At 33.7% G+C, this 72,089-nt stretch overlaps 2 protein-coding genes and 1 pseudogene across 2 annotated transcripts; all 3 read left to right on the top strand.

Annotated features, from left to right (window-relative positions):
- Positions 1–1,859, top strand: part of LOC145575547 (uncharacterized) — a 4,219-nt pseudogene extending 2,360 nt beyond the window's left edge.
- A 23,296-nt stretch (positions 1,860–25,155) lies between these two features.
- LOC145574787 (organic cation/carnitine transporter 7-like) lies at positions 25,156–31,167 on the top strand. The gene is made up of 6 exons (XM_081632645.1): positions 25,156–25,289; positions 26,883–27,151; positions 28,605–28,842; positions 29,441–29,966; positions 30,056–30,258; positions 30,678–31,167. Exons 2-6 carry the CDS (start codon positions 26,883–26,885, stop codon positions 30,927–30,929), a joined length of 1,488 nt encoding a protein of 495 aa, XP_081488771.1. The 5' UTR covers positions 25,156–25,289; the 3' UTR covers positions 30,930–31,167.
- A 24,590-nt stretch (positions 31,168–55,757) lies between these two features.
- On the top strand, positions 55,758–56,547 carry LOC145575546 (uncharacterized). The gene is made up of 3 exons (XM_081633403.1): positions 55,758–55,996; positions 56,099–56,246; positions 56,341–56,547. The coding sequence occupies exons 1-3, from the start codon at positions 55,758–55,760 to the stop codon at positions 56,545–56,547; spliced, it is 594 nt and encodes a 197-aa protein (XP_081489529.1).
- Positions 56,548–72,089: the final 15,542 nt, after the last annotated feature.

Below are 72,089 nucleotides of genomic sequence, written 5' to 3'. Positions count from 1 at the left end.
AAAAAAAAAAATTAAAATAAAAAAATAATAATAAAAAAAAACCTACTCCATTCTTCAATATTACAACAAACATCTTTTACAAAGTTTCACAAATATTATGAAGTATAAGAATTCCTTCAAAGGAAATTTAATTCCTCTTTTCACACTGCAAACATTCAAACATTTCAAACTTCTTTCTTCACATGGGTTTTGAAGGTAAACCATATGGTTTTTGTGATCTCTCTTGTATTTTACCCATTTTTTAGATTTTGTGCTTCCTCCCATATTGCATTATGTTAAGAACAAATGAAGTGTATGTACATTTGTCATGACTCATGACACTGTAATTCTGCAAAATTATGAAACTTGTTTGCACATTAAATTTATATTGAGTTTGTTTCTGTTGATAAAAAACTTCTTTATAGAAAATTCGGTGGCAATTTCATAGTTAGCCTGCTCGGGAAATGGAAGCAATCCGAGGTTTCTGGCGTGCCAGTTCCAGTTGGTGGTCTAGCATACTATATTACTGCTCCTCCAAGGTAATCTACAGCTTTTACTAGTGTTAAATCATCTCAATGTAAATTTTCCACGTAAAAAATGTTTATAATTTTTATTATTATTGATAATTAAAGATATTTATATTTAAATCATGTATTATTAACGCGCATAAGAAATTGGTTTAAATCGTTCAACTAAAATCAAACAGAGAAAGCACATTAAACTGAATGTAACAAGATATGATTACAATATCATCTTATAGACAAATAAAGACTTCAAAGTAATACTTCTGAAACTAATGCAAAAAACTATAACAAGAGAATCTTTAAAGTATGAGAGTAATTATATACTTCCTCCGTTTCATATTAGTTGACACGTTTAGACTTTAAGAGATATTCACATTTGGCTTTATTTACAATTTACTTATTAAGAAAAAAATAAGATATTTATTACTAAAGTTTGACATCAATCACATCATGCTTGCTTTGTAAACATGTGTCAACTATTACAAGTGTAAACCAGAGGATGGGACTTGGAAGGAAGTACTTCGTATGATTATACAGGAGTATAATAATGTACGTAGTATATATCATTTTAGTCTAATTATAATCATGTCATCTCCTTTGCAACCAATTAGTTAAGGTTATACTCCCGAGCAAAGCTTGGTGGAGTTAGTGGGAAACTCACCTTGTGATTTTGAGGTCACGAGTTCGAGCCCCACCAACTACAAAATGATTGGGAGTAGGGGGATTTCCTTAGCTTGATGACCTGTGGAACTGGGCTAATGATTGTAATCAAACATATGTGTGACACAAAAATTGTGTGAATGTAGTTTGGCTGGTGTAGTAGAAGACCCATTCCATGCACTATTCTACACCGTATTGATGTTGTCAGCTTGTGCATTATTCTCTAAGATTTGGGCTCAAGGATCTGGATCTTCTGCCGAAGATGTTGCCCACCATTTAAAGGTGCGCAATTCGCCTATATTATAATTGAACAACATTTTTATACAACTAATAACATTTGTTTTATATGTTAAAAAATGTTACCTACAAGAATATTACAATTAACTTTATTAATCACCGTTTACCAAACATGTTAGTGTAAAATATATGGTTTATATATACCACTAATAGTCTAATACGAGGGAAGTAATTGAAATGCAGGAACAAAAAATGATGATACCAGGACATAGGCAATCAAGCATATACAAAGAATTGGACAGATACATACCAACAGCAGCTGCATTTGGTGGGATTTGTTTGGGAGCTCTCACAATTTTGGCTGACTTTTTAGGTGCCATTGGTTCTGGCACTGGTATTTTGCTAGCTGTTTCCATCATTTATCAGTATTGTGAGGCATTTGTGAGAGAAGGTTATTGACCTTGATATTTTAGGGCTGGAATTTAATTTCAACTGATTTTGTTTGCTAAATCAGTAGAATAAAATCTTAAGTCAAATACAACATATCCATATTATTTCGGTTAAAAGAAGGTCGTCAAGACTTTAACCTTTATCTATGGGATGAAGACTGGTACGGATCAAAAGTGAGTTGGGCCGAAGTAACCTATACAAAAGAGCACATTAATTGGCTTCAGGGATGTGTCCGAGGAAATCCCTGCAATACCTAAATCAGTATGTGCGTGTGATTGAAGCTCAAGGAGATAATTCAATGCATGCAACTATGCAAGTGTAATAAATGTGAAAGTATTTGTAGATACCTTGATTTGGTGTTTATTTGGCTATTTATAGTTTTATACCTTAATAATATGGACCTCATGGCATGTGGGTTGGCCTTGATTGCGAATACTTTCTCCATTTCTTATTAGATGCATCACTTTCTATATATGGAAGTTTCAATTTAGATGCATCACTTTCCCTTTTAGTCAGTATATTTTCTCTATCTTTCTCATATCACATGGGTATCTTTCAAAAATTGGTTTGCAATTTCAAAAGTGATGTACTTTCTCCGTTCTTTTTTACTTGACCCGCTTTGACTTTTACACTATTCACCACCTCTCCTTTGACCGTCTTTTGTGAATAGTATGTAAGGAAAAACATATTCATGTGAGATCTTTTTAAGTTCGTCTCAATAAGTACTATCATTATGTATAACTTTTGTAATTTTTACTTATGGAGAATTAAAGTTATTGATCGTTAAAGTTTTGCATTGTCAAGCGTGATAAAAAAATAGATCAAGTAAAAAAGAAAAGAGGAAGTATTTAATAAAAAGGAATTTTGATTGCTTTCGACGACTTGAGGATTGATTGGACTTTTAAGCTAGAGGAGTCTCATGGACTGATTTGGCTTTTGGGCCATTTAATTGACCGGACCAAAATAGTTATTTTGGACCCAAATACATATTATTTGTTCACTCTTTAGTTGAATATCGTTTTCTAATTTATTTATTTTTTCTGAGTACCAATACTAAACTATTTTGCATTCGTAGAACTACAAAAATACAATTAGTCCTTTTGTATTATTTTTTTTTTTTTTTGGTGTTTAGAGAGCCACAAGGGAGGGGGTGAGAATCGATTACATAATTTTCTGAAATCGGGAGGGAAGCAACCATTTGAGTTATCTCTCACTCTCATTAGTCCTTTTTGTTAACATTGTTGTATTCACCAAGTAGTTTATTCAGTATTCTATATGCAATATTATATTTAGTATATTTAAAATACATTTAAAATTAAAATGAGCATAGAGGGAACATATATTTCATACTTTATTTATCAGTAAATATTTAAATAAATGAATGAAAATCGCCCGAAACAAAATTGGAAAGAAAAATGTTAAAAATGTATTATTGATCAATTTGAACCCTAAACTCACTAGATCTAGATGTGGTTTTGAATTTTTTTTTTTACACCCAATAAGTCTAGCTCACATCTAGGTTTACATTTAGAAAAAATGTTTCAAGTCTTAGCCTAATCAAACCTGATCCAGATTCGATCAATTATCATCCCCGATGGGGTAAATAAGTTGGAACTCCGCATTTTTTTTTATGTTAAGGAGAATAAGCTTGATCAAATATTGACACTCATAGTTTTTTAATCTAATATAATTTGCACACTGGACACTTAAAATAAGTGATAGAAAAGGATAAGAGATTCTCACCCCTAAGGCTCCAATTATCATGAAAAGATTCAATCAACGTTACGAAGTAGATTTCTTACCAATTATACCAAGCCTTACATTTTTTTGGTGTACCCTGTACATGGTATGGACTAAAATACTACACAAAAATGTGTGGCAACCACTTCGAGACCAAGAAAGCTAATTACTCTGTATTCAACTTGAAAACATAGGAAATATGGACCCTGGCCTTAAAAATGAAGCTCAAGATTCATCCATGACATCACATGAATACAAATCTAACTCTTTAATCAATTTAATTATCTATATCATATTTATTTATTGTTGTCCTACTTTTTCACAAATAAAGTTTTTCAATATATGGAGTACATTTTGAAACATAATTATCTTAATTTTAATTTTTAATCAATTACATACTACTAAAAGCGAATGTGAAGGAACACTTGGCAACATATTATTGTAAAAATTCCCGCCAAAATTACTTTCTAAAAAAATCGTTATTATATAAAAATAAAAATTGCATTTAGATTATGACTTATATATATATATATATATATATATATATATATATATATATATATATATATATATATATATATATATATATATATATATATATATATATATATATATATATATATAAATTCTAAAATAAACTTCCTAAAATATCAACTTGCACATTATAACTATAAATATTTTCTCTCACATGTTTTAATTGTTTTATTATATTTCATGCACTTTAATACCTGATGAATCGATTCATTAATTTTTATATAATTATATTATTATCATAATTATTCAACAACCGTGCATTTGCACGGGGTTTAACCTAGTTTTATAACTATAAATAAAGATGAATCAAACAAGATAGCATGAGTTATTTATTTATACATTCCGTATTTATTAAGAAAGTATTTGTTTCTATTAGCATTGGAGCTTACAAAGAATTCACTAAAAAAATTGGGAAGCTGTACTTGTATGTTTTCTGTACTTCAAATGCCTTTGTCATCCTATGAGTTTAATTTGTTGACAACAGAACATGTTGAGTAGTTGAGTATGAGCGTATGACATCTTTGATTCTTTGTGGACATATGATTATCTAATATCTTATCATTATTAGGAGTATCATATTATGATGCACTTCTATTATATTTTATGTAATCCAGATTCAGCATCAACATTTTTTATTCTTATATCAATATTGTATGCTAGTACTGATTTTTAAAAACTAATTTAATTGTCTTATTGGCTCACGAGTACTTACTAATTTTTTGGCTCATGAATACTTCCTTATGTTTTAAAATAAATGTCTCAATTTGACTTTTACACTATTTATCTATATCATGTTGATCTCCGTTTTTGCTTTATGCTTAAGTTAAATAAAGTCATATCGATATTTGTTAGAATCGTCTCAATCTACAGTTTCGAACAACTTTATACTAATTTATATAAATTGATAATCAAATATATTATCAGTTAAAATTCAGCATTGATAAATATACCAGCGAAAATAGGACATTTTAATTTATCATAGATGGATTCCTAATTAATTTTCTAAACACTAATATCTCTTATTGGCACTATTCCATTTTCCAACTCTCAATAATAAATAAAAGCAACAAATTATACTTGTAATCTCTTAGCTTTTCCAATCTAGAATTTGTTAGGTCAGATGTAATTTCTTTTAATTGAGTCGCTTTCTGTAGCTAATTCAATGAAACTAACTTTATTTTAATTTTAATTTTAATTTTGGTGTAAAGAGAGACACAAAGTTAATGAAATAAACGAAATTTGATCACAAAGCTTGGGATGGAACAACCCCTCTTTTATGATTCTAACTAAGGGCATGTTTTGATTTACTGAAAACAATTAAACTGAATTGAACTGATTGTGGCTGAATTAAACTAAACTGAATTGAACTGAACTTAATAGAGCTGAAATGAATTGTTAATAAGATAAGGAAATTAGAAACTAAATTAAACTGATTGGAGCTGAACTGAACTGAACTGAATTGAACTGAAATTTAGATGAACAGAAGAGGCCCTAATTAGTCTTTTTATTGTAAGTTAAGCTATTTCTATTTTTTGTTATGTTTTCTAAAATGATAATATTATTACATTCTAAAATTGAATTTTACTAATTAAAGGTGAATATTATTGATCAAATGTATTTAATTTTGTTTATCCATTTTTCAGTGGTTAACAATATATTGTATTGCATAAGGTTACAAATACTTAAATTTGCATGGTTTCTACTAATGATAATAGATTTTTATTGATTAGGACTTTTTTTTTTAACTAGGACTACTTATTGCTTCTTAAAACTTATTTGTACTAAGGCTATGTGTAGTTCACTTGATCTGATGTAGAATTTTTTTTGCTCTGGTTTGTTTTTTATATTTGACCTTATTTACACAAGCCAATTTTAATGTGATTTTTTTATTGCTATAGTGATATTTTTAATGTATTATTATACTTACAGTGGTGTTTTTAATGTGTTTATCTCATCTTATTCTTACATTCTAATTTGTAAGATAAAAAATTATCAAATGAGATGTCATTAGATTTGTATTAATGCATATATATTTTCCAAACATAAATAGATCGAAATAGATGTTTCTACGTACCTCACTCACCATGTTTTGCTAAGTTCCATCCTCACATATCTGTTTTCGGTTATATGAAAAAGTGAATCTACTATTGAGTATAAACTAAAATGACTCACAACTTAATACAAAAAAGTGAATCAATACTTACATACATTGATATTTTAAACTTTATCCCTTAATACTTGAGTTTTGCCCATTAAAAATGTGCTATGTTGTTAAAGCTAGTTGTACATCATGTAATCCTAATCCTGACTCAATATCTATCCCAAAAATGAGGAACTTTTAATTAAAAAATACGTACAGGATAAACAAAGTTGAAAAAAGTGCATGTATTCATTGCGCATTACAGCATTAACGACGTCGTTGTTTAAAAAAAATTTGGTAAAATAGAGGGAATGTTTCAATATAAATACATAATACATACAAGTACGTGCATCGGTGCAAATAAAATCCGGCATAATTGAATGTTTGGCCCTAATTTAATATTTGCAACATAGCCAATAATCATACTAGTAATTGAATTTGGATTAGTTCTTTACTTTGTCATTTTCAAAACTATAGTTTATGTCTTTGTGAGCTGGTTTTAATATTATTAATATTGACAATGTAACCCCTACTAGCTACTGCCATTGACCCTATGAGGTCACCTTCTTCCATTATACTCGTCCAAACTATATCCTCCTTTTTCAATTTTTTTTAATGAGTTGCAACTCTTTAAACATTTTATAATAATAATTCTCTTTAAATTAATTGCCTTTTACTAAAAAAAAATTACAAGAATTTGACATTTTTATAATACTAGATCATTCCACACTTCTCTGATAAAATAATACAAATAATACAAATTCATATTAAAATACATAATATGATAATATAATGTTGATTTGTTGGACACTCTTAGTTTATTTTATACGAAATAGTACAAATCTTTGACTCCTCATTTCCCAATTGGCTATAAAACAATACAATTCATCTTAAAATACATAATACAAATCACAATACGAGATAAGCTAAGATGACATAAGAAAAGGTCATCATAAGACTCACAACTAAAACATAACCTAGCCTAAATTACTCAATTTTAAGAATTTTTTTTTTCAAGGGAAATTTAAGAATGATATAATATGAACATAACTACCTAACTTGATCATGATGAAATTCAATTGAAATCAAAACAATAATCTGACCTAAGATAACCCAATAGAAAAACTTGCTCGTCTACCCAAATAAGAAATAACATCCCTTAATTATTTGTTAATAACCTGGACTAGATTAACCCAAATCAAACCAGACCGTACTTGGAGATTACTAACAAGCCAATTTTATCTGTTTTACCTAACCCAATAAGTATTAACCCAATACAGGTTCATCTGAACTTATTTGCTGGCCTAAATTGACACCTTTTACTGTAGTTTATTTTTGTTAAGGTAAGAAGAAGGCTCCCCTTTCACATCGAAACATTGATTAGGTCGATCTAACCCTGATTAGTGGACAAAATAATCCTTATCATTAGACCAAATAATAATTAGCTAGTGTTGACAACTTTATCATTAATTCATTATTATTATTTTTTGGGGTAGGTAAACCAATCTAAAACCTCTAATAGCTCATCTCAACTCAATTTAATGGATTAGACACTTTAAGAGTAGGGGGAAGGGTTAGGGAAATGGAAACCCACTATTAAAATGCCTCTAGTTAGGATAATCGAGTATCTAATTTACCTTAAGGCTGTAAGGTCATTTCTTTATCAACAGGCCAACACGTTAATGTATGTATTGACACTTTAATTTTGACCATTTAACATCATACATTCTTTCTTAGTTACAGCATTTGGAGTTCATGTATACAAATTCACATTTTATCTAATTGATGTCCCTAATTATCTTTAAGTTAAAATTATATGGAGAACTTCTTATTTTTCTTTTTGCTTGCAACATTTGTTTTTTATTTTGAAATTTTATATCGAGAAGAATCAACTAAGATCCTATATGACTAATTTTCCCCTTGTATTGTGTAAACCACAAAATTAAAACATTCCATAATAAACGAAATATGTGAATTATCTTTACCTTTTAAAAAGAATTTGAGATCGACAACATAGTGTTTGCTTTAACTATATCTTCTAAATTAAAATGTTTATCTACTTATTTGTTCTCGATAATGTTAATTGTCACTTTCTACAAACAATTATATTTGTGACACAAAACTAAATTGAAAGAGCTTCCCAGACATGAGTAGTTATAGTGTGTAGTGCGTACCTCCTAATTAATATGATTTTTTAAATGGTCCGATGAAAAATAACGTATAAAATATATTGTAATTATATATTTTTTAAGGAAAGGTGAAAGACCCTATTGAATCGACATCTCTTGTCGGTTAAGTCAATCCAGCTCCACATATTAACGCTTGAGAGTAGAGGAGGGAGGTAAGGGAATTCTCTACTCCCAAGTAGGGGTGAAATATCGATTTGCGTTGTGGTTTATAGCCCAAACCGAAACCAGACCATATTAATTCGGTTTGGATTTTTTAAACCACGCCACACACACTATTATTATTCGGTTCAAACCAAACCACACCGCCTTTTTTCAGGCATAGTGTTTTGGGCTTTGATTAGTAACTTTTTTCGGACATGCTGACAAACATAATTTGGGGGTTGAAAATTAGATGTGGGCTGTAATTTTGATATAAATCTGTATTTCACTTTGGCTTTCGGTTTTTCGAATCCTAAAACTGAAATCAAATCGCAAACCGCAATTTTTTTTTATTTCTTAAACCGCATCGAATCATATTTTAAAAACCAAACTGCATTATTAATTCGATTTGATTTGCGATTCGATTTATTTTAAAACCGTATTAGTTTCACCCCTACTCCCAAGGGTATAAAGTAGATTATATGTTGATGCCTTGTGACTTTGTGAGTAGTTGTGAGTTTGTGACCATGAAAACGGCCTACAATTTGTAGACCAAGTCCTCAGATTGTGAAAGGGGTGTGAGTCATAAGATTACTTGTAGTAGTCGACATGTTACTAGCCAGTTAAATCCTAGTTGTGTTTTTGTCTTTTGTATTCTAAACCAACCACCTCCCTCGTCCATATCCCGGCCTCCTCCTATCTCCCACTCATCCAAAGCTGGCGCCAAGTATTTAATTTTGACTAAAAAGCAGCACCAACATATTAGGTATTCTCGTACTATAATTTATAGTAATGCATGCTTTGCATTAAATTTGGTTATTAGTAAGACATGTAAACTCAATTGGTTTTTAAATTTTATTTGATCGCTAAATCAGGGGATTTGTTCGGCAAAGTAATTGTTTTTTTAGTGCAAATGAAGGTCAAGCCCTTTTATTCAAAAAAGCAAGAAAATTAAATTATAAATCGGGGAGTGGTGACTCCTAAATTATCCTTCCGAAGAAGTTCCTTTATTTCGATCGGAGGACTATCAAAATAAAGAACCCTCTCCTTTTGGATAACACCTATATTAGCTAGCCTATCAGCTACCTTATTTCCCTCCCGGTAACAATGAACTTTTAAAATACTGAGAGTCTGTTCAGTTCAGCTCCAATCAGTTCAGTTCAGCTCCAATCAGTTCAGTTCAGTAATTCAGCTCCTAATTTCCTTCTCTCATAAAATATTCATTTCGGTTCAGTTCAGTTTAGCTCCAATTAGTTCAGTTAAGTTCAGTAAATGTGAACAGGCCCTGAGTGCGTGTTAGATATTGTAAGAGCTATTAGTGGTAGTAATGTACATTTAACTTTTAAAATATTGAGTGTTTAATAAAGTAGAATTAAGTAGCCAAATTATAATTAGATTATTAAATAAGAGCACCCACAATGGGTGATTCAAGACCCTCCCGACACCACTTTTTCTCCTGTTTTGAGGTAGTCTACAATTGTGAATGGTGACTCATGAGGTGAGACTCCTCTCTCTTTCAAGTCACTAACCGCCTCGGCATACACGAGCCCAATGACAAAAAAGAAAATGACAAGTGGCAAAATATTTTAATTTTCATTTATTTTCTACCCAAATTTAGCATAATGTATTTTGCATAGAGTATTAAAGAGAGTGAATTAATAAAATATAAAACGGAAGGGATATCAATATAAAAGTGATGCATTTAAAAAGACGGTGAGAATACTAATCTATAGTCACGGCATATTTGTATGTGCTTGTGTGCGGCAAGGGGTGAAATTGTGGGTCCAAAATGGTGTTGGTGGCAAGCATAATTTGTGGCAAACAAAAAAAAATCTTGGGTCCTAAGCGCATTTTGCGGCTAAAATACGAGGAAGAATTTTCATAAGAAAAATGAATATGCTTTTTTAAGAAAAACAACAATGGATGACTGCATCATTTGCCTGGCTTTGTTCTTTGAATTTATGAGTAACAATTAAACATAAGTTCTAAATTCGACAACTAAATAAACTAAATACAACAATCAATTTTATTTCATTACGTATCTTTCCTAAAATATTCTTAACTAATCCACTTTTTTAAAATAATTAATTAATCCATATAGGTCATCACTTGATATTTGTTGAACGAACTTAAATTAATTTAATTGAACTGAAATTGTTTTTACTGAAAATTAATGTAATTTTGACCACATTTTATGATTTATACAATTAAAATAAATTAACAAGTTTGGTTCTATTAGATTCTCCTACTTATAAATATTTCAAATATCAACTTTTTATAAAATTTACTTAAACATAGCCGAAGTTATTAATGGTCAAATATGTTTATTAGAGACCGTGCAAATGCAAAGTGAGTTGAACTTTCAGGAACGAAGGGAGTGTATTTCTTGAACTTAAAAACTTTTTGAAATTAACTTATTTTTAATAGTACTATATTATTTTTACTAAGTAATACCTTTTTTTTTTTTTTACTGATTCGCTAATATATTTGTTCTTTGAAAGCATTGAATTTTATTGAACTAAATTTATTTTGTTATACATAGTACTTAACTTATGTTTACTATACTTAACTTATTGTCTTTGTTAATTTTATGTTAAATTTATTGAATTGAAAATATTTTGCACTCAAATTAAATTATTTTATTGAAATTACTTGTCTAGCATGAATTGCATAAGGTCTTAAAAGTTAGAATATATAATTTAATTTCTTGCAAAGCTAAAAGTGTGTTTTTTTTTTCTTTTCTTTAAGCTATGGTCTGTTTTGTAGGAGTTTATAGGTACTATATGCGGAAAAACATGAATCATATTCATAAGCACCTATCCCAAGATCGCATGTATAACACATAAGACACATAATCATACCTTTGAAGCATGATCTCCACGTAACTATTCAACTGGCAAATCAAGGAGAGAACAACGCCCCAAGCGTTGCTCCTCTACTTAGTCCACGGGATTCGAACGAGCCATCCACCAATACTAGATTAGTCGAGTGAAGGGGAAAACCACGATCACCACCTTTAATGAACTAAACTGACCACCACGAACCACCACAACCGATGCCCAGGGGAGGAGAGAGTCGTGAAAGAGAGAGAGGAGTTTGAAAGAAGCTGGTTTCGTCTTTGCTAATTAGGGTGTAACACCCTAGAAATTCCTTTCCTTTAAAATACTCGTTTTGCCCTTTTTAAAACTCAAAATAGGAAAATCTAAGATATTACCGTCACCGTAAAAACGGCTAAGGAAATTATCAAAGACACACAGCGGAAGACTATTTTTAAAACCATTCAAAATAAGTTAACTTAAAAGTCAACCAAACGAAAGTAGAGTCAAATGAAAACAACCTACAACTTGGAACCATTATAGGTCCTTATTAAAACTAAATAAGACTTGTAAACCTTTGCATTAGTCTCACAAGCATAATAATATTATAATCAATAAAGCAATAAATTACATCATAGTCTTATGGAAACTAAACATGATTCGCTCTTCACTCATGTCCACCATGAATATGCTTCATCACCTGAAAAGCTCCTCTCTACTTGTCCCCACTACTCGCCATTAGAAATGGGTCGTTGTAGGGCCAAAGTAAAGACAAGGCCAAACAAATACACAAACACACAATCAACAAAACTGAGTACGTAAGCATAAATAAAACACACTAACATGCTTTCACCCTTTCATCACACAACTTACCTTGTTGCACCTGTATACAAGCATACAACATATAACATGACCCTCAAATAAATAACTAATTTATTTATTCATCTTGATTACGCATCGAACGGGTTTTCCCCTAATCTGCCCCAATAAAGGGGTACTGAATCGGGAGCTAACCGTGGCAGTATAAAAGAACCACTCGTAAATGGCGGAATTCCTGCACATAATAATAAAAGTAAAATACAGCGTCCTGTACTCCCAGTAAAAGTTATGGTTAAATATAAAACCCCATAACTCCCCCCATATGTTCATAATCAAGGTATATACGTTCCAAGAGTTTTGGTGCGTAATCTCTTTCACTTTATGTTATTTACATATTATTAGACTTGGTGATGACTCTCAAACCATAACACAATCAAACATTATTTTAATTATTCAAACAATCAAACATACCAATTTAATTATTGAATAATTAGTGACCACATAATATATAATGTTGAACCCCTTTTAAATCCACCTTGGTGTCAAAGACACCTTAAACGCATAATGCGCCACAAATCCTATCCCTCGGTGTTGAAAACACCTTAAGTGCACTAAGGCACCAAAAATATAATTTATTCCTCGTGTACAAAGACACTTAAATAGCTCATTCCTCATACTTATAGCATCAATAAAAATTATATGAACCATAATAAAATTCTTTTTCAATATTCCAAACCAAATTAAACATCTAGTTTAATTAAACATGCTCATTATCATGTCAATAATAAAAGTGTGGTCCATATACAACATGCCAAATTAACTATTTCCAATCACCAATCCAATAAATAATTTATTTCAACCAAACATGATACACAAATAATTCCCCAAAACCATTCTCAATTCAATCATTCCAATTCAAATCACCAATCTCATTTCAATTCAACCATTCCAACCAATTCCTAGCATGACACTAACTTGGAATCACTCAAGTAAATCCTAGCATGTTTCTACACGCTTAATAAATTTTCGAGTACGCGTACGTAACTCAAATAAGCTCTTAAAATAGCCGAGTACATTACAACAATTCACGAATCAAGTCTCCTACCTAAAGGGACAATAATACTATATTAATTACCCTTGTATACACAATTTCCAGCAACATAAACTCACTTTAAACAACTTAAATTAAATCTAAAAATTATTTAAAAACAACTTAATTAGTCTCTCTTTCAATGGGTAATTAAACCCTTTTATTAAAATCACAATTCTACTATTTTAAATAAAATTCCAGCAATAATGCTTTGTTAAAAACTCCTTAAAAACTCATCAAAATCATATCTTTATACTTGGTTAACGATCAAAATTAATGGGTATTCAAAACCCCCAAATCAATTTGTGTAAGAACCCTAAAAATCATAACTTTATAAACTTTAAAACCCTAACTTAATGAATTATAAAATCTGAAAATTAAAACCCAACTAAATAATATGGAATTACACTTTTTAATCATTAAAACATGATTTTGATACTAATTAAACCAATTTTGAACAATAAAAACCAAGATCAAACTAAATAACAGAGCAAGAAAACAAAGAGAGAGAAAAGGAGGGTGTCACGATGGCGGGCCGATTGGTGTACGCCGGCTGCCGGCTGGAGGTCGCCGGCGTGGTGATGTGGCGGCAGTAGGAGGTGGGGGTGGCAGCGTCCTCCATGAACCCCCCCCCCCCTTTTGCTTTCACGTACAAATAAAGAAAAGGAAAAGAAAAGTAAGGGAAAAAAATAAGTAAAGAAAAGGAAAAAGGAAAAGAATAAGAAAAGAGAAATAAGGAGGAGAAATAATTACCTTGACCAATTGACTTTTTGTGTTGGAAATTTTGGGGATTGAAGGAATATTTATAGTGTAGAGTAGGTTAGGGTAAATTTTGGGCTTATGAGAATTATAGACTTGGATGATGAAAAAGTTGGCCCAAATATAAAAATAGGATGATTGGTTTTATTATGAAGATGGGCTACATTTGGATTAAATACTTATTAACCCAAAAATTAAACCTTGTATTATTTAAATCCCATAAAAATAATTTGACTAACAAATTATATTTTACAAATAAATAAATAATTTATAAAATACATTAAAAATACGAGGTATTTCATAGGTTTTCAACTTAATAATAAAATTGTTCTATTTAATTTCCTAGGCACAAAGTCTACTTATAATTATGTTATAATTAGACTAGGTTAGGAAGCCCGAAACCTCTCCAAACCCTCCTTATGGCCATCCATGTTAGGGGATGAGGCCCATCATGGGTCTCGTCCTCTCATGCTCGATCTAGGCCCTTTGTGTGACCTTATAGGATCCTTCCAATTGGCTTTGGCCTATTTTACTAGCCCAAAAATCATTAGTACCTCTAGCTATGATATAACGACGACCCAAATGAACGAACTTAATTATCTCCATAATTTGATCCATTCATATATCTAGTAATTGCACATGACGAAAACATAAATCCTTCATGTTCACCTGATTTTTACTAAACAAAAATTATTTTTGTCAACCTATAATTATTTTTTCTAGAAACTAGGCCATGTTCTCTGCACCTTATTTTTTATGAATTGAAAGTATTTTTATTGAAATTAAATTATATTTACTGAACATTCACAACATGTCATAGACTTATAAGTGTGAATGAATAACTCGAAATGACAAGACGACAATGGCTGTGCAGCCGGTGATTTACCGACCCTTCCAGAATCAATTCACGAATCAACTAAAAGCCCCTCTGAGAATTGCTACTGTAATACCCCGTATTTTTAATGTATTTTTATATATTATTTATTTATTTGTAAAATATATTTTGGGTCAAATTATTTTATTATGGGATTTAAATAATATAAGTATTAACATTTGGGTCAATAAGTATTTAATTTAAATGTAGCCCATCTTCACAATAAGGTCAATCATCCTATTTTTACAATTTAGGCCAACTATTTTATTATTCAACGCCATAATTTTTATAAAGCTCAAACCTACCCTAAACAACCCTATGCTATAAATACTCACTCAGTCCCCAAAATTTTTCCACCTAAAAGGTCAAATGGTCAAGGTAAACAACTTTCCCCTTTTCTTTTTCTCTTTTTCCTTTCTTTTTCTTTTTTTCCCCTTTCTTTTCCTTTTCTTCTTTGTTTCACGCAACAGCAGCTAGGACCACCGCCACTGCCACCACCTCGCTGCTGTCGCTGCTCCACCGCAGCCGTCCGCCGACGCCGCTGTAGTCTCTGGCCAGCAGCGTCAGGCCGCCAACCACCCCCTTTGGCTTGGTTCCTTTCTTCCTCCTCCTTTTCCTATTTTTATTTATTAGTTTAGTTTTGATTTTTATTGGTTTCAAAATGATTAATCTAGTATCAAATCATGTTTTAATTGATTTAAAGATATAATTTCAGATTATTATTATGATTATTATTTTCAGATTTTGATATGTTTAAAGTTAGGGTTTTTAAAATTATTAAAGACTTGATTTTTAGGGTTCTTTTATAAATTGATTTGGGGGTTTTGAATACCCATTAATTTTGAGTATTACCCAAGTATAAAGATATGATTTTGATGAGTTTTTAGGGGAGTTTTAATCAAATATTGTTGCTGGAATTTTATTTAAAGTAGTAAAATTGTGGTTTTATGAAAAGGGTTTAATTACCCATTAAAGAAGAGATTAATTAAGGGTTTTACTATAATTTTTAGATTATTATAAGTTGTTTAAAGTGAGTTTAAGTTGCTGAAAATTGTGTATACTAGGGTAATTAATATAGTATTATTGTCCCTTTATGTAGGAGACTTGGTTCGGGAATTGTTGTAGAGTACTCTGCTATTTTAAGATCTTATTTGAGGTACGTTCGCGTACTTAGCATAATTTTATTGATGTAGTAGCATGCTAAATGTGTTTAATTGATTACAAGTAGTATCACGCTAGATTTGGAATGAAAATTATGAATTGGTTGTTGTTAGTGATTGAATAATGAGGCATGATTTATTTGTGATGGATTATTGGTTGGAAAATTATAGTTTGGAGTATTGTATATGAACCACATATTTATTTGTGGCATGTTAGAGAGCATGTTTAATTAAACTAAGTGTTTAATTTGGTTTAGAATATCAAAATGGAATTCTATTATGGTTCATATAATTTTTATTGATGCTTTAAGCATGAGGAAGGAGCTATATAAGTGTCTATGTACACGAGGAATAAATTGTATGTTGGCGCCTTAGTGCACTTAAGGTGTTTTAATACCAATGGATAGGATTTGTGGCGCTTTATGCATTTAAGGTGTCATTGGCACCGAGGTAGAATTAAAAAGGGTTCAACATTAAATATTATGTGGTCACTAATTATTCAAGAATTAAATTGGTATATTTGATTGTTTGAATAATTATTGTTGATTGGATGATTATGGTTTGAGATTCATTACCAAGTTTAATAATATGTAAATAACGTAAAGTGAAAGAGATTACGCACCAAAACTCTTGGAACGTATATACCTTGAGTATGAACATATGGGGGGAGTTATGGGGTTTTATATTTAACCATAACTTCTAATGGAGTACAGGACGCTGTACATTCCTTTTATTATTATTATTATGCGCATGAATTCCGCCACTTACGAGTGGTTATTGATTCTGGCACGGTTAGCTCTCGTGTCAGTAACCTTAATTTATTGGGGGAGGTTAGTGGGAAACCCGTTCGATGCGTAGTCAACATTAAATAAATTATGTAGTGGTCTAGCGAGAAGTTTTATTGAATGTTGTATGCTTGAAAAACAGGTGCAACAAGGTAAGTTGTGTGTTGATAGGGAATTGTATGCTAGTGTGTTAATTACGCTTATGTACTCAGCTTTGCTGATTGTGTGTTTTGTGTGTTTGTTGGCCTTGTCTTTATCTTGGCCCTATGATGACCCATTTTTAATAGAGAGTAGTGAAAATAAGTAGAGAGAAGCTTTTCAGGTGATGAAGCATATTCATGAATGGGCATGAGTGAAGAGCGAATCATGCTAGTTTCTATAAGTATATGATGTGTTTATTGCTTTGATTATTTATGACATTGTTATTATGCGTGACTAGCTAACGAAAAGATTTTGAATTCGGTTTGGTTTTAATAAGGGCCTATGATGGTTCCAAGTTGTAGGATGGTCTTATTTTATTTCGTTTGACTTTGGTTTTGACTTTACTTTCGTTGGTTGACTTTTCAAGTTGACTTGTTTTGAATGGTTTTGAAATTAGTCTTTCCGCTGTGTGTCTTTGATAGTTGCCTTAGCCGTTTTCACGGTGGCGGTAATATCTTAGATTTTCCTGTTTTGAGTTCTTAAAAGAGCAAAACAGGTATTTTAAAGGGAAGGAATTTATAGGGTGTTACAACTACCTATTGCAAAGCGGGGGCTGCTGTACTATAGTAAATTCACGCCACACCAGCTTTGGTCTCTGGTTTGATGGTTGTACGTGCTAAAAATCTGGTACATTCCGTTTTGTTTCCCATCCCAGCCTTTCGCAACAGTTTAGGTTTACTTCTTTTGTTAGGTCTCAGTCAAATTATCTTATAGGTACTGTAGAAAGTCGGGATTGTCACTATTCGCGATTGAGAAAACCGAATTCGCCCCAACCTCGAATTCGGATTTTCAAAGGACGTGACCCCCAACCCACGGGGGGAGCACAGCCACAGCGGAGGAGCAAAGCTACGACCACTTTTGAAAAAGGGCATTTCCAGCACCAGGAACATCTAAGATTTAGATGTTTCCTTTACTCATAATTAGGATCGGAAGAACCTCTCATTCGAATTCAGTGCTCTCCGAATCGTGCGGGAGGGTTTCCCATCACATGGCTCACTCGGGGATAAAAAGGGGGGGTGAACCCCCTTCTCCTTCTTGGCGATCAATGCAATCTGACTGGAATGATCGAATCGATTCACTCTTGATTGATCGAGATTGGGTTGGTGTTCATGGTCAATTCTGAGGGTAATTGTCTTCTAGAAATCACTATCAAATCCTCTAATTTAGAACATGTTCCTGCTGATTAGGCAGCCTCGAAATGGTTCAATGGTCACTTACGATTCCCCGTGTCCCCCCGTGTGGTGATGACACGGAGGCAAAAAAGAGGATCCACTGTCATAAAATAAGAGCACTTTGCTCTGCCCATTCACAAGGACTCGATTCTATGCTCTCCATATCTTTCTTTGGTTGAGTGGTATGTATTTCCGCGGTGCCTGTTTTTCCTAAACTTGAGATAATGGATGTAATCCAAAAAAAGATTCAGAAGTTGTTGTTAATAATCTTTTATTAAATAGCATTCAATTAAACAAAAAGAGCGGAGAGTGGTTGTCTATCCAACTTTATCGTTATTAAGCTGCAAAGAGCGGTGTCGGGTTTATACATGAAAGTCTAAGGGGAAAACCCAAGTAGTTTGAAAGCCCTTGGTCCTTGGTGCCAATGCAGAATAAGCAGTCTTGGGGAAAGCCGCAAGCACCATGAGGGGAGTTTCGGGAACAATTGGATTTGGAAGTTCACCCTTACCCTATAGTATAGTAGACTTTATTTTCCCTATCTAAGATTCAAATTATTTTACAAAACCCTATATATATATATATATATATATATATATATATATATATATATATATATATATATTAATTCTCTATCACTTTTACCATAGATTACTTAGAAATGTATGAAAAACTAATTTTTATCATGAAGTATGTTGTTAAATATGTATTAATATAAAGTGTCATAATATCAACTTTTGTAAAGGTCATACTAGTGCATTGACATATATATTAAATTTGATTATGTCAATTAAGAGGGAGTATATTTGTTCTTTAAAGCTATAATATTTACTGGTTTCAAAAAAAAAAAAAAAGCTATAATATTTACTAATTAAAACTTTTATTTACTACACTGAACCATTTTTTTTTCTAAACTTAAAGTTCTTTTACAGAAATTAAATTATTTTAACTAAATGTTATTTGTTTAAGATGGAGAGAGCAGAGCCTCAAATTATTATTACTAAAGGTAAATTATTCTTGCTAAAATTATATTATCGGTTAAAATTATTCTTGCTAAAATTATATTACTGGTTTAATTTTATTTTATTTTTTATTTATTTATTTATTTATTTATTACTATAGCTTATTTTTTAATTCACTATTATATTATATACTTCCTCCGTTCTTTAATATTGCACCATAATGATTTTTATACTACACGCTCTCCTTTAATTATCTATTGGGACTTATATGTAAGGAATTAAATATTCATGTGAATCTTTTTAGAATTGTCTTAATTTCTACTTTCAAAATCAACTTTTTATTATTTAATTCATTAAGTTTTAACGCCTATTCTATTCATCTTATTTTCAATTATTTCAAGTTTAATAAGTTCAGATAAGTTTAGTTAAGTTCAAATAAATTTAGTAAAGTTCAGATAGGTGTATTTCATGAAAAGGAATTAATGATAATGGTTACCCAAGTTCAAATTACAAATAAGATAAGTTTTAATAAGGTGTAATAAGTTCAGGGTAAGTAAAAATCGGGTGACACCATTAAACATACTAAGAATCAAATTTGTGCATTGACAAACATGAAAGTCAATATGGTATAGTATCATTAAAAAAAATAGAGGATATAATTCGTATGTTTTTTTTTTTAATGTTATTGATTTTTACTGATTAATTAAAACTTATTTTTACTTAGCTGAACTTATTTTGTTGAACTTAACTTATTTTATTGCATAAATCGAGCTTATACCATGTTCTCTTCATGATTATTGTCAAATTGAGATCATTTTTGCCAAACATATATTAATTTTTCTAAAATTAATTACTTCCTTCATTCTATATCAGCTTGTTTGCCAATATATGTGTGTAACGTCAAACAATAATATCTTCAATAATGTACAACAAAAAATTATTAAAATTAATATTTGGAAAACAGACTTTGAGACGAATCAAAGAAAATCTTACTCGACTATGTTTTTTTTTTTCCTTCATGATACAATTCAAAATGAAATCAAAGTAACTTATGTGAATAGTGGGGAGAGTGAAAATTTATAAACTAAATTGGAACAAATGAGGAAGTATTTTTTTTTTTTTGAGCTTCAATTGTTTTATTGAACTTAAATATTTTTACTAATTAAAAATTATTTTAACTTATTCATCATTATAATTTTTTTTTCTTAATAAGAGTTATTGATTTTTATTGATTTAAATTTAGTTATCTGTCGAAATATCAAATTGAACTTATATTTACTAAACTTAGTTTATTTTAATGTTTTTTTTATTATTTTTTTTCCTTTCCATGTTGATGAAAATCTATAGTTAAAGTTTGGCTTTATAATAAAAACATTTCAATTAAAATAAAGTCAAGATTTTTTTGAGGGGCTTCCATCGGATCTTGCCGGTGGTACGCCCCAGTCTAAATTTTTTTTACCATGGTTCCTCCATTCGAGAGGAACTTGTCTCCCTTGAAAGAAAGGGTTTTCTCTGCTTTGAAAGACAAGGTTTTTTCGATCTCCTACAAAAGACAAGGTTTTTTAATCTCTTTCGAAAGACAAGGTGCTTTCTGTGCTTTGAATAGTATCTGGTTATGCGGGACTACGATTGATATTGGTTACTCTGATTCAGGATAAAAAATTGTCACAAGAATTTTCTTACTCCAAAAATTACAAAGCAACGACGGATCCACTCAAAAAGTTGTATGAGACAACAAATCGAGAATATGCTGAATTGTTATATCTATGTAATTGGATTCATAGTCCTTCTCCAGTTAACTCTTGTTTCATTTTATTTTGTTAAATCTATTTTCTTTGTCGTTAATTATCAATTGTAGATGTCGTATGACTTTAATCAATGAAAATTAGTGTGCTTTAGGACTTCTTTCAAAAAATAAAAAATAAAAAATAAAGTTAAGATAAGGAGTAGCATTTGATTCCATATTAGATTAGTCGGAGGAGGATCAAGGAGTGGAGGGACCCTCCATCTCCCCAAGAGTGACTTATGTTCAATCCTCACCCACCCCTCCTGTAATAGGAGGGGCACCCCCGTATCTCACTGTGCAAATATATATATATATATATATATATATATATATATATATATATATATATATATATATATATATATAAAAGGTCTTAGCTAGCTTGTTTTATTCATCTTATTTTAAAGGAAATTTTTTCAGCTAATGGCTAAAATTCAAATAAGATCAGTTATGATAAGAGCTAATAAGGGTTTACACAAGTTTTATCTATAACAGCTAATATGAGTTCTAATGAGATCGAATAAGTTAAGTTTAAGTAATAAGTTCAAATAAATAAAAATTGATAAGCAAAGCTCACCCGAACTATAGAACAAAAATATTTGATTTAATAAATAGTTAATTATCTATTTGTAATAATAATAATAATAATAATAATAATAATAATAATAATAATAATAATAATAATAATAATAATAATAATAATAATAATAATAATAATAATAATAAAACAGAAAAACTTGTGTGAACCTGATTCACAATAATATTATTGTGGACCCGAAGTTCTACACGTGCGTAACTGGCTTTGTATTGAATATAGTGACCCTAATATTAAATATAGTAATTTTAATTTTAACATAGTAACCTTTAATAAAATTTGTGTGATTTTTAATATTGCTGCAAACCTGAAATATGACATTATGATCCTAAATTTAACTTAGTGACCTATATTATTCATATTGACTATTATTTTAAAATTTTCATTAAAAAAATAATCTCTTATGACCTTTATAAAAACACAATCACTTTTATTTTAACATAGTGACTTTTTTTTTTTTATATGAAATAAAACGACTATAGTAACTTTTTTTTTTTTTTTTTGAAATAAAACGACTATAGTAACTTTTCTATTAGTGGTCCACAATAAATAAATGTGAAATAGGTCTATTTAAGAGTTTGGATAAAAAAAAAAAAAAAAGGTTAATTATGTAGGTGAATCCATGGTTAAAAATATCAACCTTGTAGCAGTACAAGTAGTCAAATTGCTTTTGGCTGTTGGTTTATTGTTGTAGCCTTTTCAATCATGATGACATCTCTTGATTTACAATAATTATAACGAATTATGGGTGATGATTAATTCGTGCCATGAGAAAGAAGAGAAGATATTATTAAAGTTTTTTTTGGTAACTTTTTTAGTTAGTTTTTTTTTTTTAAAATATTATTTTATTTTGTGATATGTGGAATAGATAAAAATATTGACTGTGATTTTTTGGTAGTCTACCCGATTTATCGTTGGGCTAATCCGGATTCGGGATCAATTTTGGGTAGTTATGTTCTAGTCCCTTTTCAATTGTTGTTGCGGAGATCGAATACGGGTCTTTCCTACCAAGTGTAGTCTCAATTACCATTACACCAACAACTAATTGGTATATTGACTGTGATTATCGCGAAGTTTATTACTTTGTATAGTTAATACTAACATGATTGATTATTTAGGAAGAATTATTGCTTACGTAAAAAAGGTAACGTTATTTAATAAGAGATGGCATTACGCACGGGTCTTCATTGTCCGATATAGACATCAAAACAAATCTGAATCTATCGCACCTATTTTCATTTTGTATTTTTGTGGTTCATTTGACTTAGGTTTTAAAGATGCCAATTTACTTGCATTTTCACAAATAGTAATTTGTAATTTTGGATTGGTTTCTCAATTAGGTAAAACATAACATACAGTTTGTGGTTTGTTTGATACAACTTGTTTTACAGTGTTATTTCTAATTTGATCATAAGAGTAAAATTTTGGCGAATTTTTGTCGAAATTCTTCAAAATTTCTGTCGAGACTAACAAGATTAAATTAATAGAGAGACAATATAATTGTTGTTTGGTTTGCTTCGCTTATTCATCAAATTTATATAGGTACAATATTTTTTTTTAGTTTTTCCCTTTTTAATAAGTAATGGGGTGAGTTGACTCACCCAATACATTTTGTTTCTAAGAACTTGTAGATTAAGTTGAAAATACATTTTTTTTTTTTTAATTCCGTATATTCACACATTGATTGATTATATTGACCCATGTTGAATAACTTCTTAACGCGGTCATACACATTAGTGTTTCTTTACATATAATGCATCAAAATCTTAAAATAACGACTCTTGTTGATTTCTGATAACTACAACTTTGATTAATTAGAAGAGCTATAAATAAGATTTTTTTTTTTCTTCTAATACTGAGTAGTCTATTATGACAATTGCCAAATATTTCTCTTTTACAGTGTATTATTTTATTTTTAACTCTAATGATTGCATACATCATTTGTGAATAAAAAAACTCTTACATTATTAGCACGTAACATGGGGTTATTCACCTAACAGTTTAACACCACTAAATTATCAAAACATAGGCCATGTTTGGGAGAAAGCTTATTGGGGGTATATTAGCTTATTTGACTAACTTTAGCTGATTGACTAGTCAAACAAGCTAATACAAGTGTTTGGTAGTAAGCTTATTGAAAGAGCTTATTCCACTAAATAAGCTCTTTTTGAAAAAGCTCATTTTAGGAGCTTTTTCAATTAGCTTATTCATTAATTATTGTGAAATGACACTTATAACCTCATTTAATTTAAAATCCTATCTAAACTACCTACCCCACAATTAGCTTATTGGTCATTTCACATGCTCAATCACCTTTAAGCTATCAGCTATTTACCAAACACTTTTATAAAATCAGTTAATACAATAAGTTAGTCAAATTAGTTAATAAAATCAGCTAGTCAAAATCAGCTAACTCAATCAGCTTCAGCTTTCAGTTTTCAGCTTTCAGTTTTCAGCTTTCTCCCAAACAAGGCCATATTCTTATTTGAAATATATGTTGGATTCATCTCTACTCTTTTCAATATCAAATTAAAGCTCAGCAGCTTTTACCATACAAGTAAAACAATTAAAAAAATTATCATTTGAAAATTTGTTAGAATTGTTTTAATGTATATGCTACTTCAAAAACATCAATTGATTTGGATGTTTATTTCTATATACTAGGAACTAAATTAATCAAAAGTCAAATTTGTGTCTTGGGTACATTGAATAGTACAAATTGATCGGCAATGTGAGGATGGAAGGAGGTCAATCTTAATTAAAAGTTACTTTTAATGATTATTACTATATACTATCTTGCACCTTTTGAAGACCTTAATTTCCAACTAGAGGTGATTCAATGCATCGACTTAATAAAAAAATTGCGAGTTTGAGCAACCTTAATATATTATTTAGTTCAAAACTTGATTTCGGCCTAAAAAAAGCTCGAAAAGCTCGTTTTGGCCCATCATTGTTTTGCAGGTCTTGGGCACAAAATTTTGTACTAAGGCTTTGCCTGACTCGATTATTTTATCGCACCTTCTTCAAATCCACCTCATACAATACTTAACAATCACTAGTACTTATCTCACCATATTGAACTACAGAAAGATATAAGTACATTATTTTCTTAGTCTATGATTCCTTCATTATCTCCATATTAAACATTTCACAAAAGTTGCATCAAAAGCTCCTGCAATACAGAGTTATAATCACTTCACATACTCCACTAATTGACAGCCAATAACTGCCCCAATCGCTGATAGATGACAGCTACTGTAACGACTAACAACTATTGAAAAATCAAAAACTAACTGTTACAATTACTAATTTTGCCGAACAGGGCCAACTAATTTTCCCAATAGAGCTCTACATTAGAAATTACTAGATCAATTTAGAAATAAGTAAATCATAATAATTGTTGTTTGAAGGGGCGACAAATAGGAAAAACCCACATGACATAAACGAAAAGATACCACCAATCCAACGTTTTTTCTCGAATAATAATAATTGAGATTTGGGATCTTCCCCACTAAACTAGGCCTTTTAAATCCAAACAAAAATAATTAATAAAAAAAAAAAAAAACATCAAAACTAGTATAAGAGTGCCACATAGCCTCCTGCTTGCTTTTCACCTCTGCGTCTGTTTCAGCCGTTAAAATTTATCCCCATCACCAAAAAACTTCAACAATTTCATACCCAGGTTTGTTTTTTCATGTTAATTTTCAAATCTATAGTACTAATTTTGTGTTCATTCTTTTAATTAATTAAATTGCTTGCAAAATTATTATAATATGTACAGTTAATTATACAAGCAGGGTTCTTGTTTGCATAATTTATCCTTATAATTATGGGTTTATTTTGCCCTGTTTCTGCTACTTTTTTTTTTTTTTTTTTTTTTTGACTTTAATTTTAAATTCTGGGTTTTAGATTAATTGAATTTTTACTACATGGGTATTGTTTATTTTAATTTTTTAATTTGACCTTGAATTGGGTTTTGTTTATGGGTTTAATTATAATCTGATATTGCTAAAAATTTCATCTTTATTGCTTAGGATTTTTAAAAATAGTATTAATACTATCTAATCATCTCATATGTGGAAGGAATCAATTTAATTATTGTGGGATTGCAGGAAATTCCATGTTTTTGAGGAGGTTTATTGCTAATCTTCTCTCATATGGGTAAATTAACTTCTGTCACAAATGCTTCTGGATCTTACATGATGTTGCTAGTTTTGTATGATACGGAGTATAAGTTGATTTTGTTCTTATGATTGAAATTTCGAGTTTTTGAAATCAATTATGATCGAATCAATTATTTGATGATATGATGGTGGTAGATTATAGTCAATGTGCCTGTTTCTTGCAGAACTTAACTTCTTTCATAATCTGGGAAAAAAAAATCAAACTTGTTTTGATGTACGAGTACCTTTATATTGTACAACTGGCTACGTTGACCGTCAAGCAAACTGATAAACTCCTCATTTTTTGTTGGTTTCATTTTTGTAGTTTGAGACTAATTTCATTAATCATCTTGCTTCATATTTTTTATTGCTTACAATAAAGAGCACTGCCAAGAACTAGTCCTATGACATAATTCCTGCGACTATGTGTTTGCATTGTAATTCGCGGTTCATCCTTAATACGGAGTAATTGTCATTTAACTGTTTTTTCTTGTTCCATGTGAACTTGTCTCTTGGATATCAATGCAATATTACCTTTTGCTTTTGACTACCTATGAAATATTACTTGCGAATTGTAGATATGAATAAGATAGCAAATACTTTTTTTTTTTTGTATGATCTACATCTTATATGATGCATACAAAGTATTAAGATATGGATTGTGTGGTTGTCTTTCATGTAAAAAGTTTTTTCTTGTCACATGTGAAAGTGATAAAATGCTACCTTCATGTTATTGTGCGCTTGTTTCAAAATTATTATCTTGATTTGTTCCAAAGGGCTGCTGTATGGTGTGATTAATATTTTCGAGTATCAGTTGATGTCATTGTTTGGTAAGTGACTTTTGATGAAAAGGGTAGTTTGGGGATACCAATTAAATATACAGTACTTTATATTAGTTGTATTTATATGTAGAATAAATGTGATCTGAAGATGTTTATCGCGTTCTATGATGGCTAATTCCTTTCTGTTGAAATGTTTATTGCATTTCTATAGTGGCATTACGAGCAATTAAGCTATAAATTACTTATGTACCTAAAATCATGTGGGACTTACTGCATTTTTGGCTCTATGGAATACTTTTTAAAACAATTTTATCGTTGTTTGTCTTTTAGATGGCGGATCGGATGGAAATGTATAGCATGGATGACGCTCTTCTAAGCTTAGGTTTTGGGAAATTCCAATCCTTGATTCTACTTTATGCTGGACTAGGATGGATTTCAGAAGCAATGGAAGTGATGATTCTTTCGTTTGTTGGACCAGCAGTACAGACTGAATGGAAACTTTCTTCAGAGCAAGAGAGCCTTATCACAACTGTAGTGTTTGCAGGCATGCTTGTTGGAGCATATTCTTGGGGTCTTGTTTCAGATAGATATGGAAGAAGGTACACAATGAGCACTTAAACGCAATCTGAATTCCTCTTCCTTTCATGCAATGTTCTTTAAACTCTTATCCCCTTGAATAGTCCAGAGTCTATTCACGAATCCTTCATAGTACTTCAAAAGGAAGAATACTTAAAAAAAAAGAGAGATAACAATATATAGAATGAATTTCATGAAACAGCCTAACATGCTTCTCCATGCTACTACATGTTGCTTGTCAGCTGTCTTTTGGTTACTTGAATTGTTTTTAGCTGCTTAAAGAAGATCGATTTTCTTGAACTGAATGATTAGTGATTAATAGGTTAGATTATTATTTTAGGTAGCATTACCTTTGTTTGCTGTTTTTTTGTGGAATCTGTAGCTTCAAATTTTCAAAACAGGAACTGTATTAAACTTGCACTGAAATTACTCACTTATTGTTGCCAATTGTTAAGTCTGGCTCCCAAAACTAATGGATCAGACACTAAATTCCTGTTCTAATTGTTTCACTACATGGTACTGTAGCAATTTGGCACTCTAGCAAATTGACAGGCTCTTAAGTGCAGGCACGAAAATTTCAACTTTTAATACTGTTCAAAGCAGCTCCCTAGTTCATACATTATTATTTTCTCAGCATATTTCATAGCATCATAAGCATTTTAATTCGTTGTGTGTAGGTAAATCAATAAAATTTTCTTAAGATGAATTTTTGCATGGCATTCTTGGTTATAGTGCCTGATCGTTCCTTGTCCTCCCTCTCCTTGGTTCTTTTGGCATTTTATGTATCTTCCTGTCTCTCCTCAAAAGCTCATTCCAACTTCCAATAATAGCTGAATAGTAATGTGCGATGTGCCTGAAAATTGAAAATTCATGTTGAATTCCCTTCAAATTTTCACCTTATCCTGAACCGTAGGTAACACATGTCTTGGACATTAGAAGTGATGCACTCATGTGTCATGTCCGACATCGCTTAATATTCGTTAGAAAATTATAGTATACAACAATTATATACATAAGTAGATTTCTGTATATGGAAAAAGAAACTATTCATATAACATTAGCAACCTTATACCAAAGGTGGGGTGTGGGGAATCCATATATACACATCCTTAACCTAGCTTGATAGAAGGTTAACATGAACATTTCCTCTATATAGAGAAACCTTTTCCCTGCAGTCTGAAACAACTATTCCTAATTGGCTTTTTCATTTGGTCTAGGCCTCTGGGCTTGAGCTGGCTCTTCCAAATCTGATAGTAAGCTGCATATAAAGTAGTTTACTTGATGCATCAGTACTTAAGGGTGGCAGAAGACAGAAGTACACCTGCCTGTACTTCATTGACGAACACTTTTTGAATAGCATTTACAATTCTCTCTCAAGATGGTGTTCTATGTTATTTTTTTTAAAATTTTTTTTTTCTCCCATAAACATTCCAAGTTTTTTTTGCTAAATGTGCTCTTTTATTTTTTCCCTTCCAGGAAAGGGTTTTTGGCTACAGCGATGATTACTTCCATAGCTGGTCTTCTAAGTGCAGTTGCTCCTAATTACATTACATTGCTAATATGCCGTTGTTTTGTTGGCATTGGTGTGGGAGGTGGTCCTGTATTATTAGCTTGGTTTTTGGAGTTTGTGCCTGCACCGAGGAGGGGCACTTGGATGATTATTTTCCAAGGATTTTGGACTATTGGCACAGTTATAGAGGCTGGCATAGCATGGGTATGTTACTGGCTTTTTTATGATTTTTGATGCTTTATATCTATGAAATTAAGTTCTGTATACTTATACCATTAGTTTTAGGAGAGTCTTGGGTTAAAAAGTGAGGTTCTAGGCAAAAAGTTGTTACCTACAATATCCAATAAGCCCTTGTCAATCGTCTGGAATGTCTTTATTTTCTTGTCTGCTACCTGTTGTGGATAGTTGGTTCAATAAGAACCTCAAGGATAAAGCTTCAAAAGCCATAGTTGCTAAGGCTACCTTAGTACTTTAAACTATTTTTTTGGTTATGTAGATGCTATTGGCTCAGTAATAGATCAACCGTTCTCTAGCCATCAAAAAATGTGGGACAGATTGCTTATGGTCACATTTGCTATTTTTATTTATTAATGATTATATTAACTTGTTTTGTAAAATAGTCTGGAAAGCACATTTACATGTAGATCTTCGTTGATATATAATTTATTTGATAATTCAGGCTGATATGTTGGCGGGTAATCAGTCCTACAATTATCAGCCACTGTGTAATTGTGTATACCACTAGCTGAATAGTGCTGCCTTCTTTTGAACTGACTTATGTCCTTTTTCATTTGTCTGGCAGATTGTTATGCCAAGGTTGGGATGGAGGTGGCTGCTTGCTTTCTCAGCAGTGCCCGCATTTCTTTTGCTTGTCTTTTATTTTGTGGTTCCTGAATCCCCAAGGTATTTGTGTCTGAAGGGTGACAAACAGGGTGCCATGCATATTTTGGAGAATGTAGCGAAATTTAATAAATCAGCGCTGCCAACTGGTGTTCTTTGCACTGATGTCGAAATTGAGCAGTTAAGTGGTGTTCCTCCAGAGCGTAAACCATTGTTACCAAGTGTGCAAGCAGGAGTTGCACCTCCTCCCAATCAGGATGATACTACCACGGGGATTATTCAATCATTATCAATGCTTCTTTCACCAAAATTAATTAGGTCAACTTTGCTCCTGTGGGTAGTATTTTTCGGAAATGCCTTTACTTACTATGGTCTTGTACTGTTGACCACCGAATTAAACAAGGACAGTACATGTTATCTAAGGAAAATTGGTTCACCAGATTCTGCAAATGTCAATTACAGAAATGTCTTTATTACTAGCTTTGCTGGTAAGTTTATTTTTGCCAACATAACATGATTAGCCTATCCTTTTTTAATTTTAAGGACACGACTAATGTGCTACTTTCTATTGCTGCAGAGATTCCGGGCGTTGTCCTAGCTGCTGTCATTGTTGATAGACTTGGTCGTAAAGGTTCCATGGCAGCTTTGCTCTTGTTAACTTTCGTCTTCATGTTGCCACTGATGCACCATCAGTCAGACGGTCTAACAACGGCTTTGCTCTTTGGAGCTCGAGCATGTATTATGGGATCCTTCACACTCATGTTTTTATATGCTCCAGAGGTAAGTCAGCGTAATATATGCTTATTTTCCTGCAATATTATATAGTAGTAGAATATTGCTTTTAAACTACACCCCAAAAGCTTTATTTCAAGCATTCTTCAAAATTTAAAAAAAGCTTTATCTTTAGCAATCAATACACCCCTGTTTAGAGGTTAAAGGGTAAATACCAAATATGGTAGTATGTGGAAATCGAACATAAAGTGGCATTCACTAAGTTACGCTGCATGCAAATCTTAACTAGGATGTTAGCCAAGGGCAGCAGCATCATATTACACTCCTGTTGCAATCTGCGAACCACTCTCCCTTCCCTTCCCTTCCCTCCTCTTGATGATTGCTAACTAAATGCACTATGAGTTTTCTTCTTTATATAATAAAACCAAGTGTATGATAAGATATATTTGTTGTACATTTCAATGCAGATATACCCAACAGTTGTTAGGAGTACCGGTGTTGGACTTGGGAGTTCGATGGCAAGAATTGGTGGAATGATTGCCCCAATCGTGGCTATTAGCTTAATTCATGGATGTCATCAAACTCTTTCCATTATCCTTTTCCTTGGTGTGGTATTACTTTCTGGTATCTGTGTCATGTTGTTTCCAATCGAAACCATGGGTCGGGAGTTGACTGATAGTTTTTTCGACAGTAGTACATATGAAAGGCTAGTTGCCTAAATCTACATGTAATCTATGTATTTCATCTCTTCTTCGTCGTGAAAGCCAATGAGGTCGTGGCCTAGTTGTCAAGACTGAGGTCTTGGACACATTAGGTTCCAGATTTCAATTTGTTGTCTTGTCTATCCTATTTATTCTATGGATCACTTTGTAATGAATTTTGATCTCTTTGTACTGATTTTTTACATCTATTATATCCAATAAAAAAGAAAAAGAAAGAATATCTTCGTTTTTAGTAGTAGAAGTGTTACCGATGAATGACTTGTTATGTTTTTTTTTATCTCCATTTGAATTTTGGAAATTTTTTCCAAGATTATGTTGTACTTAGAAATATCATAATTGATTTTTGAAGCCATAAATGAAAGGTTCATTGTCTCGAATTACAAGATCGAGACTCGAATAAAATATCATTTGTAAAATCAAAACAACTTTTGTTTTCTCCATTTTCATCTGCATGTTGCGTTGTACTTGGTTATGTCTATGATTTTATGCTAACTTCAACTGTATCATCATGCATCTTTTTGTATGTGTCTGGTCTTGTTACGTCATGTTGTGCCATTTTTTGCAACAAAATGTTCCACAATTACCGCCCACAACTAGACTCACATAGTAACATGTGGTGGCTTTTTTTATCTTCATGTTTAGTCATGTCTTACCTTAAAGTGGCCCAACTCAATATCATTTTTACTTATAATTTGACAATAATTTAGCTTGCGTAAAGCCTGAACATTTTATTTTATATTTCATATTTTGTTTCTTTGTAGAAATCCCCAAGAAGCAATTATTTTCCTTGATTAAAGCATCGAAAACCAAACACGACACTAGATGAAAAGTTCACTAGATGAGTCATGAACATGAAAACAGGGCTTAATTCACTGGAAATTTATAAAAATAAACAGTGAGACATGACTATATTGGGGTTATTTTGTCCGCTTAGACGTCCAAAATTGACAAAAGTTATTGGACATGCCTCATTTTGATTACTTAAAAGTACCTCGGTTAACTCGCAAAACGAGACACTTTCGGTAATTTTTGTCAATTTCGACCTCAAATAGGATCCCATAGGACCAAAGTGACCAGGAAACCTTTAGAGACTATGTTTTGGCACAACAATCAATGAACTTTTTAATTCCATTAAATTTTAACAAAAGATTCTTAACGACAAGTGTTGAAAAACACTAATTTTTGGTTTATTTGTAATGGTAAAATAAAATATAAAAAAAGTAAATGCTAAAAGCCAATATCATTTTTTTTTTTGTGATGTAAAAACAAAATTTCCTAAAATTAAACTCTCATAAATTTCACAAGTAACTCAATGCTAAACGCCATTTTCTAGTAACGGCGCCATTTTGACGGAAGAAATTTTTGGTTGTTCGTTGGTTGTTCGACAAGCATCTTAGAATCAAACTACATAACTAACCACTAACGTAATTCATAATGGTAAGTAATTAGGAAACAACGACAAGAGTTAATTTTAATAAGATAGGCCGAATCGGAGATTAAAACAAATAGTTTATGAACTAACTAGTTTATACTGAAGAGATTACGAAGGGAAGAGGGAAGTTGGGTTTCATACTTACCAAGCCAATGAATCAACTACTTCGGTAAAACATAAACTCACTATGGGTGATTAAACAGGAGCTCACTACTATTGCGGCTAGTATTGCCTTATCTCAAAACCACAACACTAATTTTCAGGAAAAAAAAAAAAAAATGCCACAACAATAAGAAATCCCTATACCTAATTCAACTAACAAGGTAGGCTAACAAAGTCTAAATGATTCTTACTCGGTTTGTCTTTCGATCTTTTGAGAAAACATTATAAAGCACAAATAATTGATATTTTTCACCTAATTACCACAACTAAAGCAACGGCATTATTGAAACAAAGAAATTGTAAACAAGCTTGGAATTTAATTTAATGTAGTTGCACAAGAGAAGGCTCAAAAGAAAAGGCTCACAACCAAACTCCATTTCTCAATGAAAGTATTGGAGCAAATACATAAGAATTAAGTGACCGTGAAATAACACATACAATTAACAAACTTATGAACAATCATCAACCCACATCAACATGCAAGTACCCAAATTTTATCAACCCATGACTTGGTTGAGTCTTCACCCAACTAAGTAAGTACACCATTAATCGTGCATAGTGGAAAACATCATACATATCAACTAATTCTAATTTAACCATTAATCTAACAAGTTGAGAGAAGTGATAAGATGGAGATAGATTGAACATGCAACAATAATTAAGTGAGATTAAGGGAGAAACTAACAATTCAGAGTAATTTAAAATAGAATATAATGAGAGTAAGAGATAGAGATTACTAAAGTGGAGCAACTAAGTTAATAGAAAATAATAAGTTAAGAGAAGTGATAAGATGGAGATAATTCTGAAATTAAGAGTATTAAGCTTTATTTTGTCTTTTACAATGGGTTACTTTAATGAAGTACAAGCACTAGTTAAGAGAGAAAGAGTAAAGAAACTAATGTTAACAAAGAGAAACGGCCTAAAAAAGTCTAAGGGAAAGAAGATCCGTACAAATATAATGGGGGAAATCCATGTTAATCTTTTTGATCAACATAAGAAACAAATCAAAGGGTAAAATTGACATCGTATTCATTGAAGTGGGGTTAATAATGTCTATTTATGCTGGCTGACATGGCCATTGCTACACATCACCATGGTCAACATGGCAGTAGACCAACATGAAGACAAAGTATGCCTTGATATTCAAAAATGAGATGAATGCAAGAGAATGAATAAGAATGTGTGAGCAGAGAGAAAGTGGCGGCTCAAAGGATTGAATGTTTGTATTATTCTCTCCATATTTATAGCATACACATATATATACTACTAGGTTTTCAATCCCTAGGAAGATGTTGCCGATGACTCACTAGGACAATTGTCCTCTAGCACTACAGGACAAGGCAATAGGTAGATAACAAGAAATACATAGGAAATATATACAACTACTCTAGTATTACTCTAATTCCTTCATCACTCCCCCTCAAACTAGGAATGTTGAGAAATTCCTAGTTTGGGAAACAAGACTTCCTTCTGGACCATTGTCATCGGCTTGGTGGGGATATCAGCTGGTTGAGAGTGAGATGGTATGTACTGGGGAATTATGTCTCCTGCTGTGACTTTGTCCCTCACAAAATGACAGTCCACTTCAACATGTTTTGTGCGTTCATGATGAACTGGGTTTGCTGCGATATATAGAGCTGCTTTGTTGTCCACTTTTAGCAATGCAGCTCCAAGACCCTTCAATCCCAAGTCTTTGAGTAGTTGGTCGATCCATTTTACCTCACAAGTTGCTAGAGCCATAGCTCTATATTCTGCTTCTGCAGATGATCGAGCTACCACAGGTTGTTTCTTAGATTTCCAAGAAACTGGTGATGATCTCAACAGGATGCAGAATCCTGTAGTGGATCTTCTGGTGATTGGGCAGCCATCCCAGTCACTGTCTGCATAGGCTGTTAAAACTGTTGCAGACTTTGAAGCCAATAGAATTCCTTGCCCTGGAGCCAATTTTAAGTATCTCAACACTCTTTTAGTAGCTTGCATATGCACTGAGGTGGGTTGCTACATAAATTGACTAAGAGAATTCACTGTATATGTGATATCTGGTATTGTGAGACTCAAATTCTTGTATGATCTCCTGAGTATATTTTCTTTGAGACAAAAAGAATCCCTGATCAGATCTATCCACTTCTAACCCCAGAAAATATTTGATATCTCCCAAAACTTTCATGTGGAACTGTGATGACATGAATTGCTTCACTTCAGTGAGCATGGATTTGTCATTTCCAGCTAAGAGCAAGTCATCTACATACACCAACACTGCTGCAAATGCAGTACCTTTAACCTTAGTGAACAAGGAATAATCTGTTTTGGATTGAGTAAATCCAAATTGTCTGAGAGTTGTAGTCAACTTTGAGAACCATTGCCTTGGTGCTTGTTTTAGTCCATATAATGATTTCTTGAGTTTGCACACTAATTTGGGTTTAGCAATGGTTTCTGCATTTTTGTTGACTTGAATCATGTTTCTCCATCCTTCATACTCAGTTGGCATAATCATATACACATCTTCATTTAGGTCACCATGTAGGAATGCATGCTTCACATCCGTTTGCCACACAAACCAGTTCTCCATGGTAGCTACAGCAAGCAAGGATCTTAGAGTGCTCATCTTTGCTACCGGGGAAAATGTCTCCTCATAGTCTATTCCATGTTTCTTCTTGCAACCCAACACTACTACTCTAGCTTTGTATCTTTTAACTGAGCCATCTGGGTTCAATTTAGTTTTGTAGAGCCATTTACATCCAATATCTCTCTTTCCTGGTGGCAGTTCTGTTATTTCCTAGGTTTCATTTTTCTCAAGATCATCTATTTCCTCGTTCATTGTAGTCATCCATCTCTCCTCCTTCACAAATTCTTTGTAATGAGTAGGATATGACTGACGTGAGATCTGAGTTAAGAATGCTGCAAACTATGGTTTTATGACAGTTGATACAGAATTGGCTACACATGTAGCCTAAGGCATCTTGAGACCAATCTCATAGTCTTTGGTCCAGGCTGGCTGTCTTCTTTCTCTACTTGATCTTCTCTGTTCTAGTTCGGGTGCTTGGCTGCTGACTTGCTCTTGCATTTCAGTTTCGGTTGTCATATCATGAGATGTGTGATGTTCTCGCACTATCTGTTCTGATCTAGATCTTCTTCACTTCCTTCTTTGTTCCCTGGGCTTTCTTAATTCATATTCTCATCATTTGTATCATGTTGCTGAGCTTCTTCATCTTCACTCATGTGTTCCATGTCTGCAGGAATCTATAAGGGCATTGTAGTTCTGTGCTCTTGAGAAGAGTTCCTTTTGTTGTAAGGAAATACTCTCTCATAGAATTTAACATCCTTGGAAACAAATTGCTGATGGGTGATCAAGTTCAGCAATTTGTATCCTTTCTGTCTATGAGCATATCCCAAGAACACACACGGTACTCATCTGGGAGCAAATTTATCCTTATTTAATGCTGGATTGTATGCCACTGCAAGGCATCCAAACACTTTCATACAAGAATAACCAGGATTCATCCCAAACATTCTCTCATAAGGAGATTTTCCTGCATTTTTAGAGTTAGGCAATATGTTTATAATATATGTGGCTATAAGTACACAATCACCTCAGAATTGCAAAGGCAATCCTACTTCAAATCTCAATGCTCTTGCCATTTCAAGAATGTTTTTGTGCTTTCTCTCAACTCTTTCATTCTGTTGAGGTCTGTCTACACATGATGTTTGATGTACAATACCCAAATCACAAAAGAATTCCCTGCATTAGTGCATTTACCATCATCAAATTCAAGTGCATTTACCACAAGTTGCATACTTCTAACTTAGAATTATTACAAACCGGTCTTTTCTATCTTCATCTTCTCTTCCCTTCTCTTCTCATCTTCCTTCTTACTCCTTTCTTCAAGATAAAAGAGATTGCTAACAGCCTTCCCAGCTGCCCTAATCTTCTGGGTTGCACAGTCCTAAATAACACATTTTTCAAGATAGAATTTTACTTCACAGGCATTATTTTTCATCAACTTTCCAACTGATAGCAAGTTATGTTTGAATTCAGGCACACACAGCACATTGTGTAATTTCAAGCCATTTTTTAACACCATGTTCCCAGTGCATGATATGTTTGTAGATTTACCAGTAGGCAAGTTAATTTTCCCTTTACCATTCACAGATTCACATGTTTCTAATAGTTTGGCATATCTTATCATGTGGTGAGTTGCACCAGAATCAATTATCCATCTATTCTCAGTGTTAAAAACATTGTGACAAAGTATCATACCTGCAAAGTTCACATCAATTTCTTCCTCGGTTTCATACCCAGATTTTCCTGACTTTGAGGTTGCTGGAACAACTTTGAGCACCTGCTTCAACTATTGAGCAGTGATAGAAATAGGTTCTTTAGAGCTTTGAGCATTCCCAGCCAGCTTCAGTCTTGTTCCTCCTTTCTGCTTGTTCCATTTAGTTTTCCCAGTCCTCTTCCTTTTAGCTTGCTGCTTCTTGTATTGGGGGTGCCACTCAGGGTATCTTATCACTTTCCAGCAATTCTTAGCTGTGTGAGTTTTTCTACCACACACTGAACAGCTAGAGGTTCTCCCATCTTGTCTCTCCCGACCTCTGAAGTCTGATCCATTGTTGCCTTGGTCTCTGCTGTACATTGCAGTAGACTCCCCCTCACCTTTAACAACACTTTCACTAAAGGTTGCTCTATGAGATTCTTCTTGCTGCAGGGAGGCACATGCTACTTTAACACTGGGTAGTGGTGATTACATCAATAATTGGCTTCTTTGCGCAGCATATTCACCATCAAGTCCATTGAGGAATTGAAATAGCAATTGCTCTTCTTTCTACAAGTTCAGTGCATTTTCAAATGCATTGATCTCAGGTGTCATACTTGTGATGGGTGGCAATATGTTCAGGCTCTCAATTTCTGCCCAGAGAGATCTGATTCTGGTGTAATATTCACTTATAGAGTCACCATTTTTCTTGATTCACTACTACAAAAAAAGCCAAAGAGACTCGTCCAAATATGCCTAAGAGATCGCCTTTGGACGGGTCTCTATCTTAGGGGTATGTTTGTTAAACAGACCCCTTTATTAGAGGGTCTGTTTTTAAGAGAGAAGAGACCCATTGTCATAGAAAGGGGGTCTGTTAGAGTAGTGCTTTAATGAATAATTTAAGTAGTGAAAGAGACCCCTCATTAAAGAAATAGGGTCTCTTTGTTAGATATATACAGATCTGTCATAAAAAAAAAAGTTCGAAAAATCTATAATCAGAATGAATAAATATAGATTCATAATTACTTTACATAATTATTTTAAAAAATAATATAATTTCCATTTTTAATTAAATTTATACAATAATGTTTTATAACAAATGAAAAAAAATAAAATTACAATCAAAGGGAAAACGCGCCTCAAACGTTGTAGCAGCTTCCATGGTAGTTTCAAGCTTCAATATTTAACAATTCCAACCTTAGTCATTTCCTCGGCGACGAAATCTCAAATATGTCATCCATGGGGTCCGATTGACACCTAGAAACTAACAATCAAACCCCAATAAACCAATTAAGATGTTTACAAATTAACCAGAATTATGAGAATAATCTTCTAGAAAAATATATTCAGCACATGTAGATCTAAATCAAGGCTAAACTATAGCATATAGTGCTAATTCCATATACACAAGATCGAAAACTTTTGCTAATTTTTGAGTTAGTAGATATGCAGAGTGGGTTCAAGAAGAATGCAAAAATTAATAGTCCAGAACCATTAATTAAAAAAAAAGAAAATAAGAGAGAGTACCATTCTTAGAATATTTAATTGCAAAGCTTCAATGGAAGAAGGAAGAAGGAAGTGGAAGAAATTGAAAATGGCGGCTTCTAATGAGGGGAAGAGAATTTTGATTTTGGGGGTTGAGGTTAGGGTTTTGAGAGTGAATACGGTATAAAGAGGATGAGTATCAGTTGGGACTTGGGAAAATAAGATGGAAGACAGATCATCACTATCTTATGTAATACGTATGTGACCCGTTAAAATTGAGAACGGATCTCTTTGAAATGTATATTACATCTCTCACTGACATTGTGGGCCCTAATATTTTAAAGAGACCCGTTAAGTTTCACGACGGGTCTTTTATCTCATATTTACAAACATAAGAGACCCGGTATCATTAATATTGGATCTCTTACATCAAACAAACCCGTTAGTAGAATAAAGGGTCTGTTATTAAGGGTCTCTATTATAAATTTTGTAGTAGTGATTTCATACACTTTCTTGTTCAATCTATGCTTTCGAGCACCATTTGTCTGCAAGAATCTGGTTTCAAGCTGCTTCCATATCTCAGATGCAGAATTAAGGAAAATTATAGACTTTTTTACAGTGTCTGTCATGTTGCTTGTCAGCCATGCTATCACCATACTATTACATGCATCCCAATGATCTGCTTTCACATCATCAGTTGTATCCTTTTTTATCAGCCCAGTAACAAATCCTAGCTTCCTCTTTGAGGCCAAGTTGATCTCCATGGACCTGAAGTGGGGAAAACTATGTCGTTGAACTAATCCTCCCTACGGTCAAACAAATTTATAATCACTCAACTACCTAAATACAAGTATAGAGGTAAGTCAAGGGTCGAACCACTAGGAACGGTTATGTTCAAGTATTTCTAATTTACGCCTAAGCTAGGTCGAAGTCTAAGGTGAAAGGTAGTGCTATTCTACTTCCTAAACCAAGCAAACAAATGAAACACTAGGGAGTGGGGATCAACATGCATTCATGATAATCAAGCTAATTAAGGAGTCAAGCAATCCAAGCAATGCAAAGACAAATAGTAGGAGCAATTAGGAGCATTCAACTAATCATCTTCATACTTTCTAACATAGATTTCTCTAGTGTTAAAAAAATAGGAAGAAACATAATCAAATACTCAACCAATTATGATCAAATCAATATCAAGTGGCCATGTCAATCAATTCAATCATGCAATCAATGCTAGCAATCATGGTTAGCTATTCCAATCAACTAAGCAACATGCAAACCTCTATGAATCAATTTAATCACAACACAAGAACTACTCAAATTCCCAAATCAACCTAAATTTATCAATCACACATGTTTACCCAAACCCTAGCAAGTAAACTACTCAAGAAACATCATCATCAAATCTACTATCAACTATAGTGAACAAGAATTAACAAAATATCAAGAACAATTACTCTAATCAAACATCAAATATCAAAATCAAACCAAACAAACATCTAATTAAACAAAACAATTGAATGAGATAGAGTTTAGAAATGCTCATTGATAATTAGGAAGATCTCCAACACAATTGTCACACTTGCATCTTCAATCTCTCAATCACCATTGAAATTCCTCACTTTCTCTCTCTAAAACTACTCCTAATCTAGAGAGAGAAGCTCTCAACCTAAGAGAGAGAAAACTATTCTAAAACTAAAGAATTACATGAATGAAGAATAAAGGAAACCAAAAACTATATAAACAAAAGGAGAAAAGAAGCTTTAAAATCGTAAAAGACCCGGAAACCTGCGCCCGCGGAGAACTCGGCCGCGCCCGCGGAGGAAGACGGAAACCCCAATAGCCGCGCCCGCGGGGCCAAGGCCCGCGCCCTCGGGGAGCCCTCGGGACAACCGCGGGTGCTTACTGCCCAAAAACGGCAGTTTTGGAGCTGCAGCAACCCCGCGCCCGCGGGTACTGTAGCCCGCGCCCGCGGCAGAATTTCAGGGCTAACTTCGGAAGGCTGTAACTCTCAATCTATGAATCGTATGAGGGCGTGCGACCTATCATTGGAAAGCTCTTTAAGTCTAGTTTCCAACCCAACTTGAATCACATCAATCCGAGTTGTAGAACTTGAGATATGGCTGAAACAATGAATAAAGGTCCTATTTGAAACTTTGCAATCCTTCGTTTTCCTTTGTTTCAAACTCAAATTCAATTCCGAAAAGTGCATATTGATGCTAGTGGGTGCTATTTTCAATTTCCATGCATATAGCCCGCGACGTACCTACAAAACAACACAAAGAAACGGAGAAGCGAGAGAAATAGTCGAGAAATGAATAAAATAATAAGAAAACCATTAAAAGCATGCATTTCTCTAAACCAACACAAAATAACACAAATCGAGCATTATTCTCTATAAACACGACACAAACGACTAAAAACGAGCATAGAAATATAAAGAAAACATAGCCTAAAGGTGCCATAAAAAGAAAACAAAATACAAGAAAAGCAAACAAATGTTCATGAAAGGAATTTTGCAAATGTACAAGCACAAGTGAATGCAAATCTTTCTAAACAAGTAAGGGAGTGCACGATATAAGATACCTAAGCTTGATTGAAACATAAATATGCTAAGCATAGGAACTAGTTATCACACTCCACTTTCATCCCAAACGGTCTTACCGCGTTCCCCCTACTAATCTCATATCTCCTCTTAGTGAGCATCTCATAGATTCCGCGAAGGAACAGGAAAAAGATCAAATTTTTGGGCTACTCGACATCTTGACTTCGCATCCCCTTTCCTTAGGCAATGACCCATGATTCCCTCCCCCGAATAATGACTCAACTTTCTAGGTCAAAAGGTCTTTCCTCAAGGTTGTAACGTAAGGCATAAAGGGTGAAGGTAGGCTAAAATTTTTAAAATTTGGCGGTTTTCCTAAAAAGTGAAGCAAAAGGGTGATCAATCCTTAACAACACGATCAAGAAATCACCAAACAAAAGCAACACCCCCAAGCTTATTTGAAGCTATACTCACAAGAAATATATACAAAAAGCGTAAACGCTTCTCCCCCAAGCTTAAATGAAGCATTGTCCTCAATGCTTAGAAGGAGAAAAGAATACATCAAAATATTTTTGAATTTTTACTTTTTTCAATTTTTTTTTTTTTTTTTTACTTAAACTTGCAATGTCCTCGCCTTTTGCTAAATTCGGACGGCTTTTTCTATAATGCAATTTATTAGTCCATGCCTTTTATGATTAAGGACGGCTTTTACTCAAACACTTGCCATTATTCACAAAGAAGACTTAATCACAAACTAGCACTCATAAAAACCAAATTTCCAACTTATCCACCACAAACTCCATCATACATGATCAATTTGCTTCACAAAAAAACCAAGAATAGAAAGAAAATGAAACAAAAGGCCAAAGAACTAAAGATGTGGCTTGAAAAGACGGAAATAGGCTCAAATGGTTGCAAGAAGGCAAATGGAAACTCAAAAACAAATATAAAACAAACTAACCTAAAAATGAAAAATACCACCCCGAAAAAGGTGCCTTTGTCCTCCCTAGATAGCTCGGTCTCGGGTTTGAGAATCATACATCAAGCTTTATAGATTAGGCTTGCAAAGTCAAGGATCCATGCCGCTCATGCAAGAATATGATGAAAGCTTGAACAAATATAAATCTCACATGGTTGTAGCAAAAACTCACTAAGGTTGTCAAATCGAAGATAGGGAGCAACTACCAAACATGCCACAAACAAGTAGAATCCGGCTTCATGATCCCCCTAGTTCTAGACAACTACCTTACCATGCTTTATCCTAGAATCAACCAAACGTAATCTCAAACCGTGCACACCACTACCATTTAGGAAGAAAAGCATTCAATTATACAAGTCCAAATGTTATTATGTCCAAAGCAAGAACAAAACAAAACACATTGCAAAATTGCCTTGATAGAAACAAAAATCTTTTTGGAGTTTTCAAAATATAAGAACATGGAAAAGCATATACAAAGGTGCATAGCATACATGAATCAACATCCCACCAAACATGATAGAATACCCTCCCCCAAGCTTGAATGAGACATTACACTCAAACATAAACCAAAAAATCCATGGGAAGGAAAAACAAGGAGATCAATCCAAAAAACCAACATATGTCCAACAAGTCATCATTCACTAGAGAGAGAGCAAGGAAGGATATTACCGGATATTAGGTGGGTGTAAAAACCCGCAAATTACCCAATTTTACCCTTTCAAGGTTAACAACCTCTAGTATTGAATTTGCCTTCCTTATGCTAGCAAAAATAGGAGTCAACCTTCCTTGATTCTTGATCCGTATTGAAGCACCAAAGTATATCAAGTCATGTACCTAGCAAAAGGCACACAAACATTTCCATGAGATAAAGTCTATTCTAAAAATAAAAGAAAATGAAAGCAATAAAACACGGGTTACTTCCCGAGAAAGGCTTGCTTAGGGTCCAAGCTTGACCGCTCTAGAAAATAATAATTCAACGCACGCAAGAGCTTGTCAAATGCACTACTACACATTTCATATGACAGTAAGTATGCACATGACGAAATAAAGGCATGCAACAAGCTTAGTGCACACCTATGGAATTGAGAAGAAGTATGCCAAGAAGAAGGAGAGAAGGGAAAAACAAGAATATAAGAAAAAGGAAGAGAAATTAAAGAAAAAGAAGAAGGCATACTCCTCCCAACAAAATATTTTTGGTTGGAAATCCCACCATCATCCTCAAAAGTCATCAAATGAGGCACTTGGGGGACTAAAGGCTTTTCAAGAGGAGGGGATATGAGAAAAGAAGGTAATGACATGGGATAGGAGGGAGCAAGATCAAGCTTTCTTGAAAATGAGGTGTAAGGTGAAGGAATAGGAATTGGTTGCTCACTTACACCACTAACCATAGAAATACAAGTTCTCTCATCCAATGAACTCACATCCAAAGGGCTCTCCTCCAACTCATCATCATTTAAATTAAGCTCATTCTCAATCACATCCTCCTCATTAACTTCACACCCTAAATGAGCTCTCAAAAGCCGCAAATCATCATCAAGGTTCAAAGGAAGCTCATCAAAGGGTTGAGGGTCAAACTTGGGAGGTAGCTCAAAATAAACATGAGAAGTACAATCTCCCTTTAAAAAGGCCTTACCATTCTCAATGGTGGAAAATGTAGAAGAGAAAGGTTCATCAAAGTTGAAAGAGGAAGGCAATTGTTTAACATTAGAGATAGGAGTTGGAGACTCAACTTCACCAAACACTTCACTCCCATCTTCATAATCATCAAAAGTAGGCTCTACCTCCTCAAACTTATCATATGGAACCTCTTCTTCATCAAAATCATCTAAGCTCAAGGCCTCGCCCTCAAAGCAACCATGGTCATCATGCAAAGGAGATGGGGTGGAAGAAGGTTGGTTTCCAAGATTAAGGTATGGAAGAATGAAATCACAATCAAGGGAGGTGGGTAGGAGAATTGACTCACTAATTGGTTTGTCAACACTTAAAACCTCTTGGTCCTCATCACCCTCAAACATCCAATCTCCCATAGAGACTACTTCATCCTCCTCATCCTTACTCTCTTTCCTAACAACTTCTTCACGCTTCAAAAATTGCAATGTCCCATCCTTCATAACTTGAATTACCATTTCCTCAATATTAAGAGAAGCCAAAAATTTTAGTTTCTCTTCAACTCCCTCTAAAGGCTCAATGGAACAATATTCAAATTTAGAAGGAGGTTCAAAATGCAAACTCTTTTTAGGAACGTCCATCTCTACACCCTTTTCCTCACTCATAGGTTCTCTAACATCCTCCTTGCATACTTTGGAGCTCTCAAAACAATCATCGTCATCATCTTCCATATCTACCAATGTGGTAGAAACTTCATTTACATTCAATATTGATGACAATTGACTCTCCATCTCCTCATTCTTTCTAAAAACAACCTCATTACTCTCTTCCAACTTTTTCAACATTTCCATTTGGCTTCTTACAATCTCCAAATATCTCATCTCGTTTGGTTCCAAATTAGAATTCATCTCCAATTTTCTCAAAGAACCACCAATTTGATTATAAGAAGACTCAAAGGTAGGATCTAAAGATTGGAAAGATGAAGAGCATTGAGGAGCATCATGGGGGAAAGAATTATGTTCAAGCATGCAAGGATCAACATTAGAAGTATGAGTGGCATCATCAAATTGGGGAATGGGGGCACAAGTAGGCATGCAAGATTCATCATTCATGGAACATGGACCATAACAATCATCAATGGAAACATTTAAATAACCATGACCACGATCATAACTATCTCTAGCAAACCATACATGAAATTCCCAAGCATCATCGATTAACAATGCCCGAAATCTACCATTAAACATGCTTTCAACAATGTCTCTAGTTTGCTCATTCAAATTATGATAACAAATCTCGCAAGCCTCCCAAATATCCCAACCATGGTAACTAATGAAGTTCTCTAATCTATTAAAGTACACCCAAAATGGCTCATCCTCTAATTGAGGAAATGAGAAATTTTCCATTTTATACAAAACAAGCAAAAATCAAATAAAAGAAAAGTATACACAAAGACCTAGACACAAGCAATTAAAAACACTCAAACATAGACACCGTTCCCCGGCAACGGCGCCATTTTGACGTGGGGAAAACTATGTCGTTGAACTAATCCTCCCTACGGTCAAACAAATTTATAATCACTCAACTATCTAAATACAAGTATAGAGGTAAGTCAAGGGTCGAACCACTAGGAACGGTTATGTTCAAGTATTTCTAATTTACGCCTAAGCTAGGTCGAAGTCTAAGGTGAAAGGTAGTGCTATTCTACTTCCTAAACCAAGCAAACAAATGAAACACTAGGGAGTGGGGATCAACATGCATTCATGATAATCAAGCTAATTAAGGAGTCAAGCAATCCAAGCAATGCAAAGACAAATAGTAGGAGCAATTAGGAGCATTCAACTAATCATCTTCATACTTTCTAACATAGATTTCTCTAGTGTTAAAAAAATAGGAAGAAACATAATCAAATACTCAACCAATTATGATCAAATCAATATCAAGTGGCCATGTCAATCAATTCAATCATGCAATCAATGCTAGCAATCATGGTTAGCTATTCCAATCAACTAAGCAACATGCAAACCTCTATGAATCAATTTAATCACAACACAAGAACTACTCAAATTCCCAAATCAACCTAAATTCATCAATCACACATGTTTACCCAAACCCTAGCAAGTAAACTACTCAAGAAACATCATCATCAAATCTACTATCAACTATAGTGAACAAGAATTAACAAAATATCAAGAACAATTACTCTAATCAAACATCAAATATCAAAATCAAACCAAACAAACATCTAATTAAACAAAACAATTGAATGAGATAGAGTTTAGAAATGCTCATTGATAGTTAGGAAGATCTCCAACACAATTGTCACACTTGCATCTTCAATCTCTCAATCACCATTGAAATTCCTCACTTTCTCTCTCTAAAACTACTCCTAATCTAGAGAGAGAAGCTCTCAACCTAAGAGAGAGAAAACTATTCTAAAACTAAAGAATTACATGAATGAAGAATAAAGGAAACCAAAAACTATATAAACAAAAGGAGAAAAGAAGCTTTAAAATCGTAAAAGACCCGGAAACCCGCGCCCGCGGAGAACTCGGCCGCGCCCGCGGAGGAAGACGGAAACCCCAATAGCCGCGTCCGCGGCCCAAGCCCGCGCCCGCGGGGCCAAGGCTCGCGCCCTCAGGGAGCCCTCGGGACAACCGCGGGTGCTTACTGCCCAAAAACGGCAGTTTTGGAGCTGCAGCAACCCCGCGCCCGCGGGTACTGTAGCCCGCGCCCGCGGCAGAATTTCAGGGCTAACTTCGGAAGGCTGTAACTCTCAATCTATGAATCGTATGAGGGCGTGCGACCTATCATTGGAAAGCTCTTTAAGTCTAGTTTCCAACCCAACTTGAATCACATCAATCCGAGTTGTAGAACTTGAGATATGGCTGAAACAATGAACAAAGGTCCTATTTGAAACTTTGCAATCCTTCGTTTTCCTTTGTTTCAAACTCAAATTCAATTCCGAAAAGTGCATATTGATGCTAGTGGGTGCTATTTTCAATTTCCATGCATATAGTCCGCGACGTACCTACAAAACAACACAAAGAAACGGAGAAGCGAGAGAAATAGTCGAGAAATGAATAAAATGATAAGAAAACCATTAAAAGCATGCATTTCTCTAAACCAACACAAAATAACACAAATCGAGCATTATTCTCTATAAACACGACACAAACGACTAAAAACGAGCATAGAAATATAAAGAAAACATAGCTTAAAGGTGCCATAAATGGCACGGATCAGGACCTCCTCCACTTTTTATAGTTGCCTTCCCCTGTTAGTTTCTCCACTAATACAGAGTGGTTCCCATCTCTAGGATGAAGATAGAGTGGGTTTTTCATATCAGCAAGTGAGATCTTTGACATTTCTAGGGTTAAAGATTCAAACTTTGAGAGTTATAGGGTGAGATTTTTTAAAAGGTTTGATCTTTATAGGGTGATATTGTAGGCCGGAAAGATTCTCTTTTTACTCTCTCTATTCTCTTGCTATGCCGGAACCTGGCTCTGATACCATGAAGACAAAGTATGCCTTGATATTCAAGAATGAGATGAATGCAAGAGAATGAATAAGAATGTGTGAGCAGAGGGAAAGTGGCGGCTCAAAGGATTGAATGTTTGTATTATTCTCTCCATATTTACAGCATACACATATATATACTACTAGGTTTTCAATCCCTAGGAAGATGTTGTTGATGACTCACTAGGATAGTTGTCCTCTAGCACTACAAGACAAGGCATTAGGTAGATAATAAGAAATACATAGGAAATATATACAACTACTATGATATTATTCTAATTCCTTCATCAGGCATTGTAGACACCCATTTGTTTCTCCCCAAAACCAAACCCAGTGATGAATACCTTTCGCGTCGAATCATAATCGAATGAAGTGAAAGTGTGGAAAGTCTAATGTTTTGGTTAGTTTTTATAAAAACCTTTCTTTCTGTTTTCGAAAACCTGCTTTATTTTATGAAAATAGCCATTCCAGTTTAGTTTGGTCCATGACAAGGGTCCAATAATGGTGTAGTTGGATGGGGCTCTAAAAGAGCTTTCCAACGATATATTATAAGCCCAATTCTAATGAATAATGAGGAAGTTATGGCCAAAATACTAAACTGGGACCGGTTTGGTTCTTATATGCGGCCCAATGATCTAGAGGAGAGCCTATTATTAATTATCATTCCTAAAGCAATTAGGATTGTTTATAGACTTCTAGAATCTTCTAGAAGGTTCTTTTAAATTTTAATAGGATTAGGGTTGATAATTATGTTTTATGAGTTTTATTTGGAATAAAGAAGTGTTTTATATGAAAATACGATTTTACCCCTAACAAGAATTTTACGTCTCGAATTTATCAAGAAGTGGATTCCGCGTTGAAAACCTCCTGCATCGCCAAACGACAGGTTCGTCGCTTGGCGACAGTGAGGTGTTTTATTCCTTTTCGAACTCTAACTCGTTTCTATCGATTCTGGACTATTTTTTTTTTTTATAAATAGGGTCTCTGGACCTCCGTTTTTGAATAACCAGAATTCTCTAATTCTTCTCTTTCTCTAAGCTAAAGCTTATTCTCCCTCTCCCTCTTTCTAGCCTAGCCTTTTACAAACACAATTCCTCATACATTAGCATAGACACCTCTAGCCAAGTTCGAAGTTGTCTTCGCCCTAGACATGAAAGGTTTGATATTTCTGAGGGTTTGGTCCCAAATCTAGTCTAAACTTTTAAATCTTTCTTTTTATTTAATTTAATTCTTTGATTTATTATTTTATTGAAGTTTACTAATGCGTGTATTTTGTTATTAGAAAGAGGCACGAGGCATTAAAGTATGTAGTCTTATTGCTCTATTCTTGTAGAAAGCATGTTTATTATTTATTAATTCCTAGCATCATGTTAGGATGTTATTATTGCTTTCTAAGTATCATGTTTAGGGTGCTTCCTATGCTTTCTAATATCATATCAATATCATGTTAGTATCATGCTAGGGTTGGAGCTTTGATTTTTAATGTTTAGTGACATGCTAGGGTTTGTTATTAATCTTGTTAGTATCATGCCTAGGATCTTGCTATAATTATTAAGCTTTATTGAGATTGAGATTATTATGATTGATGATTTTTTGTTGTCAATATATATATATATATATATATATATTATTGTTATTGCTTGATCACGCCTTTTTATGCATGTTTAAAGGGAATTTATACTTGTAATCACGCTTAATAAGATAATTAATAATCTTGTTTAGGGTTAATATGATTATAATTCAAGTGATCGCCAATAATAGTTTTGTTTGTGCATTAATATTCAACCAACATAGATAAACAGGTTTAGGGTTAACCTATTGATTGTATGTTAGTCAGAAAGCGCACATGAATACGAGTAGAATAAAGTAGAGGCCTATTTTATAGGGCGAGTTCTTTCTCTTTTAGATTGGATTCGTACTCTCATCCCCGAACACCAGTCATGGTTCCAGACCTATTGGAGTTGACGATCTCATGGATCGTTAATAAGGGGTGTAACCTTCACCCTGTAAACGGTTTACAAGTTCCTAAAACTTGTTGGCGACTCTTTTGCTCTAGCTTCCTTCCCTTTGGACGCCACCATGCTTAAGTGTATGATCACAGTGGGGCTCAAGTGTGGGATGCTTGAAATATTCCCTACAGGCATCATATGCAATGTTTGCACAACTTTAACGTCTACTTGTCCTATAGATTTATCCTATATTCTATTTGTGGAGTGGAGGATAGCTAATTAACAATATAGAATAATTAAGCATTAAAGGAAGTAGTGAATATTGGTAATCTAGGCCAAGAGAGGATAAAAACGTAAACAACCGTAAAGTTTAACAAAACATGTCAACATCCATAAGTTTTCATTAATATATCTATAATCCCTACCTTATAAATAAATAAATAAATAAATAAATACCTTATAAAAGAAACTCTTATGAACAGTGTAAAGACTATTATACCCCTCAAAATATTTATTTACAATTTTGTCCTCATTCTATATTTTGATAACTTTAGCCTAACCTTTCAATTTCTTTCGTTCTCCTTTATGTGTTACTGTTTGCTGTCTGGTTATCTTCTTCACTCAAGTCTCAAACACTTTTCTATTCTTTTATTACCCGACCCCTCACGTTTCACCCTTCAAGCTTGTTCTTGTTGATGATGGTGGAATAGGTAATTTTTCTATTCGATTTTAGTTTATAATTTTATGATATTTACTCTGTGTGTTCTGAAAAATTATGATTTGTTTATAGAGAAACACATGGATTGGTAAATTTGTACTCGATCTTTTAGGTGTGATTTGGGTTAGATCTATGTGGGTATTTTATCTGGGTTTAATTTTGCAATTGCAATTATTATTGTTTTAATTGTTTGGATTATAAAAACAAAATTTGGAGGAAGGGTTGATTTGTTGTCTCACATCTGGCTAATTTTATGAAATTCATTTGTTTATTTTATCTGGGTTTAATTTTGCAATTTGGAGGAAGGGTTTATTTTATCCGGGTTTAATTTTGCAATTGAAATTATTCATTCAGTTCATTATGATTTTTTGGGGCTTCATTGTTGTGTTCACAAGAACCACTTTTAGGCCATTAATCTTGAATTTAGAAATTCTCACAAGGAGCAGATGTCACGTATTCAATGTTCAGATAATGTGTCTGTTATGATCTTATTCTTTCTCAGCTTCCAATGAGGGAAGCATGCAAATATGTTGTGAGAAACTTGCAGTGAAGGTATGCACCTCCTGTTATGATTTGTACATGCCTTATAGAAGTTCTTCAGATATCCATTATATCTTGCCAGAATATCATCTTCTTCCGCACTGATTTCAAATGATCATATTTTTTGGTGAAAGGCCAAGTCATTATTGATAAAAAAAAACTGTGGTATATTTATTGTAATACTTCGTACGTAGTAATTTATTTTTTGGTGATCAGAGGACCTAAAATTTTTAGATGTATACATATGTTCTATTAGTTCCATAAAACTTAAGCTGACTTGGCTTTCTTACAATGCCATTTTGAAATTGAAATTGCTTGTTTACGTTTCTTTATTTTTGGAGTCCTCTATGGCTCTGACTCTATTTCTCTATAATAACTCATTTCTTTATTAGTTAAAATAAGATGATTACTTGTGTGTACATTTAGGGTGTGGTTTAGCAAATTTAAAACTTTCTACATACCTTGCTACGTGTGAGTTTTGCACTTTTGCATATTCGGTTTCTATGATCATACCCAAGGATTTTTCATTCTATGAGTTAGCTTTGCTGGTGCCTATGAATAGATTTCAATCTGAGTATGCATCTCTACTCTGTAGATACTTTCTTGGCCAAGTCATGGCCATTTAAAGGCATTTTGTATGAAATTAACCCAATCTACTCTTATCATTTGATTGGGAACCAAGGTTATCATCAACTAACTAAATGCCAAAAAAACACCCAAAATATACTATCAACACAGAATTTAGTATCAAATTAAATGTGTGTATGTGTGTGCGTAATCCTATATAAATTTGTATGTAAATGTAATTATGATTATATACTAAGTCAAAATGTAGGGGGTAAGCAGAAAAGGAGTTTAAGATGCAAGTTGAAGCCATAGGAAAAGGACACAAGACTCTACTAACAACCATGAGCCTTTTCTTTTTCTTTAATGAGCTTGCTTGATTATTCACTGGTCCTTACTCCTTACTTTGGAAAAAAAATAAAAATAAAAATTGCAACTTTTGTCAACTTGCTAATAATTGCTTGGCTGCTTGCTTATGCTTCTGTCTACTCAATTGCGACATGGCTTCAGGGTACTTAATCTTATGTTCGAGCTCTTCGTTCAATAACAGAAACAATAATTCTAACTCCGGCATGGGATGGTATTTTCCAACTATAGATGTACTGCAGATTTCATCATTAGTAATTTTAAAATTATCTTACTCATCCAAGTCATCATGGAAGGAAGTACTCCGTAGTATTTAACTCTTCAAGAGTTGTTGGCTTGCTCAAACCTAGGGCTTAGCTGTACAGATAGGTAAGACGCCTTTTACATGCTTCAATTGGTGCCTTGATTCTAATTTTCATCTACTTCGTATAATTTTTAACTTTCTTGGCCAAAATTTACAGTGCTGTTTCCACTAACACACTATCAACATTGCTCTTCAGGGTGCTTGGGCCGCTTGGCGAAGCAATAGCTATTAGCTTGAGGAGCAAGCCCATGTATTTTCATATTGGACCGTCAACATCCCTCACCCGAATTCTCAAACGGTCTCTCAAAGCCATTCTCTTAAGGCTAAACTAGGCTGCTACACCACAACAATAAGTTCCACCATGTGTCCCTACACGACACAATCCTAAATAACGCGTATGGTTGTTTAAACTCTTTCTTTGTACGACCAAATGACCATTTATGCTGCTAAAGTCAACCCTTTTGTTAGCGTCTTTATCTATGCTTATATTGCACTAACTCATTAAAGCTTTTAATAAAATCGTTTACTATTTTAGTTGATGCAAAACACTAAATTTCTATGGCCTTATTTGACAAGGCTTCCTTGACGATACGATGCAAATTAATGCAATGCAAAGTTGCAAACTTTGACAATATAATACTTCTACAAAACTAACAATTTATACGTAGTATACGGAATTTTCCTTAGACGTTCATGCCTTTTCGTCAAGAGTATAAACAAGCCGATAAAACTTACCAATAAGGGCTAGCTACTCGCGCGCAACGCGCGCGTTGGCCACCCTAGTATTATTAAAATTCAAGGAGAACGTGGTATGATCATGTGTCACCCACTCACCCTTCCTTTAATTTATTAGGTGACTTGGTGTCTCATGAGTAATGACATATCAAGTCATATCCTATATTAATTACCTTCATTTAACAAAATAAATATTGCTTTGAAGTAGATTTGAACCCATAACCTCAAACACATAAAGGTCATACATTTACCATCTCAACAACTTTTATTAATGTTTAAATTTCACATAATTAATATTTTATATTTCTTTCATTAATTAAGTAATTAAGGTTATATCATTTATTAATTTTTCACAAGATTAGAAAATATATACATATGAGGCAAAAAAAAAACAGTAACACCTGGAGGTGGGCATGGGCCGTGCCAGCTTGCGGGCGGCACGGGCCCAACACGGCACGAGCCCACAAGCAGCACGACATGGTGATTGAGGAGTGGGCCGTGGGCCGTGTCGTGAACACGATTTCAAGAATCCGGCACGAGCATGGCATGAACCCGCGGGCGGCACGGTAGTTTGGTCCGCCAGCATGGCACGACCATAAAATAACATAAATAATAATAAAGAACTATAATAATAAAAATAAGAATAATAAAAAGAACAATAATAAGATAATAATTAAAAAAATATAAACATAAATTAATAAAATGATTTAAATAGTATATCCGTTTTAAAAGTAGTTCAAAAAAAAAAAAAAATAAAAAAAATTATGGGTGGCCTAGTGCCCGGCACGACCTTGCTAGGCACGTGGGCCATGACGTGCCGTGGGTTGGGGTGTGCTAAATGGTGGCCTAGCCTGGTACGACACGCCGAGATGCAGGCACGGCACGAGCCACCACCAGGCACGGTCCGCGACGGCTCGGCACGGCATGTTGCCCACTTCTAGTAACACCCGAGGCAACGCCCGAATTACACATAGTTGTACGCCTGTACAAACAGTTGAACATAATTATCAAATTAAAGAAATACAAACTAGCAACTTGGGACATCGCGTGAGGCACGCATGCACTATACCAACTAGCAAATCGGGGCATCGTCCGGGGCACGCACTAGTTCATTATTGAAATTTTGAAACTGTTGATGTGCATCAAATATTCCCACCATAAATTTCTTAGTTTCTCCCATAATGTCTAATCAAATAGACAAATTAAACATTTAATACTGATTTTTTTTAAAAAAAAAATTATAATCAAAATACAAGTAATGACCTGGGACATTTTCGGGCCAAAAACTAGTTTCCAATAAAGGGCTTGAGTTTAGCCCCAATAAAGGGCTTGAGTTTAGCCTGCATTCTTTACACTTTCACATCCATCTCTTCATTTGGTTCAATTGAAGTTCGAGGATCTTCGATCTAGCTCTCCTTGCGATGGCTAAGCAAGCGATCTTGCTCATTAGTGATGCCCTGCAATCCAAATGATGATGAAATTGCTCGATTTATTTCTAAAACAAATATCTAAAAATAAATGAAATAATAGTATAATGCAAACATTCCAGCTAGATATTAAAACGTAAGACACGCTATGTTACAATTTGGCTAGATATTTAAACATAATAGACGCTATGTTACATTAAAGCTCAAATGTATGTTTATGGAAGGCCAGGATTTTATTTATTTTTTTTTTTTTTGAGGAAGCCAGGATTAGTTCATTAGCCTAAAGCCTTGCAATTTAAGAAAGAATGTTGATATTAAATATATTTTGAGGCTTACCAGTTCCACCACACGAATTCGATCTTTGGGCTTCTTGGTTGGAGAAGGGATTAGCTTGTCTAGGTACTCTAAGACATTGTACAAAAGCGTCTTGTTGATCGAAATTCCAATGAGAGAGCTCATGATAACAATAATAAGGATAGCTGCCCACAATGTCTTTGGGGCTATGACAATGTAGACTCCAGTCATAAACGCCAATAATGTGCTGTTTAATGCCAAACGGAGCAACACCATACTTCGATCAATCAAAAACAACGACTTACTAGAATCGTAAACCATAGACCATATGAGACAAATCAATACCAACATTGAAAAAAATAAGGCTAGTGTATCTGATATTAGAAACACCAAAAAAGCTGCCTTAGTAGCCAAAAGAGCATCCCCAGTATCCTGATTAAATCCACCAGGGAGAGTAAATCCAGCAGTGAATGTAATGGTGGCTAGTAAAGCCGCCACCACAAATAGAGAATTTCGCACGTCTAACAAATTTGTCTTACTTTGGAAGTACGTCGTTTTTATCCTCGGATCAAGACCAATTCTTTTGCACATTCGATCCTGTAATAATTTATAAGAGATGTTCATGTTTACAACAATGTACGAAAAATAGTTATGATATTTACACACACAAATTAAAAATGCTTTCCTAAACCAATTTTTTTTATTAACCAATCTTATTTAATGTTTTTGCGCAAAAAATTGGTGGTCAAATAATGCTTAAATAAACATTCACAACTTACGTTGTAACAAGTTAAATTTACGAGTAGCAAATTACTTCAATCTTGGTAACAACAAAAATTAATTTGGAAAAGATTTGGGAAAAAATCATACCCAAGTCTGGTTGTTGTCGCATTCTTGAGCCAATAGATCTATGGCAGATATATCTTCATCATCCTTGATGTCATATATGATCTTATCACTACTAAGTAAAGTTTCTGTTAGGAACAAGTCTCTATTTCGAATTGCTTTGTGTAAAGGTGTTACACCTTGAGAATCTTGAAGATTGATTAGATCTTTCATGCGTGTAATCTTGAGAAATTCTTCGTACCCCGTTAAATTAGGTAATCGTATGTGATGCAAAGGTGAGTCCTTGTGTTCAATACAAAGATCTCGAAACGCTCCTGGATTATGGTTGATGAAGGCACAAAGAGCTAAGACATGACCTTTCTCACATGCTTTGGTCCAAACCAAGGGTGCACTATTAAACACAGACGGATCTTTATCCAAAACTGCTTTAATAAACCATGCAGGACCGATTTCATACGCTTTATCCCAAGCTGATTGTTCATTATTATCTTTTTCGGTGATGAATTCTGGTGCTTCATTTACTAGCCATGTCCCAAACTTTTCATCTGCTTTCGTTTTGGTTTTGTTTTACCAAAAATTGATAAAAAGGGGTTGGGGGAGTAATTATTAATTAGCAATCTCTATTATAATAATCTATGTTAAAAGGTACAATAACTATAGTAATGAAAAATTAGGCGTTATATTAGACATGATTTTATCGATCCTAGTTTTAAATATCACCCCTAAATAAGACTCTAACCAATTAAACTAGTTAATCATCTATAATTCTTACATTGTTTTATGCTATAGATTTAGAATACTTTTTGTGAAAAAACTATTTTATACAAGTCAATTTTTGTGAAAAACTACCTTATTAAATATATTGTTGAAAGAAACTACCTTTTAAACAATAACTATTGCAAAAAACTACCTTATAAAACAATTAATGTTGTAAAAAACTACCTTTTGCTGAATTATTGCATTGAATAAAAAAGGGCGTAAATTTCATAATATTGGTCCTGATATTGTAAATTTCATTAAGGATTGGTGGAATAATGATCATAATCTCTTTGATATTAATAAAACTTGTATCGTTCTTATCCCAAAATGTGATGAGCCCTGGAAAATGACTGAATTCAGGCCTATCAGTCTGTGTAATGTTGTCTATAAGTTGATCTCAAAAATGCTTGCTAACCGCCTCAAATTGATTTTGCCGAATGTAATCTCTCATCATCAGAGTGCATTTGTCCTGGGAAGGTTGATAACGGACAATGCAATAGTTGCCTTTGAAATATTCCATGCTATGAAGAGGAGGGGGGAAGGCAAGAAGGGAACGATGGCTCTAAAACTCGATATGAGCAAAGCGTATGATTGAGTTGAGTGGGCTTTTCTAGAGGCGGTGATGGGTAAGCTTGGCTTGGCTGCAGAGTGGATTAAAAAGGTGATGCAGTCCTTATCAACTGTCAGATACTCATTTAAGCGGAATGGTGTGACTGATGGTTGTGTTGTCCCGGAGCGAGGGTTGAGACAGGGTGATTCGATATCCCTATATCTTTTTTTACTTGTTTCTGAGGCTTTTTCGAGGTTTCTTTGCAAAGCGGCTAGGGAGAAACAGGTTCATGGGGCTTTGATATGTAGGGGTGGTCCGCGGATTCACACTTGTTTTTTTTGCAGATGACAGTATTTTATTTGCTAGAGCTACGCTTCAGGAATGCTCTAAAATTGCTAACATAATTAGCATGTATGAAAGAGCATCCGGACAAAAAATTAATTTTGAGAAATCTGAAGCGACTTTAAGCAGAAACGTTGATGCTTCGAGACAGAGAGATATTCTTTCTATTTTAGGTGTTAATGGGTGGCTCGACATGAGAAATACCTTGGACTTCCTACGATTATTGGGCGATCCAAGAAGATAGTGTTCTCGTGTTTGAAAGATAGAATATGGAAGAAGATGCAGGGATGGAAGGAGAAATTACTTTCGTAATCGGGTAAGGAAGTGTTGATAAAATCAGTGGCTCAAGCCATCCCGACGTATATGATGGGGTTATTCAAAATTCCGGATGGGCTCCTTGATGATATACACTCTTTACTCGCTCGTTTCTGGTGGGGTGCTAGTGGTACTACTTGGAAGATGCATTGGATTAGCTGGGAGAAATTGTGCCTTCCAAAATCTCTAGGTGGAATGGGGTTTCGAGATTTGAAGGTTTTTAACCAGGCGTTATTAGCTAAGCAGGGTTGGAGGCTGCTCACTAACACAAACTCTCTTGTGTATCAAGTTTTAAAAGCAAAATATTTTAAGAATGGTGATTTTATCTCTGCTAGACGAGGTCATGATCCAAGCTATGTCTGGCGCAGCATTTGGGGTGCAAAATCCCTTCTCCTTGATGGATTGAAATGGTGGGTGGGTGATGGTGAGCGTATAAAGGTATGGGATGAAGCTTGGTTGTCGGGAAAGAGTGTGACTGCTGTGCCTACTCCTAATGTAGAGAGTTCTGCTGAGCTTCTTGTGACCGACTTGATTGATAAGGAGAAAAGGGACTGGGATTTGGACTTGCTGAATTTTCACTTCACACCTAATGATATTAATCTAATTCGGAACATCCCTCTTAGTAGCAGGTTGCCTGAGGACACCAGATTTTGGTGGCCGACAGAGGATGGTATATACACAACCAAGTCGAGGTACCGGTTGGGAAGATTGGGGCATGTGAGAGGTTGGGAGCTGCAATTCGAGGCTGATCATGAGGCTATTTGGAAGTTGGTGTGGAATGTTAAAGATCCTCCAAAGCTCTTCCATTTTTTGTGGCATGCTTGCTCTGGTTCCCTTGCAACTTTAGAGAGGCTCAGGGAAAGACATGTGAGAGACAATGGGGTTTGTGAGCTATGCAATGAAGCGCCATAAACTATCTGTCATGCTATTTTTGACTGCCCAAATGTCAGACTAAGGGCCTGTTCTCATTGACTGAATTCAGCTGAACTGAACTGAACTGAGCTGAGCTGAGCTGAGCTGAACTGAAAAGAACTGAGCTGAACTGAACTTAACTGAAATGAACTGAATTGAACTGAACTTATTAATTAGTGATTTTTAACTACGGATTAGTGATCTTTGATTATTTATTATTATACATATGTGTATATACAAATATACATATTAAAATATTTAAGAAAAATGTACTATATAATTAAAATATTTATGGAAAATATATTAAAAACGTGAAACCCCAAAACATTTTAAAAACATATACTATTTAATTAAAAAATAAAATATTATTATGACAAAAGAACACAAAACACTTTGTAAAAAATTATCACAATTAAAAAAAAAAAGAAAAAGCTGGAACGAAATTAAACAGAGCCAACCCCCCCAATTGTATACTACTCTCTTTATTATTCTAATTAATACAATGTTATTATTATTATTAATTATTATTATTATTATTATTATTATCATTATTATTATTATTATTATTATTATTATTGTCGTTGTTGTAATAAGAGCTTAAAAGAATGAAATTTGGCTTTATATCATTAGCAATATCATTAGACATAAATTGAACTGAACTGAACTGATTAGAGCTGAACTGAACTGAAATGAACTGAACTAAACTGAACTGATTAGAGCTGAACGAAACTGAAAATAAACATATGAGAACAGACCCTAATTTGGGAACCATCTCCTCATTATAACACTTTGCTTGATGCGCCTAAGACATCGTTTAGGGAGCTTATTCTTTGGATGAACTCTAAGCTGAACAAGGAGGAGCTGCTGTCCTTTTGTGCTCTTGCGTGGGCTGCTTGGTCTTATCGCAACTCTATTGTTTTTACAACCCTTGGAATGTTGGAATATTTGCTTCAAATTGTTAGTGGTTAGTTAACTCCTAATGTTAGTGGAGTCATAATAGTAGTGGGTTAGTTTAGTGGGGGTTAATGTTAGCATGATCAATGATCATGGGATTATGTTCTTTATTTTTAGTTATATTTTGCACTATATATATGTTGCAATGTAGTACAATTTTAAATGGATTGAATACAACTTTTATTATTCTTTCCCTTCTCTCATCTCTATTTTATTATTTCAATATGGAAGTGTGTGATGAGTGGTGCTGTGGGCTATCTGAAGCTGGTTGGTGATTATAAAAAATACAATGAGGCAGTGGGGTGTGTTCGTGCCAGCGTCTCGAGCCCTCAGAGTAGTTGGCAGCCTCCTGTAGGTGGGATAAAGGTTAATTTCGATGCTGCAATGTTGGAGGGTGTGGGTGTGGGTTTAGGTGTGGTGATTAGAGGCTCGTTTGGGCATGTGATCCCTGTTGGAGTGAAGAGATGCCAGGGGGAGTTTACTGTCAAGCTTGCTGAAGCTTTGGCAGCTAGGTGGGGGTTGCTGGTAGCAATTTAAGTAATTTTAGTATTAATCATGTTAGGCGTAATGGTAATGTAGATGCGCACTACGCTGCGAGATTACTCCCTCCTAGTGGGTCGGAGTTAGTATTTCATGACTCTTTCCCTCAAGGTATAATAGCCTTGGCGGATCTTGATTTGGTGTGATTAATTATATTTTCAATTGCCTTTCGAAAAAAAAAAAAAAAAAAGTTTATTGCATTGAATAAGAGACATTTAATGATTCATTTTCAATCATTTTTTTCTCCTTTTTCCTCCTAATTTCTCCATAGCCCCCTTATAACCCCTAATTTCCCTTCTCTTTCATTGTTAAATTAAGTACATGGTAGCAACTTACAACATTTAGCTTTTATAAGGTAGTTTCTACAACATTTTTTTTATAAGATAGTTTTTTCACAAAATTTGATGTATCTAAGGTAGTTTTTCACAAAAAGTATTTTATATAATGTACTACATTTATGCTTGTAAAATTAATACTTAAAAATACCAAGGAGCGGTCAAATATGACATACCTTTCAAATTTGGAGCAAGATGTAATATATTTCGGCCATTAGAGGGATCCTTTAGATATTTGGTCCTGCTTTCCTTATTCAATCTTGACAATATATATTCGGCTACTTTAGGGCAATTATTTTGTATTGCAAGAAACAAAATACTGTGCTCCGGCTTGTAATGATCTAGTAGCTCACAAATATGATCATCTCCAAGTAATGACAATATGTATAATGCAAGTTCTTCACGTTGGTTGCGTATTGCCAAGTGCAGAGGGCCTTCATTATGTTTATTCCTTGCAAACCATGGAAACTGATCAATATCAAATGATGCCAAAAGAGGACATTTTTCTTTGTAAGCTTCTACAAGGAGTCGTACAATTTGAATTGTTGCTTGATGGGTGGTAGTTGCAGCAACATGATAAACATTGTTTCGGTCATTGTAATCCACAACATCAATAAGTTTGACAAATGGAAATTTCCACTTGCTCTTCAGGATGAAACTAAATAACCATTCTTTGTCACTTTTTATCCAACTGTGAATTATTGTTGATCCTTCTTTATCAACTCCTTTGATTAACTCAGGATGTCCTTCAAGTAGTTGTATGCATATGTTTTCTGCTTATACAGCAAAATTGTTATGTTATCTATTGGCCACTTTTAATTCAATAATAAGTTTCATAGTATATAGCAGCCTAATTTTTTTTTTTTTACACTTACACTAATTATCTTTTTATTATAAGTTGACACGTTTCTATTATTGCATTTTTTGAGGATGACTTTTCAATGGCCACATAAAAAATGTAGCCATTGTAACCGCTTTTAGGGCCTGTTCATATTTACTTAATTTCAGTTCAGTTCAGTTCAGTTCAGCTCCAATCAGTTCAGTTCAGTTCAGTTCAGTTCCAATCAGTTCAGTTCAGTTCAGTTCAGTTCCAATCAGTTCAGTTCAGTTCAGTTCAGCTCTTAATTTCCCTCTCACATAAAATATTCATTTCAGCTTAATTCAGTTCAGTTCAGTTCAGTTCAGTTCCAATCAGTTCAGTTCAGTTCAGTTCAGTTCCAATCAGTTCAGTTCAGCTCCAATCAGTTCAGTTCAGTTCAGCTCAGTTCAGTAAATATGAACAGGCCCTTAATCTCAATCGTTAAAATATTAAAGATTAATCTTGTCCATTATTATATTTGACTTTGAAATTATAAATAAAAAAAAAAAAAATCAAAAACTAATTGCCAAAAAAAAAAAAAAAAAAAAACTACTTTGTCGCTGCCATACCTTCAACCTAAATCTCCATTAAATACGTATGGAGAAAAAATTAACATAGATAGGATCAAGTATATATATGTAAAGTTCTTCCAAATTTCCAATCTTCCATCATCATCCCGTCAAATAAGCAATTATTTACCAATCTAATATTTTTCTATCCTTCACACAAACCATAATTTAATCGACAAAATTGATCTCCAATTATATTGAAAGCTTAAGAAAAATAGAATGTTAATAACTATCAATAATTGAAGGACATCAATGAAAGATCAAACTTATTAATAAGAGGAAGAAAGCGTTAAGGAGGAAGAAAATTTAAAACTAATATTTGTTGTTATCTTTTTTAATTTTTATCTAGTCAACTAAACAAATGGCTTAGATTTAATCTTAAATATTAATGGTGCATATTTAAAAATTACAGTGGCTATGAAATTATTGTGGCCACTCTAAAACTAACTGTCCATTTTTCGACGTGTAAAAAAATTATTTTAATCTAAAAGATTACTAGAATAAACCCCACGCAATATATAGTGCACGGTTGTTTAAGTTTTAATGACAACAAAATTGTAAAACAAGTATAAAAATCAAGGACTTGACACACCAATTATTAAAAAAAAAAAAAAACCACAAATAATGGTTAAAATAAATAATGTAATATTTTAGAAAATTTAGTTTAGATTTTATGAAAACAAAATGTAATATTTCAGATACAATCCTTTATTAGAGTAAGAATAAATTTTTTGGCAAATATTTTTAGAGGAAAAAATTTAATGTAACACTACTAGTGTCTTTCTTGGTTTCGCCTTTAATATATATATATATATACTGTAATATGTTGAAACGTAACAAACAAATGAAAAAGTTCAAACTAGCAAACCTAATCAATATTGTGAAATGGAGGGAGTAGTTCATGGTATAAAGTTATTTTCTAATATCTTTTTTAGATCAAGATATCATTTTTTTTGGTTTATCGTCCTAACAAAAAATTATGTAAGGGACAAATGTTTTTTTTTTTTTTTTTTTTTTTTTTTTTTTTTTTTTGACAACGGATACAAACAAATTACATATTAATAATAAAGCTAATAAAATTCACCGCCGCTTACCCAGCAATTTGATGAGCCAAGTAGCTGAATCTTGCGATTCGCCTTATGTATCCTACAATACAAAAAGGTTGAGCCAAGTACCTGAATCTTGCGAATAAGCCAGAGGTAATCCACATCACCATGGCCATCCCCCCGAAGAAGGGTAACCAGATTATAAGAATCTGTAAAAACCGTGATAGAATGAAATCGACGATCCGAAGCCCATTGAAGCCCGTACAAGCACGCCAAAGCTTCGGCATGTAAAGCTGAAGTACACACCTCGAAGTTACTTCCTCCAATGATTCGAGCATCCAACAGGTCATTATTATCCAAACACCAACCCATCCCAGCATGACGAGAGTCTCGGAACCAAGCACCATCAACTTTTAGTGACAGTAAAGTACCGTCCTGGTTACTCTGACCTAGTTGAGCTGCGTAAAACCCAGGCGGAGGAGAGGCACCTACGTCACCTCCTGCAGTAGTAAGGGAATTATCCAAATCTTCCGAGGATATAAAGACTGAATGAGTGTCCATGACCTCAGCAAACTGTGAATCAAAGGGCCTGGAAGCAGAAGAATCCCTAAAGATCCTAGCATTCCGACATAACCACAAACACCAAAGCGTTCCAACAAAGGTACCTAAGCGAGCACTGGAAGGGCCATCCTGACTAATAAAAAGTCGGATATAATCTTGGATCCAATCTGAGAGAGAAATGTCTCCATTAAATTCTGAGCGGATACCAAGGCATCTACCCCTCCAAACTGAGCGTGCATTAAATCACATTCTGAAGAGATGCTGTAAATCCTCAAGTTTTGAATGACAGAGGTCACATGTCACATCTGAAACCGGAACACCTCTGTGATGAAGTTCCACCTTAACTGCTAGTGCCTGATGGAGCAGTGTCCATAGGAACAACTTCCATTTTGGTTGTAACTGGAGAGACTAAAGTACCTTCCAGAAAGAATGAGAAGAAGAAAGAGTAGCCTCTAGAGAAAATTGTTGTTAAAGCATTGCGTAGCCCGTTTTTACCGAATACCTACCCGAACGGGTACCTGCCCAATAGCGGAAATCTTCTTGAGTCGACTCAGGTGCTTCTGATGCAAGGATTGCAGATGCATCCGCAGGGACAAACCAGTCGAGCACTTTAGTAGAATCCAACCCCATTGACTGAGGATGGATGTAAAAACTAATAGTCTGAGCTGCAGAATTGGCCAATTGAATTCCGGGTTTAAACTCTAGAATGCGACCATTGACCCATTTAGCCGAACCAGCGAGAGTTGACCCGCCGTTACCAATTTTCCAGTTACAACCCTGGTTTAACAGGGTATCCGCCTTCAGTAACCCCCGAAGAACATATGAAGGATGCCCATAAAAGGTAGGGCCAGTATGAGGGTTGTTGGAGAGAAAGGTCGTTCGGGCGCTGAAAGCTCTGGAAACAAGAAGCTGCGGATTGGAAAAGAGTCTCCATACTTGTTTCATGAGCAACGCCTTATTTAAGGAAGACAAGCAGCGAATGCCCAAGCCATCCAGGCCACGAGGAAGATGCATGGTATCCTTATTAACCCAATGCATTCCTTTTGTATCCGAATGCGCTCAGAAGAAGCGCATTAATAAGGAATCAATTTTCCCAGTAACAGAGACCAGTAACTCATAGCAAGCGAGAACATGGGACGCCATTGCCACCAGGATAGAGTTAATGAAAATCAACTTCTGCGATTGTGAGAGCTGGACAACATTTAAGCAATTAATTCTTCCAGTAATTTTGTCGATGATGAATTGGAAGTGGTCCTTCTTTTTCCCAACGAAATCGATTGGAGCCCCCAGGTGATGATCGAACACCTGGACATGCTTCATTTGAAATATTGATTTGAACTCCGCCTGAGAAGAGGGCTATATATTCGGGCTAAACTTTATCAAGGATTTGACAAGTTTAACTCTTCTCCTGAAATCTTAGTAAACCGCTGAATGATCTGCATGATATTAGAACAAGAAGCAGACGTTGCACGAAAGAAGATAAGAGCGTCATCCGCAAAGAATAAATGCGAGATTGAAGGGCTCGCTCTAGACAGTTTGATTCCATGAAAAAGCTTTAAATCCTGTCCCAGATGCAACATCCTAGAGAAAATATCCATGTAGAACAGGAAAAGATACGGAGAGATAGGATCACCCTGACGAAGACCACACTGTGGTTTAAAGGTGTCCGAGGTAGTACCATTGATCAAAGATTTGTACGTAACCGTGGCAAGGCATTGTTGGATCATCTGTAACCAACGAGCTGGGAACCCATAGGCTTTCAAAACCTGCAAAAGAAAACTCTAGTGAACTCTGTCATAGGCTTTGCTCATATCAATTTTGATCGAAGCCATCCAATTAGTGCCTGTTTTGGAACAATTGATTTTCTCCATTAATTCATGACTCAGTAAAATATTATCCGTCATTACACGACCTTGCACAAAGGCGTACTGAGAGTCTGAAACTAGAAGGGGGAGATACTGGCAGTCTAGCCACCAAGCATTTAGAAGCACATTTGTACACTGTGTTACACAGGCTGATCAGACGTAAATGCCCCATCTCTGTTGGGTTGCCAATCTTAGGAATCATAACAAGGAGTGACTGATTCCATTCTTTCAAGAGGAACCCCGTTTGAAAGAAACTTTGAATGCCTGCAACCACTGATGTTTTGTTTTGTTCAAGTCTACATGACTTGTTTTAAATATAAGGAGAATAATGAAGTTACACTATCGAAAACATGTTTGGGTTATAGAGAGTATTATAAAATTTTTTGAAATTATGGGAGGATAAATAAATTTTTTTTAAGAGATAACTAGTACTATTAATTATTGGGTAATGATATATGTAGCCCCTAGGGTTATATATAAGCATTAAATATATTTCCTAAAATAGAATTAAAATGAGAAATCACGATAAAAACACGCGTAGATCGGTGTAGTTAATGTTAATTTATCCTTAATATATCCGTTTTTTAGCTTTCTTATACTGTACAAAGCCCTTATGATTATGTTTATTATTTTCTTAATTATTTATTAACTTGATACAATAACAGAGAAAAAAGAAGAAAAAAAAAAAAAGTGGACTTACCCGGGCATAATGGTGCAAGATGCAAGACATTCAAATGTTGATCATTAGTAAGAAGTTGAGTCCAACCTTTGTTATCGATTAACTTCAAAATCTCTTCTGCAACTGTATGGCATTCTTTTTCGATAGCCAAGAACAAAACATTCCTATCACATTCAATAACTACACTTTCGTCCACTGACAAAAAATAATTAGCCAAATCATCTTTCTTATGGGCTATGGCCAATGACAAAGGTGTATCTCCATAATTGTTCTTCACTAACCATGGACATTGAAGTAGATCTTGTGAAAGGTTCTCTTTCGAAAGGCTCGATATTTCATTTTTGTAAATATCTATGAGCAATTCTGCTATATTCTTAGTATTTTCTTTATAAGGGGCATTTTCAGCCAGATTGTGCAATAGGTTCTCACCATATTTGTTCCTTGTAATTGTCAAGAGTGCAATAACTGTATTTACATCTGGCATAATATCATTACTTTTTAGAAGAATTTCGAATGGCCACAATGCACCATCAGATGCCCATATATTTAATGCTGAATTATCATCACATTCGTTTTTTTGTAAAATCAAATTTGGCTCTCTGCGAAGTATATGCTGAAAGATTTCTTCTGAACTCTCTGTAATTTGAAAAAATAAATAAATGTTTTTCAAGATTATGTTAATATGTGTACATACTATTGCAAAAAATATATAACGAAAATAAATCATTATCAAACAAGATCTTGTGTAATTCATCTTGATGAGTAATTTCACTATATAAATTTTTATACTTCCTCAATGTTTTAATCAATTCATTTGGACTTGTTGAATTGGCACGTGTTCTAGCATATAATTTTTACCCTTAACAAAATAAATTAAAGGTTACATTTACTGCCAAAAAAAAAAAAAAAAAAAAAAACAAATAAAATTTGTCACAATCTTGTTTAATTCATCTTGATGATGTGGTTAGTAAGAAATTAAAATGAATAAGAAAAAAAAGTTTTTTTACTATCTCCATCTTTAATAGTTACAAGACTTACCATACTTCATATAAAAATGAAATGTCACAATATTTGCAAAAACGCACTATCATTTTATTATTAAAATTTGGTCAACGTTGGAGTTTGGTCAATGGACCCTCCCCACAACCCAAACATCATATAAGAACATTTTGTGCCACCTTTTTTTTTTTATAAAAGGACCTTCCTCACTAGGTCGATCACTTAAAAAGACTTTCCTCGCAAATTTTTCTATTTATAATTCATGGTCCACTTAATTATGTTTTCAATTTCTAACAATCTCTCAACCTCATTTTAAAACGTGTTATTCTCTAAAAAAAAAATAATAAAATTAAAACGTGTTATATCATGTGAGGCCTATTTTTCTATCTTATAAACAAACCATACAAAAATGTGTATTACTACATAACACTTAACAAAAATTTTATTTAAGAAATTAATGAAAAATTCTTAAAACGAAAGAAAAAAACAAAGAAGATATCATTTCCTCGATCATCTCCTCTAATCACATGACTTCTTAATTTCTTCCTCCAACTTCAATTGACCTAAGTCTTCATATCTTCTATTCCTCAAGCTAATTATTACCACTCATCATCACATTAATATTCAACAAAATCCCAAGAGACTAAATAATCCCCTAATCCTTTGAGAATGTTGATGCGTTTTCTTTCTTCTGACCACATTGGCGAATGGCAATTTAGAGAAAGCATTCCAAATGACGAAAACTTGGGTTGTGTACCCCTAGCCATATGATTCGATTCGGGGATGACCCAGTTTCTCACAGTGAGAAACAGAATTTGTTTCTCACATGGCATTTTCGTAAATAAATCAATAACTTTATTCAATTGTGGAGCCCACAATAATGAAAAATTTGTTGATTTATTCACGAAAATACCCCCTCTCAATATGAGAAACATGAAATTTCCCGATTCGATCCATCTCATTATTCTCATATATATATTCGGATCTAATTAATTCTGTAACAAGCTAATATCAGCTTAAATAAGTTAAACTAAACATAGTCATATTATTGAAGAATGAGAAAGGGAATACTTTGTATATGATAGCTTACAAGCCAAGTAATCCCTTTGTCCTAATTTTTTTGTTCCATTGTAAATATTTGTGTAAAAATTCAAAAAAGTTTGACTATAAATTTCGTTAATTTATAAGAAATGATTTAGTCATTTGAGGTCTTGTTAATTTACTATCTTGGGCTACAAACCTAAATTCATTTTTCTTTATACTAAACATTACTTGCAACAATTAAAATAAAATAAAGGGACAAGCTAAGAAGTTTAACTCACCTGAGCCTTCTATATGATGTATGGAATGGAATGGAGTGAACCCATCATCAAATCCGCTACAACTAACAGAATGGGGTGACCTCAAAATCACCAAAGCTAATCTGCTCATCTTTTTTTCTATGGCTCCAGATACTAAAGATCCGCCGAGATGAGTACGCAAATTGGAAATCAACTCCGTATCCATTTTGAATATTTCTAACGCACATTCTTCGTGTTTATTAGTAACAGCCATCATACAAGGGTTATCAAATTCGGTATCCTGGATTAACCAGGGTCGTTTCGAAAGATCAGATGGTAGTGTTGGTAAACATCGATACACATCTAGAAACATCTTTACTATCTCTACATTACCAATGGAGGCTGCTATATGAAGAGGGTTCCACTCGATTAATTCGTTTCCTGGTTGAACAAGGAGTTGCTGCTTGGATTCCTGCGGTAATATCTCCATGACTCCTCTTATAAACTCCTCTTTGTTTTCGATTGCCGCCATGTGGAAGATATTGCCGTGATGAGCTTTTCTAGAGCGGTCTTCTGCCCGGGGGAAGAGAGTCAAGTAGTATTCAATGGGTTTATTGGATTCAACACATTTTTTTAGATACTTTACATCTCCATTCACTGCTGCATTTCTAAGCTCATCATCCATTTTTAAAGGTATCATGATTGGAATTTTAAGTTCGAGAGAATTTTAGTTTGATTATGAAGGAATTTTTGTTGAGTTTTGATTGCTGTAGTATAACACTTTCTTCCACATTGTCAACATCCATTTATATAATGTCCAGGCCATACATTTTTTTAAAAAATTTGGTTCATTATTATTTTTATTTTATTCTTGTGTCTTCTACCAAAATTCATCATATTTAATTGTATTCACACTAATTAAAAAAGAATTAATGGTGTGTAATTTTATTTTATTTTTAACGAAAATGATGTGTAACTTTTTATTCTTAACGAGCGAAGAGCAATGTGTGCAATATAAGTAATCGATCAAGCTAGATTCTCTGTTTATTGTTCCACCATATTGTCTCCTTAATTATTCTAATAAAAAATATTAGTGATTTTAAAATTTGTTGATGAAAAACAATCAAAATATATGTTATTAAAAAATGTTGATGATGTCTTATTCGGCAATTTCCTGTTTATCTCTTTGATTGCTTTAAAACGTCAATCTAGGGGGTACTCTAGGTATTTCGATCATTAAAATTGGGGATTTGTTGGTCAATTTACCTATGTCACATGTTCATACGCCCACGTTGGATGAACACCCTACGTAAGACACGGAGTTAACGTCAATTCTATCGTTAACTCATTTACATCTCCTCAAAGCTTGCTACCTTCATTCAACAATGGCAGCTGCCTAGAAACACCACCTCCACCTTTCTCTCTCCACCATTCTCCACCCACTGCTGATCACCAACACCATGTTCTTGGTCACCTCTACCCTTTGGGGTTAAACATGCCCTTAATTTCACCTTTTATTCCTAGGGTTTTCGTTTGATTTGGCGGCGAAGCCGCCGTAGGTGGTGGTGTCGGTGGACGGTTTAACGGAGGAAGATAGTGGTGTCGATGGTAGCTTCAATGTAGGAAATAAGTGTCGGGTGGTAGCTTCAATGGAGGAAATAGGTGTCGGTGTGGTAGCTTCAATGGAGCTTCAATGGAGGAAATAAGCAGCGTTTACAAATCGCTTGCCTACGTGTCTATATGCGCCGTTGACTCATCACAATCTAACTCCAAATGCTGAGTTGGCGAAATAGATTGACAAACTAAAGCAATCACAGAGATTAACTGAGCACCCCTGTCCTATTGGCTAAATAATAAAATTTGATTTTCCTCAAAAAAAAAAAAACAAAAAAAAAAAATAAAAATGATTGGGGTTAAGAAAGTAAAATTTATCACCCAAAACACCCTTTCACTTTATATACTCCATAGAGGATTAGTATACTAGTTAAAAATAATAATTATTCTTTTGGTTTGGTTCATATCAATATCTTTTATTTGTCAACACGCTCATTTGGTTTAGGTTCATTTTGGTTGGTAGTTATACTTATGCGCTATCCCTCTCAAGTCATTAGTTTAAGTTAATGACGGAAAATGAAATGTTCATACTCGTAGTTTGAAATTAATCAGCAGGATCAACAATTATTAATCAATAACAAGTAAATCTTCTACTCACATGAGATCATTTATAATTTTTATATAATATACAGATAAAATGGATCACCCTGATTAATCACTAATAATATATATCTCCTTGTTAGGTCAGGCATTTAATTCGATCCAAATAATCCAATGACAAGTTTGCTACGTGCTGATTGATATAAGCATACAGCTCGTACCTACTTATTACTTCGTATGATTATAATATGATAAAGACAACTTGTATTTAATTATTTAGTACATTAATTCGACTTAAGTCTTCATAAGTAGCATAGTCAAATTCAAATGCTCCCTTTCTGAAATTTCGATCTAATTGGGTTTCTTTTTTATGGTCTCCAATACGTAATTTTGGCCAAAATTTTAAATTATTGATTATGTGCAAGTGAATTTTATTATAACTTAAAATTTTGTGTATATTGAAGGTTTTCGTAAAAGCAAGTAAGTCTCACTTTTTTTTTTTTTTTTTTTTTTTTTTTTTTTTTTTTTTTTTTCTTCTTCACCATGAACCATAGTATAACCAAAAATATTAAATTACCACATGAAAAATTAATGAGTAGAAATTAGACTTCGCCACCATCAAAAACTGGTTTCAAAAATTAATCCCTTAAGTTTATAAACTACATTTGGAAGTAAAATAGTACTTTCTCCGTTCGTATTTACTTGACCTGTTTCTTTTAGGAAAATTCGTCAAAAATAAGTTATCCTTTAAGCGGTTAGCTCAAAATAAGCCAACCTTTTGATTAACTAGAACTAAGTCAACTTTTATAAAATATATTCTCAAAATGAGTCACGATATGTTGATTATGAAGATAACCGGTCATTTAGGTTAAGTATGCCATGTGTTATATATAATATGATTGGTCCATTTTGAATTTTAATTAATTTAATTTTTTTAATAAATGTTTTAAAAGAAATTTCAAAAAAAAAAAAAAATCCCTTAGCTCCCACAGCCTCAACGAAGAACAACCCCCACCCTTGCATGGACCACAACTTAGCTACCAACCACCGCCAAATCACTGATCATCCCCCACCCACTACTAATCACGGGCTCTCCCCTTCTATTGCCGCCTCTACTTCTCCCTTCTCTCTATTTTATCTTACGAATTTCTAAACTGGTGGTTTTTTCGGGGGGGAAAGGGTGGCCTGGGTTCGACAGTTAGAGTTAGGTTTTGGGGTAGATAATGTGATATTTTGGTGGTTAGAGTAGGATTCGAGGTGGGTATGGTGGTTTTTAGGTGGGTTTAATCGTGGGTCCGCGGGTTTGGGTTGATTTCGGTCGACGAAGGCAGCGTTTAGGGTTTTTAATAGATATTATTCCGTGGTCGTCGTATTCTTTATAAGCAGGTTTTGAATCAAACAAGTTAGGGGCATAAGCAGCAGGGAGAGTATTTGCAAGAAAACCTATTAGAGCCTTAAACTCGCTAGGTAATGGGATTATTTCATCCCCTTTGAAGAGAAAAAGATGACGGTTTGAGTCCCAATGGTTAATGGCAGCATGAAGAAAATCAAAGTTAATGTTGAGTTGCATGTAGCTTAGTAGGGCATGCAGGTGGTATATTTTGAAAGCTAACTTATCCTCACTGGAAAGGGATGTCACTCATTGTTTCAATCGTTGTTCAAAAGTTTTTACCATTGTAATAAATAAAATAAGGAATAATAAAATTCTTTTGAATAATGTTATTGATTTGGTGTGGAATGAATGTGAGATGATCAAAAGCCTATTAGACGTAACCGTTTTTAAATAGACCAAAACGGTCCAATTTTTGAAAAAATTCTCTTGAAGGAAAGTTCACTCACATTGACGCGCGCAATTCATGAAGTTGCGCGCACCATTTGCGCGCAACATTTAGTATGCGCACGCGCCTTGTCTGTCGCAGCGTATTTATGGTTACTTCTGTATTTCATTCAATGAATAATGGAAACATTATTACGGTTCTTATGATTAACTCATACACTTGTCTGTTTAAAAATTTTTACTTCCTTCTTTTACTTATTTCCTTTTCCTTTTATTTTTTATTTTCCTTATTACTTTTTCTTTTTTTTCCCTCCTTTATCTTTTTTCTTTTCTTTTTTTTTTTGGTTTCTTTTTTTTCTTTCTTACTTTTTATCTTTTTTCCCTTTTTCATTCTTTTTTCGAGGGGCATACGTCGGGTGTAACACCCCATTCTTTTAGAATTGAAAGCGTTAGCAGAAATACGCCTGAACGGGAGGCTACTTAACTTCGATTGACAAAGTCAAGCTTAAACTAGGTCTAAAAGTTAAATATAAATCATTCAAATATCAAAATTAAGTTGTTTTTAACCTAAACGCAAACTAAGTGAAGAAAAAAAGACAATAACAATTGAACTTAAACATAGGCAAATCAATTACATTCAAAAGCCAAGGGCAGAACAACCCTTATCAGCCAAACTGAAATCAAACTAAACCAAATTCAAAGCATTTAAACAAAGGCATACAAGCCCAAAAGTTGGTTTCTAAACTCTAAATTCGCAACCCATTGTCACATAGATCAAATAAACAAATAGAATCTGAAAATTACAACAACGTTCCATAATCAGTGGGGTGCAACTAACAGTTCTCCCTCAAATTAGAAATAGAAGATTTTAGACTTAAATTAATAGAAAGAAACCACAATCATAAATAACTTGCAAACTCAAATGAAATCACTTTAAACCT

This window comes from Chenopodium album, chromosome 13 (assembly GCF_948465745.1).
Source record: "Chenopodium album chromosome 13, dcCheAlbu1.1, whole genome shotgun sequence".
NCBI lineage: Eukaryota > Viridiplantae > Streptophyta > Magnoliopsida > Caryophyllales > Amaranthaceae > Chenopodium > Chenopodium album.
Note: the sequence above shows the minus strand (reverse complement) of the source record. Positions and strands in the feature narration are given on the sequence as shown.

Excerpts from the sequence above, each read along its gene's own strand:
- LOC145574787 (XM_081632645.1), top strand. The coding sequence starts at position 26,883 with ATGGCGGATCGGATGGAAATGTATAGCATGGATGACGCTCTTCTAAGC. Across the intron at positions 27,152-28,604 it reads TCAGATAGATATGGAAGAAG|GAAAGGGTTTTTGGCTACAG; the intron begins GTACACAATGAG and ends TTTCCCTTCCAG. Across the intron at positions 28,843-29,440 it reads TAGAGGCTGGCATAGCATGG|ATTGTTATGCCAAGGTTGGG; the intron begins GTATGTTACTGG and ends TTTGTCTGGCAG.
- LOC145575546 (XM_081633403.1), top strand. The coding sequence starts at position 55,758 with ATGACTGAATTCAGGCCTATCAGTCTGTGTAATGTTGTCTATAAGTTG. Across the intron at positions 55,997-56,098 it reads AAACTCGATATGAGCAAAGC|ATACTCATTTAAGCGGAATG; the intron begins GTATGATTGAGT and ends ATCAACTGTCAG. Across the intron at positions 56,247-56,340 it reads AAGCGGCTAGGGAGAAACAG|GAATGCTCTAAAATTGCTAA; the intron begins GTTCATGGGGCT and ends GCTACGCTTCAG.